Source organism: Symsagittifera roscoffensis, chromosome 5 (genome assembly GCF_963678635.1).
Source record: "Symsagittifera roscoffensis chromosome 5, txSymRosc1.1, whole genome shotgun sequence".
NCBI classification, from domain to species: Eukaryota; Metazoa; Xenacoelomorpha; order Acoela; family Convolutidae; genus Symsagittifera; species Symsagittifera roscoffensis.
Window position 1 is genome coordinate 57,539,803 of NC_087066.1, and position 72,089 is coordinate 57,611,891.

Consider the following 72,089-nt stretch of genomic DNA (forward strand, 5'->3'; position numbering starts at 1 on the left):
GACAAGAAAGTTTGTCCGGGGAGAAGGAGGTTGATGAGGACAGACGAGTTAATCAACAAGATCCGGTACAAGAACGTTTGTCCGGGAGTCAGGTGTTCAAGGTGAGGAACAAGACCTGGAGGATAAAATTTTGTCCGGGGAGTTCAGATGGATGAGCAGAACACATAAAACTGATCCCGAAGAAGAAACATTTTTAAAGGCAGATTCTTCGGTTGATGACAACTCGAGGAATTCGGGGATTGACACTTAATCAGACACAAACTCGAGCACAGGATCGGAATTGACAGAGCTAGCAATCCACACGTTACTAGTGGAGACTCGAGCAAGAGACCTGGACAGAGAGGTTTATCAAGACCCTGGCAGTGATCGCTACCTGGTACCCAGCGAAACAGTCTTCGACAACGCAGCGGATGAACTAGAAACAAAAGCGGTATCAAAACGATCGATGAATTTGTTGTCCCAGAAAGAAGTAGTCAGGTCTGATCTTCAACTTTTCAAACAAGAAACAGAGCCGTTGGCGAAGATTTAGTGAGTGAAGATGGAAGATGACACGCATCAGCCCGATGAAATTAATAATCAATTGAGGGTCATGAAGACATACTTGAAGGCGAGATACATACTCTCGGACCTACTAAGAGCGCAAAGATATGACCGCATGACGAGTAACTTGAAGGGGTGGATCGAAAATGGATTATCACACAAAGGTGACCTGGAGGAAGACAGTTACCGTATTCTGAGACAGTACTTCATGCAGAAAGAAAGAAGGTTATATTTGAACAAGGACGGGATTGTGGCCTGCAAGAGAAGAGAAGAAGACAAAGTCCTGTACAAGTATAACGCGATAGTGTTGCCGCAACTCTATCAGACAGAACTTTTATTCAGGTCGCTTGATCAGATGGGCCTTCAGGGAATCGACAAAGTATACCAGAGGGTTGTGAAGCGCTTTGAGTGGCCTGGGATGAAGAAGGCATGAGAAAACAGGTCAAGGATCCAAGAAAATTGCAATTTCCCTTGCAATCGATCGAGTCATCTGAATTCAACGAGGTGGTGCATATTAACCACCAGAAAATATGTATGACAGACAGTGGCTATAATCAGACCTTGGTCATGATAGACCATTTCACGAAGTATGCAGAGGCCGTGCCCTGCATAACTGCCTCAGCAGCAGAGACGTGCGATCACCTAATCAAAACGTGGATAGCGAGAAATTCTTGTCCGATGACGTTTCAATCGGATAACGGAACAGCTTTTGTGGGAGAACTTACGAAAGAGCTCATGAGACGCTCTCAGATGGCCCAAGCTCATTCCACGACATACCATCCCCAGACGAATGGCTTCGTGGAGAGGCAAAATTGGATGCTTGTGTCGATGCTGAGGGTATATTGTTCCAGGTACATGACCAATTGGGACCGGTATCTTTCACAGGTGATGGGAACTTACAACAGCACGCAACACTCCACCACCGGAGTTAGTCCACATATGATGGTAACCGGACACGAGAAGTCTTTGCCCTTGACTTTCTTTTACCCATAGTATGAGGGAAGAAAACATCACCACAGGTCTTCATAAGGGATGTGATTGGACGCCAACAAGAACTAAACAACTTGTGCAGACGGAACACTCAGCAGGCTCAGGCGAGGCAGAGGAAAAAGTTCGTCAAAAAGCAGCTGATGCAAAAGCTTACTCAGTAGGAGACTAAGTATGGGTATTTCAAAACGTTATACCACCGAAAGGAACGAAAAAGCTCCAAAAGAAGTGGAGGGGACCCTTCATGATTAGGATAGTGCACCAGGAGGTACGTTTTTACAGACTGAGTACCGGCCGAGCCGCTCACTACGAAAATATTAAGCCACACAACCCATCTATGGAAGACTGGTGTATACCTGCAGACATGGAAGAGGGGGATTTTCTGATGATGGACCCTGCCTGCCAGGGGAAAAATGATGGGAATGAGGTCGTAGAGGAAGGATCAAGTCCACCACTGGACCTGGATCCCAATGAGGTGATTGAAGCAGATGAAGAAACCTTTCCCTACGGAGAAGAGGACTGGCAAGACCTCGAACAGATGTAGGTCCCCAGAAAATTCGAACCAGACCTTCCGCTTACGATACAGACTCGACAGGGTGACAGGACAAGACTCACGAAGAAATACAATCCTTACGGAGATGAATTCGTAGTGGACAGCATAGATCTGAAGAAGATAGTGGCAGATGTGGTGGGTCTAGAAGAAATAACCGTGTCACAAGATATCGACATAGTCGACGACCGCGACAATGAGTGGATCGATGACCGGTCTAAGTCCGAGGAAGAATTCGACGACGAGCAACAGCAATCTTACGAACAAGACTTGGCGAATCTGCGTGACTTAGAATGGCTGAACGAAATGACGTCGGACCCAAAGGAGACCAGTGTCCAGATTCAAGATATAGACCGTGAGAACATGAAATACATAAAAACCGAAAGGTGTGATCTTTCCTGGGCTGCCCAGGAAGGGCAATTACTCAAAAATGCATCCAACCTCGATTTAATATCCCGTATGCGATCCACGGGGACGTCGATGGATATTTTTGTCCGGGGAGTGGGGGTTTGACTTACCCACACTGAAAAATTATTAACAAAAAAATCAAGAATAGCCAGAGAGACAAGTGATCTAGAAGCACAAAGGTGACCTGGAGGAAGACAGTTACCGTATTCTGAGACAGTACTTCATGCAGAAAGAAAGAAGGTTATATTTGAACAAGGACGGGATTGTGGCCTGCAAGAGAAGAGAAGAAGACAAAGTCCTGTACAAGTATAACGCGATAGTGTTGCCGCAACTCTATCAGACAGAACTTTTATTCAGGTCGCTTGATCAGATGGGCCTTCAGGGAATCGACAAAGTATACCAGAGGGTTGTGAAGCGCTTTGAGTGGCCTGGGATGAAGAAGGCATGAGAAAACAGGTCAAGGATCCAAGAAAATTGCAATTTCCCTTGCAATCGATCGAGTCATCTGAATTCAACGAGGTGGTGCATATTAACCACCAGAAAATATGTATGACAGACAGTGGCTATAATCAGACCTTGGTCATGATAGACCATTTCACGAAGTATGCAGAGGCCGTGCCCTGCATAACTGCCTCAGCAGCAGAGACGTGCGATCACCTAATCAAAACGTGGATAGCGAGAAATTCTTGTCCGATGACGTTTCAATCGGATAACGGAACAGCTTTTGTGGGAGAACTTACGAAAGAGCTCATGAGACGCTCTCAGATGGCCCAAGCTCATTCCACGACATACCATCCCCAGACGAATGGCTTCGTGGAGAGGCAAAATTGGATGCTTGTGTCGATGCTGAGGGTATATTGTTCCAGGTACATGACCAATTGGGACCGGTATCTTTCACAGGTGATGGGAACTTACAACAGCACGCAACACTCCACCACCGGAGTTAGTCCACATATGATGGTAACCGGACACGAGAAGTCTTTGCCCTTGACTTTCTTTTACCCATAGTATGAGGGAAGAAAACATCACCACAGGTCTTCATAAGGGATGTGATTGGACGCCAACAAGAACTAAACAACTTGTGCAGACGGAACACTCAGCAGGCTCAGGCGAGGCAGAGGAAAAAGTTCGTCAAAAAGCAGCTGATGCAAAAGCTTACTCAGTAGGAGACTAAGTATGGGTATTTCAAAACGTTATACCACCGAAAGGAACGAAAAAGCTCCAAAAGAAGTGGAGGGGACCCTTCATGATTAGGATAGTGCACCAGGAGGTACGTTTTTACAGACTGAGTACCGGCCGAGCCGCTCACTACGAAAATATTAAGCCACACAACCCATCTATGGAAGACTGGTGTATACCTGCAGACATGGAAGAGGGGGATTTTCTGATGATGGACCCTGCCTGCCAGGGGAAAAATGATGGGAATGAGGTCGTAGAGGAAGGATCAAGTCCACCACTGGACCTGGATCCCAATGAGGTGATTGAAGCAGATGAAGAAACCTTTCCCTACGGAGAAGAGGACTGGCAAGACCTCGAACAGATGTAGGTCCCCAGAAAATTCGAACCAGACCTTCCGCTTACGATACAGACTCGACAGGGTGACAGGACAAGACTCACGAAGAAATACAATCCTTACGGAGATGAATTCGTAGTGGACAGCATAGATCTGAAGAAGATAGTGGCAGATGTGGTGGGTCTAGAAGAAATAACCGTGTCACAAGATATCGACATAGTCGACGACCGCGACAATGAGTGGATCGATGACCGGTCTAAGTCCGAGGAAGAATTCGACGACGAGCAACAGCAATCTTACGAACAAGACTTGGCGAATCTGCGTGACTTAGAATGGCTGAACGAAATGACGTCGGACCCAAAGGAGACCAGTGTCCAGATTCAAGATATAGACCGTGAGAACATGAAATACATAAAAACTGAAAGGGATGATCTTTCCTGGGCTGCCCAGGAAGGGCAATTACTCAAAAATGCATCCAACCTCGATTTAATATCCCGTATGCGATCCACGGGGACGTCGATGGATATTTTTGTCCGGGGAGTGGGGGTTTGACTTACCCACACTGAAAAATTATTAACAAAAAAATCAAGAATAGCCAGAGAGACAAGTGATCTAGAAGCAGAAAAAGGCCAGGAGCCTAAGAAACTGGACATAGGGAGAGTAGTTGAGTCATATTTTAATTTGCCAAATGAATCATCAAGTAGCATAATATTGACTGATAGCAATTTTATACTTACGAATAGAACATGTGCCATAGCGATCACGGCGGTTATGAGTTTTAGGACAGCGTTAGCAGCAGATTTTAAGAAAGAATATAAAAACATAGAATTTCCTTGGAAGCAAAAACCAGCAATAGGAGGCGTAGCAGCCTTGCCTCCGGCGGCTTCGCAGATACCAGGTAAGTATTTATTCTTCTTGGTGACGAGGGCGACGGAGAAGCGCCACGTGGACCCGGAAAACTTGGTCGTGTCCTTGACGAGATTGTGAGACTTACTTGTGGAGAGGGAGGTAAAGGAACTCTTGCTTCCGGTATACGACCCGAACCGAGGATGACTGCGCCCAAGGGAGCTACATGAACTGATACACGTAATCTTTTCTGATACTAACATACAAGTATACCTACATAAGATATATTGTTTGAGTATAGGCTGAGTTTAGGTTGCATGCAGGAAGGTGTCATAATATGTGTGTTGTGTGTGATATGTGTGTTGTGCTATGTTATTAAGACCCTGAGACAACAGGTACCTCGAGACCGGAAACGAGATCGGAAACAAGATCGGAGACTAGATCAGAGACTACGAGCACCATCCGAGAAGAACGACGACCAGACAGAAGCTCTTTGATGTGGTCGAGGCTCATACCTTTCCCCTGGCATGTCTACAAGCAGGACTTGATGAAATTGAATCTTCAGGCGGTAAGGTTTGCAGTCGATGCCATAAGGATGCTGAATGGAGCGAGGCTATCCGTCAACGGACTGTACTCAACCGCAGGTGTGGACTGGTTGATAGCAGCTGGCACTCACTTCAACTTCACGACCGCCTTAAGATTCGCCGATTTAGAGGGACTGCCCTCAAACAACACAATGGGTCCAGTAAACGCAAGACCTTTGCAGGACGTGAAATTGAAACATGGTGAAGGAAATCGAGAAGAAAGACCCGGAAGATTCTTGACAACGAGGGCACTAATAGGACAACATGTGAAAATGTTCAAGCAAATACGAGCACCCCCCTCTCATGTGAAACAAAAGGCGTACCCAAAACAGGTGGCTCAAGAAGGCGATGCTCAGAGATATGGTGGGATGAAGATGATTAGGAAGGACGAGACTATCTTTGCAGCGTATGATAAAGTGGAAATGAGAAAAGCAAAGATTTTGATAGTCGCCAACTCAGAATTTGTGCATACCTCCAAGTCTCTGTTTTGGCCTGGCGTTATAATGCTGGCAGCGGTCGACCTGGATCTAATGCATTCGGTGTCAATGGCAATCGGAATACAACGACAAACGGAAATGAACCCGATCACGATCGTATTTGCCGGCATAAACGACCCTCTACACAGTAGGTGTTTCCTGAGCAGACTCAGAGAGCCTACAATAGCAGAGGACGCAGTGTGGCCAGCGATAAAGGATTTGCTCGAATGAATGAGTGAAATAATGGACACGCTGAAAGAAGGTGCATTCCCAAATATAACACGGAAAGCTGGGTTTGCACTGTCTCCGGGATATGCACATCTCCCGGATGGGCTGAAGTTTGTATATGCGATGGTGGCGTTGCTCTCGGAAGGGAAATATGATGTGATCATATCTGCCCCGAAATGAGGAATAGAAAGGGAGAACTTCAGACCACTTGAGGCGGAATTTCCGGAAGTGTCGTCTGACATCTCGAATGCAATGCGAGGATTCAAGGATCATTCATTGCACATGTTAGTATTAGACGAAGTACTGGGGTCGGAACTGTCCAACTTCAGTCGACAACTCAAACTGAGACGAGGAATTGACGATGACCATCGAGTAATAGTAGCAATGTCTAACGACTGATGGTTCCGAGGAATGGAAATAAAACAGGAAGGAGAAAGAAGGAAGAACTCTAAGGAGACGAAAGCTCACTTGGAATCGGTGGTCTTGAGAACGAAACCAGAGGCTAACAAGTGGTTGCACTTGACCCCTCGAAATAAATACATAAAAACCGAAAGGTGTGATCTTTCCTGGGCTGCCCAGGAAGGGCAATTACTCAATCCTGCACCCAACCTCAATTTAATGTCCGGTATACGATCGACGGGGACGTCGATGGATATTTTTGTCCGGGGAGTGGGGGTAGGACTTACCCACACTGAAAATTTATTAATAAAAAAATCAAGAATAGCAGGAGAGACAAGTGATCTAGAAGCAGAAAAAGGCAAGGACCCTAAGAAACCGGACATAGGGAGAGTAGTTGAGTCATATTTGAACTTGCCAAATGAGTAATCAAGTAGCATAATATTGACAGATAGCAATTTTATACTTACAAATAGAACATGTACCATGGCGATCACTGCGGACATGAGTTTTAGGTCAGCGTTAGCAGCAGATTTTAAGAGAGAATATAAAAACTCAGACTTCCCTTGGAAGCAAAGACCAGGAATAGGAGGCGTAGCAGCCTTGCCTCCGGCGGCTTCGCAGATACCAGGTAAGTAATTATTCTTCTTGGTGACGACGGCGACGGAAAAGCGCCACGTGGACCCGAAAAACTAGGTCGTGTCCTTGACGAGACTGTGAGACTTACTTGTGGAGAGGGAGGTAAAGGAACTCCTACTTCCGGTATACGACCCGAACCGAGGACGAATGCTATATGCACTGATACACGTAATCTTTTCTGATACTAACATACAAGTATACTTACATAAGAAACATTATTTAAGTATAGGCTGAGTTTAGGTTGCATGCTGTGTTTGATATGTGTGTTGTGTTATGTTAATAAGACCCTGTGATTAGTGACCATGTACAACCGAGTGACGATCTTAGGAATAAATTCAAAGTTTGGACTGTCCATTCTTAGGTCGAATTCCAAAATTTTAGCAATAAACAGATTTTAATACATTTCAAGATTAAAATCTTTTCATATGACTGTTTTAAATAAAATTTAACACAAAATTAGAGTAACGCTGACAAATGTGGTTTTCGTGACCTCTTTTCTAGATCCTGATTGATCTTTTAATCATTCATCAGATTTCAATTGAACAAACTGATAATCAAACCGAATCTAACGAAATGAAAACTTCGATTTGAATGAATTGATGGAGCTAGCGGAGGCATATGTAGGACCGATGATAGATGCGATCTATCGTCGGCTGATGGATCGAGATTTCGCTCTGGAGGACCCAGAGGTAGTCATCTTGCTGGTCGCCCTAATAAACATCTTCGGACCGATCCCTTAGCGTTTATCAGAGGAGCCATGGAGTTCGTGACCGTCATATATGGACCAGAAGTCACGTTTGCGTTCCCTGATGTTAAGGTGGAAGCATACAGGAGGTCGGTGCTGCACCTGAACCTCATATCAGCAGTGGATGGAAGTGCACTTAACTGGTGTGATTAGCACGCATTACGAGAGATGATGAGTGAGGACTTGATGTTCGCGAATATATCAGAGCCGGAGATGACTGTTAAAAATTTTGATGATCACTTCCGTGATCGGATGGGAGAAGTCGGTAGAGGGCACATTGACGTATTCCCGAAGCTCTGGAATCTAAGGCCGAGCGGCGAGATTACAAGAATTCCTCGTCTGACTGCATCATATCACAAATTGAGAGAAGAAACGAAAGCTGGGGTGACTACAAGAAACTGCCAGAAGAGATCTCCGAATTTTCCTTGATTAGAAGGATGTTGCTAGAGCAGACCCCGTAGTACAAACCCCTAGGTGGAGAGCCTTCGAAAATAACGAAAGGAGGGTAGCAAAATTCTGTGATATGATGGACCCGTGCTTTGTGGGCAGAAACGCTGCCGTGCTGCAGTATACGCAGTTTACCTATACGGATGAAACGACGAGGAGACGGATGAATAATGATGCAACTCCAAAACCTGGAAAATTTGACGAAGAATGGGCGAAATTGGATCTGGCGCCAATGGTCATGTGAGGCAAGGCGGACTTGGAAGAAGCCTCACTAATCTTGATGAGTGTAAAACCGGAATTAATGGTGAGCGGGAAACTACAAACTAGGACCATGCTAACACCCTTCGGCTGTAAAGAAGTCAAGGTAATGCACGGAGAGGAAGAAGATCGATCAGCTGGCAGACTAGTTGTACCGAAGTTTCCAGATGGAATAAGAGATGAAGAGCAAGGACACCCGAGTTCAGGAAAGAATCCAAGACGAGAAGATGGGCAGGGATCAAGCTTTCGATCGGATGAGAAAGAGGACGACAAGACTTTGACAGGCGGGATGTCAAGCCTGGACTTCAATTTCCTCAGCAATTTTGAAAATGGCACAGACACGTTAGAAGCAATGACTGAGCCAGCAGACGAGGGAACTTCCACGCTGGAACCTCCGTCGGTCTTCATGGAAATGAGCCGGAATTTGCTGGAAAAGAATCTTTTATTGGATTCACCGAGGAGAAGAAGAATAGAAGGCACTGCCAGAGTACATTTCTTGAGAACGATGCCCAAAGAAGAGTGGGAAGTTCATCATACAGACCACGAGAATAGAACGGGATGCAGTATGGACAGAGTTGCCTTCATGGAAGAGGTCTGGACAGTAAATCAGAGCTACGGGACTCAGTCTATACTGAAAACAGGTCTCAACAGACCACTTATGCGGGAAGTCCTTGACAAATGCGACGAGTCTGAAGAGATATTGAGCGAATTTTTCATCGACTCGGCCACTGACGAAAGTGAGGCAAATTCTCCTACAAAGACAACACCGCGAGAAGGCAAGGAAGAAGTAGTGTATCTGTCGAGAGCCGGAAAGGGAGCGATGCAATCAAAGAGCGTGATTGACAAAATTACTGATATGAAAATGAAACTTGGCAGCAAAGTGACATTGAGGAACGCTGGAAAAACAAAGGTGGGTTCTGAAATCTCGATAAAAGTTGTCAACTCAGCCAGAAGAAAACATGTTGAAGAAGCCATGGACATGGGACAGGGTGATGACCGGTTGCCTGGCACTGACAGAATGTTGAATGACTTAGTGATGGTGCCACCCATCCTCATGGCAGCATTAAAATCAGCCAGTTATAAAACCAAAAGGAGTGATTGCACTCTGACTGGAGCAACATTAGAAATAGAAATACTCAGCCAATGTGGAGAGAGTTTTCAAACCGTCTTCCATGAACCATGGAAAGGGAAGCGTCGTAAGACAGCTAGTCCCAGTGGAGTGCAACCGATTGACAGTGTCGAAGACTGTAACGATTTATGAGCCCGCTGATGGGTACATGGAAATCATGGAATACAGAAACTCGGCTAGAGGACACTTAATTGCTCTGGAAAACAAAAAAGCTAGGGAATGTTATTTAGAGACGATGATGCAAGGCACAACCCTGAAGCAGAAGGCATACGAAACTCTGGTATCTTCTGATATGCACGCGGAAACGATAGAGCAGTTGGTGAGCCTACCTTGGAGAGCAGTAGTGTTACGGTACTTCGAAGAAGACATGAGAACCACCCCGAAGATACACGCTCTGATAGCGATACCCTATGTGAGAACAGAAATACAACTGAGGTTCGCTTGGTGCTTGACTGGACTGACCCGGGTTGTATATGATTCGGAAGAAAGAAAAAGATCGAAGGGACAGAAGGTATTCTTAATGACGAGTATGAGGGATCTAATCACCCAAAAAGGAGCGGCTCTCTGTTTCATTCGATTCATGATAGAACAAATATCAGTGCCGGCGTTGAATACTTGTGTCAAGATGCTAAGAGAAGGCGATGAACGAGCAAAAGTCTTAGCACTTTTGGCATTCCATCAGAATAAACCGATGCGATTGAACATGAAGGAGCCTGTTGAGCTGGAACCAATGAAGAAAATTGACGAGATAAGGAGATTCTCTAACAAGGAGATGAGGCTCACAAAAGAATCTATGGGAGCACTGCCGAAGTCCAGTGAATACTGTGGACCGATCAGGAAGAAATCGTACAGTTACGTATCTGGAATCGTAGGGATGGCGTACAACCCTTTCATAAATGAAGACATACGCGATTACTTCTTCGACTACGAGCAAGCTGTGTTGCTAAGATTCTGGACGTCAAGAATTGCTACAATAAGAAGCGCTGCTAACCAGCAGGTTAAGCTGGGACTTGTGTTGGAAGAAAAAGTGACTAACCCCTTCAGTGCCGAAATCTGACAACCGAGTGGAATTTGGGTTGGGATTTTCGGAGGGACTGCTAAGAACGAGTCTGATGGTGGTGTGGGAACTGATGAAAAAATCATGATGTCCGAATCCTAACGCCGATTCGATATTGCGTGCAACACAGGACGTGCAGAGGGAATTGAATTCAGACTGTAATTTGCGTGACCTGAACTTCACTTACAATTTAATGACGACAGCCTCTAAGAGCAACGGGAAGACAAAGTAGAGTTGCCTGGCTGGGGACCAGAGGACTCGGTTAAACCTGGTAGCTGTCTGGCGGAGGTCTGTGGACTGGGGGGTCACACTGTCCGGATTGCGTGAAGACCCTTGCGAAGCAACACAAGCAATTAACGATATTGTTTGGGAACATCGTAATGAAAGCAAAAACAGAAACGGAATTGATTGCAGATTGCCATGGAGGAATTGAGGTGAATCTAGTGACTGCACTAGGATTCTACAGCATGTTTGGTTCTCTAGAGTCAATATTGAATCTAGAACAGAAGCATGAGATGGTGACGACTATCAGTGTAGAAGTGTTTCCGGGAGTTTTGCAAACCGAGAAAAAGTATATTGGAAAATGGAGAGAAGCGATCGAGGCGGAAATGAACATCCGGCACAGTGAAACCAGTCGCAGTTTAGTGGGATCAACAAAAGCTCCAATGTGCAAGAGCAGATACCCAGTGCATTTCGTAGCGGTTGATGTGAAAAGTACGAGGACGATCGTGGACCAAGCCTTTTCAGTGCCGAAATGCGTAAGACTAGCAACAAGGTCAGAAAAATCTTACGAGTTATTGTGCAAGATGTTCTCAGCAGATCCAGAGAGAACCAAAGAAGAATTAGAAGCGATACTGGGAAATAAGTTCATGGGATACGCCAGTGGGAACTTCAGTGACTTTGAAAGACGCAGAAAGGGTCAACAGTCACCGATTACAATTTAGTAGACGAGAATGATGAAGTCCACCGAGTGATGATGGAAGGGGAACCACTACGGGAAGCGTCGGTATAGCGTAATTGAAGGAGAATCATGTTTACACATGATGAGTTCCCTTGCCACTGCTTGCTACAAACATGGTGGTAGCCGGGGCGTAGTACTCTGGTGTTGATCTGGGACTGTGAACAGCTGCTCTCCATGTGTTTAACATATTCAACACAACCCATAACGATAGTGATAGTGGGAGTTATGATGGCTATACGATGGCTGGAAGCTCAAGTGAAAGAGAACAATCGACAAGAAACGCCTACGAAAGAGCAATTGCAGGAACTGTATTGTCTAAAAGATTTAGATCTTTTTGAGACAACGTGCAAAATCCTGAACATACAGATGGAAGCGAAAAAAATTTGGGCCAGGAGATGACTGATGCCATGGTTCAGAGCCAACATGACTGCATGGTTGTACGAATATGCCAAGAAGCATATGTCGAAACACAGCAGAGTGTACAGTGCGTATCAGCTGGACATTGGGGCAGGAGCTTTCAAGCGAGCTTTTGTAACTCATCGGAATGCAGTAACCACCGCAGTGAAGAGGACTTCTAGGACAAGTGAATGTGACGGAAGAGAAAGAGAAGAAATGTTGATGGAAGACTTTGAGAGAAAAGTGACGTTGTGCCTCCACAATAGCTTCGGCCCAAACAGGGAGACTAACGTTGATCCTCTACCTTCTTGCAAACAAAGAGTAGAAGAGCAAAAGTGTTGGAAGACTGCCTTCAACAGCGTCAGAATAGCTACCGATGTTTTGCAAGACACTGAGACTGAAAGTGCGAAGTCAATGTCGCAGGAGGAGAAGATGGAACATTGACAAATAGCCGAAAAACAAGATGCAAAAAGAAGAAAAAAAAAAGAAGAATTTAGAAGTTATAGAACTTCTAAACGACGAAAACAAAGAAAGAAACAAAGAAGCAACGAAGGAGAAGATGTTTAAACTCAGAATTGTTTAAGTGAGAAAAAATCAATTGAGAGACAAAGCAACTAAGTTTCCAATTGAAACTGAAGAGAAAACATTTAGTTGATTTTTGAAGCTTAAAGAATTTGTTGCATATATAAATTTGCATTGTAGTTTTAGTTAGTGGCTCTAGAGACACTAACTATTTATTTAGTAAGGCTTGAGTGGAGAGTATATTAAATTTTCCAGCCTGCATGATTGTTTTTAATCAACTAAGACGACTGACCAATTTGTGGTGATATGAAAGGCTTGGGTAATCTCATGAAGAGGGACATTGTTTCATTGTTCCTTCTAGCCACCGAGATCCTTAATTTTAATATTCAGGACCAATAACAACTAAATTTCCGAAGGAAAGAAGCATAGTAGGATCATTTTAGTTTGTTGGTTGGCAGGACCGTCCTGCGTCCCAACACTTTTTAAACCTAGGAGAACATAGACATTAGAAGTCGGAAAAAATGTTGTATCTTAAGTCATATCCTCGAAGGTGCAGATTAGTGAAAGAATTTGGAAGGCCAGAAAAGTGTAGTATGATGCCATTTGGTATTTTGCAGTGAGTCGATATGACGTGGATAAAAGTGATTTCATGCATTTTGTAAATTCTGTTCGGTGGTACCATTTTGATGAAGACTACGGGACTCAATGAGGACATTGACCGCACTGTCCGGGGAGTATGTGACATTCGACCAGAAGGTACGAAAATGCAACGTCGGAATCCTAAATTTTATTGTGACATCGGAGTGGGAAGATTAACGGTTTTAACAAATTAGTGGTCTTAATCGTTCATTTTGACAAACGCGGCAGAGTTAATTTGGACTTTCATGTTAAATTTAAAAAGTCGTTCGAAGGAAAGACACGTGACAACGTCAAAATTTCGCGCCAACTGAAAGTTGCGAAGAGAAAACAGAAGAACAAGAGAATTCGTGAAGAAAAGCAGTAAACGAAAATTGTGTGATACTGATCGAAATTGAAGAAAAATTTACGAAAACCATTCCAAGTTTTAATGATTGTGCCGCTACAATCGTTACAAAGCGAACCCCTAGAACAGGGAAGGGTGATGGGACGGCGTGTCCAGCCTTCTTGAAAGAAGTAAGGACGTTATTTCCCCCGGATTCCAGAATCTGGAGGGGTCTCGGGAGGAGAACTCAAACTGTGTTTTATAAACTTTTAGCTTCCTGGAGATGTCCTGAGTTGAATTCAATTAACATCTAACTTCTTTTTCAGATCATGAGGAGATAGGAGTTAAGGGAAAGGGTTGGTCCATCTTCGATGGAGATGATGATTTTTATCTACTGAAAAAAAAAGAATAGTAATATGATAAATAAGTAGTAGCCCTGTTTTTAGGAGTGACCTCGAGGTCTGGGGATACTGAGACCCAGCCATTAGCTCACTATTTTTGTTTATAATTAAGTTAATTAGAGCGTTCTGGTCGAAGCCGAAAACAGTAACGTTTTTTTTCGACCCGATGCTAAAAAGACCACCAAAAGAACTGGCTTTGGCGGAGGCGGTGAAAAGCATTTAGGGCTGTGTTTAGACAATAGCCAGTCGTTTTAGAACCTAGCTTTATTTTCCGTCGGTATGTACTTCTGGGCCAATGTTACATCTTTGGTTGGGAAGCGATTCCTCCAACCTAATCAAGAGATTAAATACAAGTCAAGTGAAAAATCATCGGAATTGTACCGCATCGAACGAATGCAAAAATGAAAATCTGCAAACTAAGCTAACACTGTCTCCTCCAAATAACACTGTCTCTTCAGAGATCTTCCAAGATCAAAAAATAGCTAATATAGACGCTCAAAAAAATGAATTGTTTAACATATATTTTCTATCAGTTTTCACACGAAACGCCAACGTTGGAAAACAGAACGACAAGATAACGTTCTTCTGAACAGTATCAATTTCAACATCGATAAATAGAAGATGCTGTAAATGAGCTGGACGTAAATAAGGCCAATGGACCGGACAAGATTGGTATTGCTCTTCTGTAAAACCTCTCAAAGTCACTATCAACATCACTTCACTTACTGTTCAATTTGCTTGCAAATAAATCGTTATTTCCAACAACATGGACGATCAGCGAAATCGCACCAACTTTCAAAGACGGAGTTTCACAAGACGTATCAAATTACAGACCAATCAACCTGCTCTCAGCAGTGTCAAAACTGCTTGAGAAACTAATATATGGGAACCTGGCCCCAATGGTGTACCCAACACTAACACCAGACCAACACAGTTTTAGACATAAGCGATCGACAATAACAAAGCTAAAAGAGTATCTACACGAGATATTTAGCTGCCTAGATTTGCCAGCTGCATCTACCTGAACAATTTCTACTTGGACATTCAAAAGGCATTTGAAAATGTCTCGCACGGAGTGCTAATTGAGAAATTATTGAGTTCTGGAATTGGAGGAAATTATTTATCTCTGATACACAGCTACCCCTCGAACCGGAAGCAGTCAGTGAGACTGAATGACACAATTTTCGGAGAGCTGGGATTCTTCAGCGGCGTTCCCCGGGGCTCTATACTCGGGCCGCTTTTTTACCTAGTCTTCATAAATGATCTACCATACTGTGTAATGCCCCAACATTTGCTATGCAGACGACTACAAAATTGGAGATGTTACAAGACTTTGGAGGTGGTGCGAGGAAAACTGCATTTCAATGAACCTGACCAAAAGAAAAATCTTCTGTATCAAAGGATCAGTTTCGAAACCACTAAAGTAATGAAAGATCTGGGCATCCTGATAACCGGCACGCTCTCTTGGACGCAACATGTAAAAAAGGAACGCAGGAAGCTCTCTTCGTACTCAAAACGAATCTCTGAGAAGCAAATTTCGCGACCAGAAAAAACGCATATATCTGTTACGTTGTACGAGTTATGAGCTACGGTTCAGTTATCTGGAAATCATTAAAAAGTGACTTAGGAATCATAGAAAGTGTGCTGCGGAAAGCGATCTCGTGGAATTTCATGACAAGGAATAGCCATTTCTCCTCTAAAGACAAACTCGTAAAACTTATATTCCTTCATTTGTGTCTATACCAAGAGCTTCATGTTGGACTGCTTTTTGCAAAAATACTTGTTGTAAAAGTTGACATCGACTGGAGAAGCTATGTAAGCATCAGGCATTTCGGGTTCGGGTTCGGGTTTTCGGGTATCGGGTCGGGTTTTCGGGTTTTGAGACAAATTTCGGGTTTCGGGTCGGGTTTCGGGTTCAACAAATTTTCGGGTTCGGGTATTCAATTATGTCGGATTTCTAAAACCCGACTTTATTGCGCATCAAATTTTCGGGTTCGGGTTCGGGTATTCAATTATGTCGGATTTCTAAAACCGACTTTATTGCGCATCTAAAAACGCATCAAATTTATTGCGTCAACGTTCATACCATTTAATCTACCTGAAAATCGGGCATGTCGGGTATCGGGTCGGGTAATCGGGTTTTGAGATCTTTTTCGGGTTTCGGGCCGGGTTTCGGGTTTGAAATGAATGTCGGGTTCGGGTTCGGGTTTGAAGAAACCGTCGGGTTCGGGTTTTAGCTTATCGGGTTTCGGGTTTGAAAAATGTCGGGTCCCGAAATGCCTGGTAAGCATCACTGACGTTGGAAACCGAAGAGCTCAAATGACACGAATTTTCGTCTGCAATTGAATGCGTCTGAAGAAGTGCGAGACGGATTTCTGATTTTGGGCATGTCGTCTTGCTAATCTGTACAACGAATACTTCAAATGTGACATATTGTATGACGCACAATGGAAAAACAGACTTCTAAAAATGTACAGGAAGTTGTTCAAAACTCGTCACAACGAATCAGATACATGCACATGGTGCATTTAAGGCGAATGCAACAACTGTAGAGACCTGAAGAAACCTGCACTTATAACTGAAAACTATACTGAATACTGCAATTGCTGGGTTTTAGCGAACCCTCGGATTTTATTCCTGTTATTATAGTGAAGACGGAGCTTGCTGCAAAACTCATATTTAACAATTTTTAGCTTTCCCAAATGTGCATTTGTTTTTAATAACAATCAAATTCAATTTCAGTTCATGAGGAAATAGAAGTTGAAGGAATAGGAGACCCAGCCATGAGCTCAATGTTTTTTTTGTAAGTGAAGTAAGTTTGCGTGGCCGATAGCTTTTACGCAGTAATGACTTTGTCGACCCGATGTGATAAAAACCACGTTGATTTGGCTATGGCAGAGACGGTCAAAAGAACGTAAAACTCTATTTAGACGCTAGCCAATCGTTTCAGTATCTAGCTTTACTTTCCGTCGGTATGTTACTCAACCAGATGGAGAAGTGAAAACGAGTTGGGAATTCTCAAATTTATTATGCTGAAACCTTTTCAGGTGACGAATGATTCAGATTTACAGCGCTACGTATGTTGCTGTTCAGTGATTTTTTAGATGCGCATGGTAAGAGTATTTGTTATCAGATATATTTCACCAAATCGAAATAATTGTGTATGAAAGTTTTCTGATTATTCAAATAGATGACCGAGGATCCTTACGCGACCGACGGTTTTGCTGGTCCTCACAGCAAAAGGCCAAAGTTAATTAGTAGTAAGTAGTTTTCTGAGTTTGCTGACTGTTTCGAAGTAATTTGATTTTTCAAACAAAATTTGTTTCAGACGAATTCAACGACAAGTTTTCAGAAGGAAAGAAAATCAATCTAAAAGGTTCTTCAAATGCAGCGACACCTACGGATGAATCTGACCCTCATAATCGACAACAATTCTCAACCACCATTTCGTTTAATATCAACTCGGTTGATAGTGAAAAGTTAAGTTCTCCCAATTCGATGACTGCCCTTTCTACATCCTCAACAGCTACGGATGAAAGTGGATATCAATCAGGAGGTTAGTTTGATTTAAAAAGTTTCAATGAAAACGTTAACAGTTTCATGATGTCATTCGATTTTTTTCAAGGCTATTAGAGTTAAATGTTTTCATGGCTTGCAGGTTTTTGTTCAGTGTTCAGAAGTTCTTTTTTCACCTTTGCGATAAGCAAGGGTGTTGCAACCGGCTGCTAGGTTTTTTCCCCGTGAACTACCTGTTAAAGATTTCGCAGATGTTTTATCTTGCTTCATATTAAAATCAAAATCAATCAACCATCTTCCGTGTGTATATTTTCGTTGCCTTATTCCTGAATGCCATTTTAAAGCCCCGTCGGTGGAGGTAATTGAGTTTCAAGATGTTTTTGCGGAATTTAAGTTTTTTTTTTAAATTTTTTAATACAAATTTATATTAAAAAAATAGTTTTTAATTTTTTCAATTTATTTGCCCGTTATTTAATGTGCATTGAATTATTACGTATGCAATAATTGTGCTCGTAATTAGCAAACGGTATTCATTCGGAACCCTTGTCGCTTATTAGTTTTTAAATCTTGGTATTGAGTTTCTGGGATTTATAGATCCCACCACTTCGCGAAGTGGGGACGGACTAAGGCGTTGTCTTTTTTTTGAGCAGGCTTTGATTGCCTCATAATAAAGCCTTTTCAACCGCTATTCCGATTCTGAAAGGAGCTTCAAAAAAGTTGTATGTCGAGAAAATTGGTAACAGCATTTTTGGGTTTACAGTTTAAATTAGACAACTTGATCTGAGGCTGACATCCAAATTTTATTCTTCTATAATTATAACGTTGTTTTTGCTATTGCAACAACTCATACTTGACGAATAGGATTTTTTGGAGGAGGGGTGCTCGCCTTCCTTCAGAGATTCGACCTCTTCACAATCCAAAAAGTCCGCCAGTTTGTTTATTTGTACGACATCCAGCTTCTTAAGGCGCCGGTTTATACAAACTTGACGTGTGAACGTGCCCAAAACACGCGGATTTTTGGTCAAAACTTTCCTGTCTTTTCTAATCGTTGTTGTATTTGCCGTTACCATTATTTCATCGATGCTTCGTTCGTACCGGGCGTGGGATACTTGTGCGAAGATTTCCCTGAATTCAATCGGTGTTCTTCGACGTTTTGCAAATCTCTTACCCCTTGAGCATTTTGTGTATATTTTTTTCTGGCAACTTTTATATACTCTGCTTCTTTGCACTGGGTTACTAATCTCATCTACCATTCATGCTCCCATTGTTACACTTCCTTATCTCTTTCCTTTTCTCTTGAACTTTTTCTTTCGTTATTGCTTCTTCAATCCACTTGGTGGCTCTCTCAATACTTTCCTCGAAACTCATGTTTCCACGTGTACTCAAGGACTGAGGTTTCTCTTTGTTTTCTCTCCACAGATGTCCATTCCTACCTTACGGTTTGTCCTGGCTACCTCGATCCAATCTGCTACGCTTTTATTTCATTTTCGATAGCTTTCTTAAAGTCGCGGGAAAATGTTTGCTCTGGTTTTCTGTCTAGCTGAGGGGATTAATTTTCTCAGTGTTTGATTACTCCATTTTTTCCCACCGAAGTGTAGTGGTCCTGCACATTCTTGTTTCCCCTTGTTCTCTCCAGTTTCTTGATCGATTGTCTCGTGGGAAGGCTTTTTTTCATGGATGAAGACGCCTTATGAATTGTTGGCCTTGACCCATTTCTTTCCTGATGTGGGCACGTTGTACTCTGAGAAGATCACCTCTGCATCCGATTTTCCAGTGGTTTTAGGATTTCTGAAAATCGGTTTCTTCTCGGAAAGGACACTCTTTTTCTCTGGATGTCTTTATGGCACTAAATGTGTTTTCCAATTTGTTTTTTTTTACTGTCAATTTTCTTGCTTTCTTTTGTTTTTTTGTTCTTTCTGGGGGACCACACACCAATCGCATACGAAATTATAGTTGTGCTCTTTGTGTTTTTCTGGATAGCGCACTTCAAATGCACCCATCCGCCTTTGGCACCATAGGCTGGTTGGGTTTTTGTCATTCATCTGCTATTTGCATATTTGGTACTTACTGTCGGCTGTGGTCCGGGTTTATTTTCTCTGTCCCCCGCCTTTAAGAGCAGCTGAGCCATTTGGGCGGGATTACCTGCATCAGCATTCAGAATCCGGCGCCATGATGCCAGCATCATAACTTCATGAGACCGCCTGAGATTTTCTATCGGGGTCGGCTTAACCCGTTGCTTTGAAAAGGAAAGTCGGTTGGTTCCTCGTGTTGCTGCCGCGGCAGCCTTCCATCCGCCTTTGTGCGAAGTTTGCTTTCCGAGCTTCTCCCCACTTGCAGGGACCACACAATGAAGCAGGGGCGGATTTTGCGGGGGGGGGGCGATGCCCCCTCAGGGATTCGACCCCCTGCCGACCCCCCTTTGGTACTTTTAAGAAATCCAGTTTTGGCCGACCAACCTTAAAATTTTTCTAAAGGCGCCTTTGGCGCCAATATATACTAATTTTGAGGGGGGAGTGCGCGCCGAAAAAACGCAATTTTTTGGTCAAAATTTTCCAAAAAGTGCCTAAACACGTTTTTGGCCTATTTTTTCAACATTTTGCCTGCGGCACAGAAAATTTGGCCAAAATAGGGACATAACAGTGCTGGGAGAGCTCGAAAAATCACAATTTGGTCGACCTAAAAAAAGGTCGACAAAATTTTCGAAAGTTTTTTGAAAATTCGTCCCCCCCCCCCCCCCCCCCCCCTCGAGAAAATCCTAGATCCGACCCTGCAATGAAGAAACTTTAATGTCAATTTTTCAAGGCTTTGGTTTAGATCCTCTCGTTGCCACAAACGACGCAATCTTAATTTTTTTGGTTTCTTATTTCGATCGAAACTTTTTGTGCTACTTCCACAGAAATCGTTTCCTTGTTTATATTGTTGTCCCAACTCACACTTTGTATATGTACTTTTTCGCTTTTCTTGTTTTTTAAATATTATAATTAATTTGTGTGTTCGGCTTACCAGATTTCGGCTCACATTATGTCGGCCTAGTTGTCTAGTACTGCATCGTTTGCAGAGCAGAAATATATCTTCATGATAATATATTTTTCTTCTAAAATTGATGTTCATTCAAATTTGTTATAGTTCAACTTTTAATGACATCAAAATTCTCGGCTTAGTTACCACTTGGTAAACTTTTACTTATCCCCATTTTATGCTGATGGTTGGCTTTTATGACATGCTTTCCTCGGAGTGATTTTCATTGAGGCAAATAATGAAATGAAATTTGTGTGAGATGTAGTTCTTTGGTCATTTGGTGACTTCAGTCATTTTTTGTCAACTAGCTTGCCATCCTTTGTTTGCGATGTATCGCAAGTGATGCGAAGCTGCTCGCAAGTGATGCGAAGCTGCGTTTCGCCTTTGTTGAATTTATTTTCTTAAATCAGTGTAGTCGGAATATTCTTAGCGCAGCTATCGTTGTTAAAGTAAGATTATAAAACTATGAAATAAGTATACGATACAAATAATGACATATATAGTAACAATCGAGAAGTTTTAAATCCTGAAGACCTCCAAGTTGGCTCTGGCTCTCGTATTCTTATTAAAGACTAATAATTCCAACAAGACTGCTCGTATCAGGGCGAAGCCCTGAATGTTCCGACTGCCTTTTAAGGTTTATGGAGCAGCAGTAATAACATAAAAATTAAAAGAAATAAAATAAAATGAAAATTTTTTTTAACTAAAATTTGAAATTTTTTTTTAATGAAAATCATCCCCCCACACGCCATATAAAGTACAAAAAGAGAGATTTTGTTACTTGTAACAAATCAATTATGGCAAATAGGCTTCGTTCAACTAATTTGGAACGATTTATAAGACGGATTAAATCTCCGCTTACGCGTTAATAGCGGGAATTATATCGCGCGTTAATTGTCCCAAACTGGTCAAAAATGTCCAATATGGCAATCTTTAAACCGTCATAACTTTACAAAAAATAATCACAGGTGAAATATCTTTTCAAATTTAAGCTCAAGACAATAGCTTGCGAATGATATAAAAAAATTCGAAATTTGTCGAAATAGTTAAAAAGTCGAAATTTGTCTGAAGAAAAAAAAACCCACCACGAGCACAAATATTCCGTTACTTTCGTATCGAAAGTCGGATCAATAAAAGAAGTTTGCGAAACCGATAAACCAAAATTTCAACAGGTATGTCGGTTTTCTTTGGTTTTTGATTGTGATTTAATTACAGGAAATTCTTCGACGCCCCAACCTTCAGTGACTAGCAATGTGTCTATGAATGGTGTATTTTCTGGCAACACAAACTTGGGATTTTCATCTCAAGGAGGACAGGTCTCAGTGGTGATGACTAACATGCAAACATCCGGGCTGCAATCTCAAATACCAGCTGCAAATGTGAACTTCAACATTAACAAGGTTGATTAGATCCGATCATGAACAGTAAATTCGAAACAAATCTAAAGCTAAAAGATGCAAGAAGCAATTTCTGTCTTGCTGAATAGGTGTTCAAAAATTAAAATGAACATTTCTGGAAAGCTTGCAATGCTTTTGTCTGCACTTCCAGTTTTGGAGATTTACTTTTTATAAGTCACCCGTTGCTTATTCTGCTTTTGGGACTCAAAATCAGGATTAAAAGGGCTTCGACGTACTCTCACACTCAAAAATGTTTAATTTAATTCTTAACTTAAGCAAAAGCTTTTGTGAAAAAAAAATATTAATTTCCACCCCTTATTAAGTATCATCTACCAAACAAAGTATGTTGATAATTTATATTCTGTTTTCAGCAATTTATACCTAACCCAGCTACTGGAAACATGTACCAAACAAATGGTCCACAGAATTCAAACCTAGCGTTTAATATTTCATCTGCGAACACATCAGCGTCGCAATACATGCCAATGAATCCAGGCACGGCATCTTACCATCAGAATTCAGTGGGCGCTAACAGGACTTTTACTCCTCCCGTGGAACCGAGCAGCTCTCAGAAAGACATTTTGACCCGCCAACAGCTCATATTCTTTTTCTGCCACTCGAACGTCTGCATAATGAAAAATGCTAATAATTCCAGACCAGCGTGCAAAGTTCCGCACTGCGCACAGAGCCGAATGATTCTGCAGCACTTGCAGATGTGCGCTAATAGTAGGTTCTGCAATGTGCCATCTTGTCAAGGACTGAGATGGGCGAAGGAGCATTACTCTAATTGCAAAAACATGTCTTGTATTTACTGTGAGCCAGTCAGGAGAAACAGACCGGGTAAGTGGCCCAATTGTCAGAAATGTAATATTCCATTATCGTTCTGTAAATTATCTACTCAAGTTGATGTTGTTTTAGCTTTTGCTGCTGCTTCCACGCAGAATAATATTAGGTAAGATATTAGCGAATTATGTAAACATTTAACCATGTTTGTCTACAGCGATGTAGATAATTTTTTGGAAGCTTGACGGATTTGATAAAAATTAATTGTTAACAATGCTTTAGTACCTCCAGTGACCTAAAGAAGAAATTAAGAGACTGGATCATGTCTGATGAGCCTTTGAAGAGGAGTGACAATGGAGCAGGTAGAAAGAATCCTCGCTTTGAGCTAAACAACAAGACTCGTCTCTCGTGCATCGCCAACATGGTCAGCGCCATCATTCCATCAAACGACTCTTCTGCAAACCCACAGGGCTGCCTATTGGCCAACGACGATCAAGCACGTCAGGTACATTTAACCTCATCACATAAAACCTATTTTCTCAAGGAGTTATTGATTTCTCACGACTGGTATTTAGATGTTGCATTTGAGATCAGTAAGGGTGTTGCAACCGGATTATAGTTTTTTTCCCATTAATAACGTTGTTAACAGAATGGTCATGTTTTCTACCGTAATTTTACTATTGCACTGCCTACATCTGAGTTGAAATTGACTTACCTCTGACAATTTATTTTAGATAGATTGAAATCAATTTCTCCGACCCTCTTTAAAAGACATGAAAAAATTCAATTTTTCAGAATTAAAAGTAAATGCCCATTTTTTCTACTTTTTCACAAACATAACATTGTTCGAAGACTTATTTGCTGTATGTGAGTGGCATACTGCAGTTGCAATAATTGTGTCGGCTTCGTGAGAGGCATGTTGTATTTATCATAATTTTGTCGGCTCAGCTCCAGCAGCAAGCACTTTCCTTGATAGATCAGCTAATTTAAACTTTGAAGCGTACCATATCTAAAATGTACAGGTTCTAAATTTTTTTTTGTTTCAGGCTTTTCTTTTTGCGTTAAAGGTTTCTTAGGCTTTAATGGTGTCAGCTTATATCGATTTTGTTGAGACTCATCTCTAGGTTGGTGGTTTTATATCCTCTTTTTTCACCCAATTCAATGTGCTCATTTATTTGGTGGCCTTTTTGTTGCAATAACATTGTATGGATGCTTTGTTTTTGCTGCATAGCATTATATCTTTGTATTTGGTTAATTGGTGGCTTGTGTTTAAAAATATTTAGCCCCCATGGCGCATTTGGTAGGGCGTGTGACTATATTGTCCAGGTCGGAGCTTCGATTCTGGCTCATAACAGATTTTTCATTTTTTTCGAACCATTTTTCTCACATTTTTTCGCTTGTCTTAGTAAAGTTGCAGCTTGGCCTGTGTGTCAAGGCTGATTTTTACCTTCTATTTTCTTGTTTCTCTTAGGCCCCTTTGCAGCCTCCCCTCTTCAAGAATATCTAATTGAATTGTGGTTTTTACCTTTTATTATGGCTAAATGCGTCATGTTACGATCTAAATCTGTTCACAATGGTTAGCGTGTTCACTATGCCAATTTTCATTGCATTATGTCAACTTTATAGTAGTTTTTCAAAATTGAAAGATGGGGAGGTGGATGTGGAAAAAAGTCTTTGTTTTTTATAGCCGTTTTTTTGAGCGAATAGCAGCTGCGCCTCTTTAAAATTTTGTTTCAATGCTGATCATTAACGGCAATGCGAACTTACTGCTGACAGTTGTCTTTCTCAACATCTTTTCCCTCGAAATGAACTTCAAAAGAATCAAAACTATTACAAAAAATTTTTGGATACGGTTGTGATTAGCAAGCGTTATCTGATGGAACTTTTTCAGACTCATAATTTTTGAAATCTTTTGAATCAGTCGGTTAACTCTGATTGGGTCAATATACGAATTTTTTTTTCTAAATATGACTACATTGTTGGTTGTGGCTTTTTCATTTTTCTGCTTTATGTGCTCCCAAAAAAAGTTGCTTCCTTGCAAGAAATCAAAAAAGGTAGATATTTTGCTGTTTGTAGCAGCATTTTTGCTTTGTGTGATTTTTTTTGGGACTTAGAAATTCCATTTTCGAAGTATTGGTAGCTCAGTGTTTTTAGACATTTTTTTTCGGCCCAACTGTTGCCAGCTCAACTTTTGTCGTCTTAGTTACCGCTACGTAAATTTTGTTTCGATGCTTATTCAGCACTAGCAAGCAGTTCTTAGGCAGACAGTTTAGGTTTTTTTTTCATTAAATGAAGTTGTGCAAATCAAGACAAGGTAGAAAAATATGGTAGACTTTTCCGAGGTTTTCTCAAAAAAAATCGACTTTGCGGCTTTCTTCTTTTATGATGGCTGGCGTGCCATCTTATGTTTGATGTTTCTTCCGGCATCTCTACTGGGAGCAGGTTGTGCTAGTGAGACAGGGATGGGATTTTTCAGAGGGTGAGATATCAGGGGGTCTAAGATAAAAGAATCTAGGATGTGATGCATCTACAAAGGCCTGCCTTTGCCTATTTGTGGGCAGATATTTTTGTTGAAGACCCTTGAAATGGTTTGAAAGTAATAGCTTAATTCATTAAAGTTACTGAAGGTCGTACGATTATTTGTTTCGGTTATGATACTTTATATTTTGGAGATGGTATTGCTGTAGTAATGAAGAAAAAGTTAACAGGACGCTTCTGGGTGACGATGGTAAAAATGTAGGGCAGAAGATAGAAAATAAGTTTTGAAAGCAAATTGCGAAGCCAGTGAGTGATGATGATGGTAGATGGTTAAAATTTAACATCTTGAGATTACTTTTTCTGTAGCGCTTATTTTTATGCGACCTTTTTTCTCGCAGAGAGAGCACTTTGAATCTCTTCGAGTTATTTTAATGTGTTACTCCGTATACTGCGCGCGCTTTTTCAGATGATCGCTTGCAATGATCAGCGAAGTTTAGGGACGAGACGAGTCCACGCAGACATTTTACTGGTGTTTCTTGGGAAGAAGGCCATTTTCACTTTCGGCTCAAGAAAAAAGCCTACGGATTTTTACTGATTAAAAAAAAAACAAGACCTAGAGGTAAAAGCAGGTGTAACTTGGTTTAGAACTTTGATAGAAGTTTTCTGGTATTCTGGTGCCTTGATGGAGATCCAGGAGGGTAGATTGTCGATAGTTTTCGATTGGCCTAGTGGGGCTACAATTGTTCTAATAGACGGCGCTTTTTGTTATAACCATCATTAATTTAAAAAAATTCGAGAATAGAAAGTTCCGTGGTTATTGAATGCCTCGGTGGAAATCAAATTGATGGTCGGCTTTGGGGAGAAGCTTGATGAGTGTTGTGTTAATTAAAAACTTTTTTGCTAGGATTTAAGGTCTTTGTTTGACATCGGGAGCGGTTAAAGGTTTCCGCCATCTTTACGCTTGCGAGTAGCAAGCGTTATTTGAAATTTTCTGCTTTTGGAGGAATTATTTTTAAAGATAGAGAAAGAGAGTTTAGAAGTTCCAGCTAATATTCATATTGTATATTTGTGTACTTTGCTCTTTGTGATATTCGGTTTTTTTTTCATAAGATAAATGCCTCATCTTCTATCCGAAATTAAAATTCGATTTTTTTTCCAATTCATCAAACTGCTAGGTACGAAGTTAAGCTATCGAAGCTAGAGAATTGATTTTATTGGAAGCAATGTTCAAAGAATCACAAGGTTTTTTTAAAATTCCAAAATTCCTCATAATTTCATGGCTTTGAGTTTAATGGTATTGAAAAAATCAGCGTATTAAACAAAACGCCTGTTGAAGTAGGCTCAAGTCTATGCTTGTAAAGTGACGATGAATCTAAGCCGCCTTTGCAGGTGATTGATCTGACGAGACAAGTAGAAGTGGAAGTGTACTATGAGGCCACCGACAAGGACCAGTACTTCGAGATGATGGCCAGGAAGAGCTACGAGTTCCAGAAGCGGATGGAAGAGTTGCAGAACAAACAACAGACGACCCAGTTCCCCCCAGCCAACCACAGTCTGGGAAACTCACTATCTTCTACGGGAGGCAGTAATTGCACCTCTAGTGCTCCAGCAAATGCATTGATGACAAATGATTCAAACTGCAGTTTACCCTCGGTAACATTTAAAAAAGGAAATTTTGCAATATTATGCTAGAAACGGTACCTCTTTCAGAGAGTACATGATTTTGTTCCTTCCAATAATTTCCACTCCGCTCCGATGTACTCTCTTATTAATGACCTATATTGGTCTAGTTAAATGTGAATTAGCGGCTGACTCTGAATTTTCGCCTACCGAGAAAATGTTTATTGCAATTATTCCATTTCAATTTAGTTTTGATGTGTTTAGAATCACATGGGCAACAAAGATGTGGGCGTGAGCTCGAATGGTTCCATTCTGTCTTCGCTGTTGAACAACAGTCGAGACTCCTCGTCTCGGGGACCTCTGGTGTCCACAACTTCGGCAACCTTGTGCTCCACCTCCTTCACTGCGACAACTAACTCCTCTCATGTCCCGTCGGCGGACTCATCTAGTGCCTCTCATTCACTCGACCAACCAATCACAGCCTCTTCCTCCTCCTCCTCTTCTTCGTCACTAGTTATAAATAATAACACACAAGTGACTAGTAGCTCCAACTCATCTCTCTCTTCATCCGTAAGCAATTCCTTCGCTCATGATGCGAGTACAAATAGCAGTTTAAACAGTGTCCAGGAGTCGCATGGCGGCGAAGATTCAAATGAAAACGCAGCTGTAAAGAACGAACCCATTAAGGTAAGAACGACATTCGCTTGGTTGCCCTTCGGAAGTTACTAGTGCGGAAAATATGTATTACTTCGATTGACATCAAGTTCATTCGTTGTGTAGTGCAGCCAGTGAATATATTTGTTCAATATCGGATCTCAATTATGTAAAAAAAGTATATTGGTTAAAGATTGTTTCTAAATATCCAAATGGACTCTCAGTTCGATTCTTAAATGAACATAGAAGAATTCATCGCAGTTAATGTTCTGTAAAAATTTGAAATTTTTTTGTGAAAGTTGCAAGTAAATTGTTTGACCACTATCCAACCTGCTTTTGTGAATACATAATATGAAATTTTTTGAAGCCGACAGATTTCAACAACTACTATATATTTTAGGACGAGCCTATGGACACAACCCAGGCAAAAGAATCTGCCCCTAGAATCAAAGAGGAGCCTATGGTGAGACTAAAAATGTGTTTACTATTTATTACCCTTGCGATGAGCAAGGTTATTGCTATCCGATACTACACTTTCCCCCGTAAACAACTTTGTTCACAGATTGGTAATTTCAGTAGGAAATGTAAATTTCACATCTGACATGCTCAATTTCAAGAAATTCAACTACAACTATCATCATTTAAGAAGTGATTAGGCAAAGACTGTTTCAGGTTGTAATTAATTTTTCAAAAAACAATTTCTTAAATTTTTTTCGGGTTCGTGGTTTTTGCCCTAGTTTCTGTCGGTTTATTTTCCGGTTTTTCTAAACACATTTTTTATCCTGTGGGGTATTTGGTTCACTTTTTAAATCATAGGTTTTTTCCAATTTGAACAGTTTTGTTTACTACAACTGAAAATTCAGTAATTTGTAAATTTACCAAGTCTAATTTTCCGTTATTTTTTTCATCTTTTTTAAGAGTAATGAACGTGGCGAGTGCTCTTATACAGGTCTTTTTTTGTTTTGTTTTTTTTTTTTCAGGAAAAAGTCTTCAGGAAATTTGTTCACGCTCGGTTTTGATTTTTCGCGGTTTGACTTATGATTTCTTTTTATATTCAGTACATTTCTTTTCTTAAAAGAAAGGCAAACTCCACAATCGAACAGCCAAATTGTAGACGTCACGAAAAACGTGATCAACTTCTAATTTCGAAAATTGAAATGAATTATCAGATATCCAAGCGAAATAAAAGTTTTACATATTGATCCAGTTTTCTCAAATTGGATTAATTTTAACAAAAAGTGTCCATCATAAATTGTTCTACAAATTCAACGAGCTTTAAGGCTATCTATTTTTTTCGAAATTCAAAAGATTTTATGTTTCTTTGCGTTCATTACTCTTTTCACACTGTCAGCTGGCTATGTTTTTTTAAAAATTATTTAAGCAGATTGTTATTTCGGCCTAGTCATATTATATTGCATAATTTCGAGGGCATAATATATTCGTATAGGATTTTTTTGATTAGTGTAGATGTCGTAAAAACTTTTAAACTTTTTTCATGAATTTTTTTATGACAACAGTATTGTTTTCGGCTCATTAGGTTTCGACTCAAAGTTTGTCGCATTTGTTGCCGCTCGGTGAATGATTTCCAATTTTTCTAAAGCTGTTTATAAACGTCATCCGATACAACCATGAAGTTTTTGTAGCTGTAGTTTTCAAACTTTTTCGAGTGATTTCAACTTCATTTGTCTGAATTTTTTTACTCCTGATTTCCATTGACTATATTGTAGCGCAATGTGTAGCGCACTTCAAGTTTTTCAAGCAAGATCATTATTGGCTGTTGTTTTCTGCCACAGGTTTTCATCAAGATGAGTTTTGGTTTGAAATAAACATTTGAACATTTCGGGTGTTGTTTTTGTTTTGATTGTTTCTTAAGTTCACTTCATTTCCTAAGTTGAAAAGACGACAAACTCCACTATCGAACAAGCAAAAGTGTACAAGTCACAAAAAATGTGATCGATTACTAGTTTACAATGTGGATCAGTTTTCACGTTTTCCAGCGAAATAAAAGTTTTGCCTTTTGATCCAGTTTTCTCAAATTGGGTCAATTTTATTTGTCAAGCATCAATTGTTGTAGAGGCCATCTGTTTTTTTCTTCGAAATTTAAAGGCTGAGATTTTTTTTCTTCAAAAAGCAAGTACGTTTTTTTTTCTGTTTCCCTGCGTCATGACTCTTATTCAACTGTCATTTTTGGCTTTGTTACCGCTTGGTTAGTTTTCTTCCGATGCTAATTTTACATTCTGTTGTCTTGACAAGATTTTTTCAAAACTAGTTATATTCATTTGATGGATCTAATTTTTTCGACTTGCTCGATTTTTTTCGGCTTTGCGGCTTTCTTGTATTGTATTGCAAGTGGTACGGAACTCCGTGTCCCCTCTGTGGTTACATTGAATTGTTACCGACGGTCATTTTTCAGGATTCTAACGTGAAAACAGAATCTTCGAGCGAATCTAAGGACGCTTGTGAAAAGAAATCGCCGGCTCAAACGACAACTTCAGACTCTCCTTCAAATGACATTAAAAAGGAGCCCGACGGGTCTTCCGAATTGAAATCCGAATGCAAGCAGTCTTTACCCGGAGTTATAAAACGATTCACTATTGACGAAATACGACAATCATTGTGGCCGGTTCTGCAGCATATAATTGGGGTTCCGGAAAGCGAACCATTTCGAGTTCCTGTGGATTACAAGAGTCTGGGTCTGACAGACTACCCGGAGGTGGTGAAGGAACCGATGGACATCTCGACCATCAGGAAGAACATGTTTGATGAAGAGAAGTACTGCGAGGATCCTTGGGGATTCATATCGCACATGCAGCTCATGTTTGCAAATGCATGGCTGTACAACAGGAAGGCAACCAAGATCTACAAAAGCACGACAAGGGTGAGAAGCTAATTTGGGAAATCAGACGTGTACTTGGCAAGTTTTAGCTGTTGTAAAACAAGTTTTAACTGTTGTAAAAACTAGTTTTAGCGTTTTAAAAAAGCTTCCATCTGAGTTAGCATAATTCATTTTCATGATAACAGGAAATTAGGTTTCAGTCAATTGTGGAAAATTGGAATTTAGAGAAATTTTGAACCGTAAATTAGTATCGCCTCAACGCTAAAGTAAATCTAGGAAAACTTTGTTTTCGATACAAGAGTTTCAGTATAACAACTCACTGACAGCAGAGATAGCCAAGAAGGTGTAATCAATACCGTGCACCATAACACCGTGCACCATAATGAAAGGGTTACCTCGAATTTTGAACAGAAAGGTCCGAACATCCATCCTAATTGACGGATCATTTTTGTGTTTCAGCTCAGTGAAATTTTTTACGAGAAGATTGACGAAGCAATGCGTAGTCTGGGCTTCTGCTGCGGACAACATCTCACCTTCAGCCCCATCCCAATCTACTGTTACCAGAAGCTGTGCCATATTCCTAGGGACGCCAAGTACTATGTCTGGACGAACACGTCGCCTAAGACCGGTATCCTCAGTGAGAAGTACATCTATTGTAACAAGTGTTTCAATGAAACCTCCACTGGAATTGACTGCGATGAGTTCCCAGTTTCTGACGAACCAGGAGTGCCTGGCGCGCAAGTCCTCAACGTGCACAAAACTGCTTTCGAGCAAGTTACGAATAACAGCGTCGAGTCGGAGAAGTTCGTGAAATGCACAGGCTGCGGCCGGCATTGGCATGTGATCTGCGCTATGTATCAGCCGGCTATGGCGCCAGATTTCCACTGCCCTACGTGTCTTAGAGTGCAAGGCGTTGGCTCTGGATTTACCCTAAATCAGACACAAGAGTTGTCCAAGTATGCTGCTAGTCGTCTACCTACGAACAAGATGGCATCGTTTATTGAGCGAAGTGTAAATAAATTCCTTAAACCGAATGACTGCCCGCACGTCTCAATTCGGGTACTGAGTTGTTCAACTAAAATGGCGGAGGTGCAGCCAAAAATGCAGTCCCGTTTTCCCGACTACCCCAAGCAGTTTCCCTACAGAAACAAAGCCTTGTTTGCCTTCACCCAAGTAGATAACAGAGATGTATGTATCTTCGGAATGACCGTACAAGAGTATGGCTCTGATTGTCCACAGCCCAACACAAGGTATGGAGAACTATGATCTTAAAAGATACTTATCAAATGCCCATGATATGATTAATATTCACTTATCGAGATCCTGTATAAGTGTCAATCAACGGAGTGATAACACTTTACATAGGTCGTGTTAATTTTATTTTAGCGATTTGACTTTTGATTTATTTTTGAGTTCAATTCAAATGAATTTGCTAAAAGGAAGGCAACTTACGGTCTTCAATAAAAAGTCGAAATGGCAAGCGAAGAAACATAAATGACTTTAAGGTTCAAACCGAGATGTCAATTTTCAGGTTTTGCAACGTAATAAAAAAATACCTACTGGTCCATTTTTCTCAATTGGGATAGTTTTAATCTTAAAAGTGGCAAACATAAACGATTCTTGAAGATAGAAGAGCTTTAAGTTGAAAATTACTTTGAAGTTTGGCTGTTGGACAATTTGAAAAAGTTTATTTTTGTTTTTTTTTCTCATTTGGTTCGTCAAAACTTTTGCAATTGCCTGTTTTTCTATTTTGGCAATTGAGCTTTGTATAGAAAAAAGTTATTTTTCATCGCGAGGCTCGTTTTTTTTCGGAATGATTTTTAAAGAATATGAGCACTTGCGAAGCGAGTATATTAGAACGAACCTTCTTTTTTTCCCAATCTAAGTCGCAATTATTGGTGCCACGTTTGGGGCTTCTTTACAGCTTTTTCATAGCATGTGCTTTGACATTCGAATAGTAATAAGTTAACATAGTTGATGCATTTTTAATTCATCAAATGAACCGAATAAAGTGATTTATTTAAAACAAAATAACAATAATGAAAACTCGATTTCAGTTTATACCTATGTGCCTTTATGATTTGCGTTTTGTTAAATGCTAAGTTAGTGTGGATGCCTTCAGTTTGTTATATTCCAAATTATTACTTGCGTTTTCGATTTTTTTCGACTTAGCGGTTTTCTTGTTTTTTATCGGAAGTGGTCCGAAGATCAGCTTTGCCTCTGTTTACACATTTGTGAGATAGTAGCAATGTGCCTACCTGATTTTGATCTCAATTGAGAATTTTATTGGCAAAATTAAGTTTGGTTTCAACAATTTCAAACGTCTTGTGTTTTAGGGAAAACAGTAACACCTATTCGTACATCTCTTGAATTAGAAGCACCTCTATTTTAGTTTTGCCTCTGTTTACACATTTGTGAGATATTAGCAATGTGCCTACCTGATTTTGCTCTCAATTGAGAATTTTATTGGCAAAATTAAGTTTGGTTTCAACAATTTCAAACGTCTTGTGTTTTAGGGAAAACAGTAACACCTATTCGTAAATCTCTTGAATTAGAAGCACCTCTATTTAAGTTTTGAAGCGTACAGCAGTAGTTTCATCTGTTTTATCGGGTGATAGGTTTTTCAGCAGGCTGGTTTTAGCAGACCGATATTTTAGCAGGCTCATAACAATCAGAAAATCAAAACGCTAACTACAAATGAAGTATTGGCAAGTAGCCACCGCTTGCTCCGTTGCGCTTACATTCGACACGAGTGGTGTTGTGCGTGTGAATCATTGCTCGCCGCTAATTGGGATGCTTCTGTGTTTGAAAATATTATTGTTTCGTTTCAAACTAAGCGTCTTTTTACGCCAGTCAATCAGAGATGCGTCAGTTGTAATAGGTTGGTCTGCTGAAATTTCATTTTTATGCTACAATTAGTCGTAAAAATTCGTAAGCGTGGAGAAGAGAGGGAGGGGTGGTTGGGATTTTAAGGCGGGTGAGGGTTAGGAAAAGTGCCTGGAAATTTTAGCCAGTTTTAAATAGTTTGTGCAAAGTTTCTATTTTTTTTAATGCGTAGCGTAGGTAGAAAAGAAACTGGCGCAAAAATCATCAAATTGATTTGAGGAATGCTAAATGATTTGAATTCAACGTTTATACGCAAAATTTTTAATTTTTTTTAAAGTTGGGGCAAGTATACTAAATTGAACAAAATTTGAAAAAAAACAGTCTTGTAATTTGAAAAAAAAAATCAGTTAAATGGTTTCGGTTCAATTCAATATCCATACGCGAAATTTTAATTTTTTCAATGTTGGGGCAAGTATACTAAATTGAACAAAATTTGAAAAAAAACAGTCTTGTAATTTGAAAAAAAAAATCAGTTAAATGGTTTCGGTTCAATTCAATGTCCATACGCAAAATTTTAATTTTTTCAACGTTGGGACAAGTATACTAAATTGAACAAAATTTGAAAAAAAACAGTCTGGTAATTTGAAAAAAAAATCAGTTAAATGGTTTTGGCATTTTTAGTTTCTATATTTTTTTTTGGAAAAAGATAGCTCTGCGAAAAGGTGTTAATTTGCTAGGTGGTTAGGTCTTGCTGAAATTTATTCACCAAGTGAGGAGGAACTTGGCATTCGGACGTGTTTTTGTTCTTTTTTCTACGCAAAATCAAGTGCCACAAATAGTCTTCAGATGTCATCGAGTGATCAACTATATCAAAGCTAGTTCAGTCTTGATTAAATCAATATCGAAAAATTTCCACGTTTTTTGCATTTTAGTCGAATTTAAAGAAAGAGTCTTTATCCACTTCGACAATGAACCTAATATTTTCTGTGTCAAAGATTTTTAAAAAGCTAATGTTTGCTTGTTGTAGAAACTTCTGTTACAAAATATTTTGTGACAGAAACTTCTGTCACAAAATTTCAAAAGTGTTGAAACCAATGTTTATAATCACTGAAATATTGACCACTGTTTTTTTGTCAAGAAAACAGTGGTCAGATAGTTCGCTGCTACTTGCACAGTAACTGGCTACTATTTTTGAGTATAAAATTGTCTAAAAAATGACGAAAAAAGGTCAAAAAATGACTGAATACCAAAAGAAAATCGATACAGCTTAATATTCTCGGATAGTTAGCAATCACACTAATTTGCGTAGACACTTGTAAAAGTCTTTTAAAATCAGTTGTTTACTTCGTTGCCTTGCGTTTATTAGGTTTTTTGAGTTTTTTTGATATGTAATGAGCTGATGACAAGTGTTGTCAACACGGATATCCACAAACTGTGTGCGGAAAGGCTTTGGACTCGTCAATAATGAGTGTGCTTTTGTTTAGACGGGTGTATCTATCCTACTTGGACAGTGTCTTTTTCTTCGAGCCGCGCAGGCTGAGGACAGCTTTATACCACCGCATCCTCATCGCTTACTTCGACTACTGCAAGCAACTCGGATACGACTACGCCCATATATGGGCATGTCCTCCGGGCGAGGGAGACGACTACATATTCCACTGTCACCCGATTGAACAGAAAACACCGAAGCCTAAAAGACTGCAGGACTGGTACAAGCAAATGTTGGATCTAGCACAGGACGAGGGCAGCATTGAGAACTACAGAGATGTGCAAAGGGCATGTGAAGACGCAAACCCAAACGGGTTCACGTCGGCAACACAGCTGCCCTACTTTGAGGGTGACTACTGGCCGAAGGTTCTGGAGGACCTGATCACGCAAGTGGGCGACAAGGCCACAGCCAACAATAGCAACTGTTCCACTTCTTCGGCTAATAGCATAGGTGGTACGAATGGGGTGGGCACGATCGAAGAAGAGATCCATAGTGTGGAGAGTGACCCCGCCATGACCCCTGGAGCCCAGGAAGGAGACGTCGGCGCCAATCCTCCCTCAGCTGATCACATGGTAAGTATAGTCTGTTCATCGTGTCATACATTTATACTCACTACCCATTATACACAACTCTAATAATTGTTGCTTCTGAGCAACAAAAAACTAATTCAGTCCCGAATAGCTTCTTGTTTTCAGAAAAGAGAGTTTAACGGTTTTCAACTGAAACGCTTCTTAAGCAAGCAAATAGGGTTGAAGGAATTGAAAATGATTTAGTTGCTGTTACTTGAAATCGATATTTTTTTGCAGCAACAATCGTGTGGAACCCCAAATCCCCAAAACGTAGATGAAGTTGCTTCCACGCCCCCTTCAAATATGACTGCAGACAATGTCTCCAGTACAAATAACAATTCGACCGACAAATCGCAGAAGCAGCCGCAGAGAAAGAAAAGCAAAAAATGGAGTGGAAACTCAAGTAGTCGACACAAACAACGAAAGCAAGCTACTCTAGACTTAACAGAAAAGGTCATACAAAACATGAACTCGTGTCGTGATAGTTTCTTCACAATAAAGCTGCAGACATTCAAGCAAGATCCCGAAAATGGTTCAGACTGCGAAAGGTCACCGACAGTAGCCTCGAAGTCGGAAAACCAAACCAGGAAAGGAATCCAGGACCCGGATCCTGATGTACACTATGAAATGATGGAAGGGCGCGACTCTTTTCTCCACATGTCACGCGAGAAATACTGGGAGTTCTCGTCTCTACGACGAGCCAGATACTCAACTATGTGCATGTTGCACGAACTACACACTGCCGGAAACTCACTGTGCCCAGATTCGAAGAAAGATGGCCAAAATGCAAAGGCAGATGGTTCCCAGGGATCTGCGACCGGAAAGTCTGCCGGGACATCAAAGGCGGAGATGATGAACCAGTACATCAAAGTAATGGTGCACGCTACTACATGCAGGAATGCGAACTGTATGAACCCTCCGCAATGTGGACAGTTCAAGAAGCTTTTGTCTCACATGAAGACCTGTTCACAGAGGAACAGTCAGCAGAAAACAAGTGGGGGTACAAGTAAAACAAACCATAGCTGTCCCCAGTGCACTAACCTGTTCAAGATGTTCATCAAGCACGCAGAGACGTGCAACAAAGGAACGCAGCCTTGCTCAGTGCCATATTGTCAAGACATAAGGCGCAGAAACAGTAGGCAAGACTTAATGCTGCGACGACGAATGGCAATGATGATGCAAAGAACGAATAGCAGTACCAGCAACAACGCGCCATCTACTCCAACTGGACCGAGCGGCGCTAATTCACCAGTGAGCAATAACAACGGCTATCTGAATTCCCAGCCCCGCACACCCTATGCTCCCAGTCCTATTTCTGTGAAAGATCAATCGCTGCAACAAAACTCCGCGCAAAACGGGCCAGCAAACTGTCAACAGCCAACGGCGTCTTCAGACGCTTCTATAGCGTCTTCCGCATCTATAGGTCTATCGAGACCGAGTCAACCTCTTCAAACCGGCAACAGCAACCCTCCGCCAGGGGCTCTAGAAGCTGCCCAGAGAGTAAGTTCGCTTCATAAATTAAAAAATTATCTTAGCCTATGAGGACACAGCGTTTCCATAGGTTCCCTAATTGCTAGATGTAGAATGGGAGTTATAATTGGACCACTGTCAAAAGGGTATCCTAAGTTTATGGAGAAAAAATTTGGATGGCAGTAAATAATCTTATATTCTGTTTATTAGGTAAAGAATGAAGTGTTAGTCACTGATATAGGTTTTGTTCAGGAAAAGTTGGTCCATAGATTTCTTTAAAAGTTAAGCTCATTTCCTTTTTAAAAGTATCAAACAGCAAGAATGGAAAGGTCACGAGAAACGTGATCGACTTCTATTTTGATAAATGGCCCAAAAAATTACTTTTGATCCAGTTTTCTCTAAATGGCATAACTTTACAAAAAAGATGCCAACTATGATCAATTTTTGAAAATAAAATAACTGTCTGTTGTCTATTTTATGCTATGTTAAGGCAAAAACGATGGCTGCCATGCAATCTTCCACGCAGATGAGTGTCTATGGACCAATGGCAGGAGGAGGCGGCGCCAGTTCTGTCACAGGTCCCACATCTGGTATGCCCTACAATCCTATTCCCATCTCCTCCATTGGTTCTCTTCCGTCATATCAGCACCAGCAGCAAACCAACTCCCCTTCAATGGCTCCCCCTCTTCAGTCCATGGCCGCAGCTGCCGGCGCCATACAGGACCACTCCATGATGTACCACCACTCTAACCATCCCGGGGCGATGGACACATCAGGACCCAATGGGGGCGCAATGTACATGAATGGCCCTGTAGTGTCCTCTTATGGACCCCATGGACAACAAATGATGATGATGTCACCACATCAGGGAATGATGAGGGCAACGAGCAGCGGAGCTATGTATTACCAGACACCCAATGGCCAAATGCAGATGGCCCAAATGCAAATGGGTAAGTTGAGTAAAAAGTCAAACGATTTTATTCAGTGTCAATCAACGAAGTGAAGACACTTATTTACAGTGATTTATTACACCGCTTCGCCCAGCTGTTAAAATATGTAATTCGTTTAGGTCATCCTATGCGAGGCACCATGATGCGTGGCCCCATGCCAGGGATGAATATTGTAGGAGGACACCCTGTCCATGCTTCCCAGATGATAATGAGCAATGCCTACGGGGGTCCACAATTTGCTGGTGGACATCCTCAGGCCTGGAGACCGGGAATGGCAGGCGGAACTGGCCAACACCCCTCCCGAATGCAGATGCACCCCTCAATGGTAGGAATGCGCGCCCAAGTTCCAGCTAGTATGATGATGATGCAGCAAACCGGTGCTTCTCATGGACCTTCGGGACAACCAATGGGACCTGGAGGCGATGCCTCCCAACACCAGCAGAAATATCTGGGAAGTGCACCTCAGTCCATGAACCAAAACCCCCAAGTTTCGGGGAACTCTTTTGTAAATGGGACATCAGTTGGTCCCAATCCTAACTCGTCTGGCAACGCGGCGCCAAATAACTTACACCAAGCGGGCTCTTTGAATTCAGGCGAGACTTTGCAGAAGTTTGCTGACTCCCTGTAAAACTGTAGGCTTGTTATGACATCGAATATCAAGATTATTTGAGTTAAAATGCATCTTGAAAGCGGATTTGATTTGATCAAGAGAAGCTTTATGGGTTGTATTGTCCCTTTTTGTTGTAACTTAGCGATACTTTAATTTGAATTTGCCAGATTTAGAGAAAAGTTTATCAAATTTATTGAAATTTATAGAAAATTCCCTTGATTTGACTAATGAAGTCAAATTCGAGGATAAATTTATTGTACAAATTTGAAATACTCAATTCTTCTTAACTACGTGTTTATTTTCTTCTAGCACCAAAAGTTGCGACTGATAAGTGCAAGACTTTTAGTTCGTTATGATGATATGCGTCTCAATTTTGTTTATATTTCAAACTATTGTGATAACAACTGTGATCTTACTATTCTAGTTTTCGTTCCGATAAAATTTATTCATATTTATTTAATCATAGATATTCCTGAAATGTTGCTCTCCTTTGAGTTATTGTTGTATTTCAAGTGTTGGTAATGAACTATTTTCTCATTTACGGGTAAACTTATTGATTAGAATTACGCCAATGTATTGTGGAGTTTCTTTTCAATCATAATCGTCTCAGTCTGAAGCTGTTCCCATTGAAAAAATTGAAAACAGGTCGTAGCAAAAGTCAGAAAGCTTGAGGTTGATGTACTATTTTCTTGTGCTGTGTTACGAATACGAAGTTTGGCTTTTGAGAAGGAATTGTTGCTACCAGAACGTGTTATGTATATAGCAACGTTACACCTTCATTGTCAGTTATTCGGCGCAAATCATTCGTTTCAGGGACTCTTATTCAAACAAAAGTTACAGAATTTTGTTTTTCATCAGTTGAAATTTTGCTCTTGAATTTTTGGACAGTGACTGAAATTACTGTGACTACATCAGAATGAATAGTCTTTGAAGCTTACTGACGAAAATTGATAATTTAAAGAAAATATAAATTAGATCTTGTCTAAATTAATTCAGTATTTGAATATACAATTAACTTTTATTTCTTATGTTTTTCGCAACAGATCATATGTTTCTCTAATTTTCTCGGTTACTACACAAGCAAAGCTTGTGTGATAGTATGGACTCTCTTTTTTTCCAACCTCAGTCGCAAATATTAGTGTTTATTTTGAAAGTGTTCTTTTATTGCAGTATGTGCATTAGCCCAATAGCCAGCTATTAAGTATAGGTAATGCTAAGGATATTAACACAGACTATTATATTACAAATAGCACTTAAGCTTCAAGGTATCATGGATCTGTAGCGTAGAGGTAGGTAAGGAGACCCGCAGAGGGTTCGAACCTGGGATCGAATTAGAGGATTCGAACCTGAGCAGGGTCGGACGTTTTAAATGAACTTTTTCGTATACTGGTTAAAATGCGTCGGCACTCTAAATTGAGGCATGTTAGGTGGCAAATTTCTTTTTTTTTTCAAATTAACTGGTACTGTTAATGCGTTATAATTGGCTTGCATCACTTAGCAATTATGTAGACTCATAATTGGCGTGCGTCACTTAAGAAATTTTGTAGACTCAAAGTTTTACTCATTCAGTTATTCCCAGTACCGTTATCGGTCATATTTTTGCTTGTGTATGCGAAGTGCAACTTCGCCTCTGTGTTGAAATTTGCAAATGTATCAGGTGTGTAGGTTGACCAAAAAGCCAAGAAATAGCGTGCGACCCAGAAACAATGCCGATTGAAAATTCAAATATTTTTAGTCATGAACGTAGTGAATACTTTTTTATAGGTCTTGAAGATTTGTTTGTTTTTCGGGAAAATTCTTAATAGTTGTTTACGCTAAAATTTGATTTTTTGCAGTTTGACTTTGGTTCCATTTTAAGCAAAAATCATGCAAAAAATTCAATAGAAACTGCTGCACCTTCATGCAAAAAATTCAATGGAAACTGCTGCACCTACGGGAATTATTGTTCATTTGTTTTCAGTAGGTTCGTTTGCAACTTGAAGCTACTCTACTAAAAGTGTTTACACCGTTCCTTATGTTTTTCTCAACAAAATCTTGTGTTTCAATGAACAAAATGAATTTTTCTATGTAGGTAGTGTTTTTTTTAAACTATTTGTTTCAGCGTAATTTTGGTCGACAGATAAATTCCCACTATAATTTTTTTTGCTAAAAAATCCTTGTCCAAGAATGGACGTTAGCGCAAAGATTCGCTAACAGCCATGATCTGTTTTTCTTTTGGTGAGCATGTTTGAATTTCATATTTTGAGTATGTTTGAGTTTCAAATATCTGACTATTGGAAAAATGTTGTTTTTCAACTTGATACTAATTACATCAACTCTGATTTTGTGGAACAAAATTATTTACGATTTGGTTTTTTTTTAAATATTGAGTATAATAGCTAAATAGTTTCGGCTTATTTATGATGCACTGAGCGTCCACCCTAATATTATAGGTTTAGTTATTTTTTAATCAATGCTTTCTCAGCGTGCTTTTTAGAATGTATTTAATTGAAAGATTAGGATATAATTTTTTCAACTGTTTCAATAGAAGTTATGAACATTTTGAGAGATCAAATTTTTTTGGTTTTTTTTTTTTCATTTTTCACGTAATGAGTTTGGGCGAATTGACTAAAGACATGTTTTCCTCTAAATATATTTCATTCGAAGTTTTTGATGCTTTTCTCGGAATGTATTTCATTCGAATTTTTTCTCGACATCTTTCTCTTTAACCTAAGAGCTAATAAGTTTGATCGCATTGACTAAAGAGCATACGTAAACAAAAATCAATTGAATCCGCCGATCATTTTTCACGTGCGAAATATGTTGACATAATCATTTGAGAAGCTTGTGGTGAATTAATTCCATATGAAGAGCTAACTTACGTGGTAACGAATTGATAAACATGGGCAACCGACACGTGGGAAATCATCAATGGACGCAAGAGAACAAAAAAATGCTAATTTTCGAAATTCGAAGAAAAAAGTATTGTCCTTTAAGCTCTTCTAATTTCAGAACAATTTATGATTGACGCTTTTAATAATAAAACTAGATTTGAGGAAATTGGATCACTGGGTTTTCTTTATATTCCGCTGTGAAATCTGAACGTTAAGTCAACTTTCAAAATAGAAGGCATTCATAATTTTGCTTTTTTTTGTTCGACAGTGAAATTTGCCGTCTTTTCGAAAAATTTGAACTGATAAACTGATATTCAGAAACAATGGGAAATTATCCGAAAGCAAATTCCGATATTTCAATGAGAAACAAGGATAGCCCGCTCTTGTGCAAGTAGCACGTTATTTTCCTACCACATAAAAATCTACAAAAAATGTAGTTTCTAGATCACAAGTTCCGTTTTATTGTGCGTGTTGTGATGCGAAAATTAAACGAACGCGTAGAAAATAAGTGAATTACGCATAAAAAAATTTTCTTCTTTTTCTAATTTTTGCAGAGTAGTTTTTGTATTCTTTTTTAGTACATTCAAGTTTTCTCAGCCTAAGTACCAGTTTTTGAAAACGGAACAAACTCCATTGCTTAACTCGCTTACAATTTCAAGCGTTTTTTTTTTCGACACTGGGATAACATTTAGAAACTTCTATGATGTCATTCGAATAACGACTGAAAATAATAAAATGTAATATAACACAAAATTCAATCCGATACTGGTTTGTCCTTCCTGATTTTGCGTGAAAAACTAATAAGTAGGCTCGCTTTATTTTTTCCTCAAATTAAGACCAAAAATCAAAAAATTCAAACCGGTTTTATTCAAAACTTTGACTACTTTTGAAAATTTAAAAAAATGTTTCAACTCTTGACTGAAAAATTTAAACACTGATGCGAAACTGCGCTTCGCAAACGCTTGCGAGAACACGGCCAAAAAAGCTGCATCAAATAAGAACAGCTGAAATGAGAAAAAAATAAAATTAATCCTCGAAATAGGAAAAATTTGGTTACGTTTTGGGTTCGAATCTGCGACTTGGCAAATTTAAGTCTCACGCACTAACCACTCGACCACGGATGCTTGAAATCCACAAAACTAGCCACCAATAACGCAGCTACATATGCTAATACGATACAGCAAAAGTAGCACCAAATACGAAAAGACACAATTTAGCATGTAATAAATTGAAAAGCGCAGAGCCAAAATATGTATAAATTATGCATTTCAAAAAATTGCGATACACTGAATTGGAAACTTCTTGAAATAGAGCTCTTAACCATTGTTCTGCAATTTGAAACAAATAACTTTTTTTGGTTCTTTTGATGAATTAAAAAAAATGCATGTTTTTAGTTTTTTACTAATCAAATGTCAAAGCACATGATATTTTACTGCTGCCACAACCTACCGATTCAAAAGTTCCACCAAAATTAGCACTTTTATTTGCAAATTAGGTTGAAAAAAAGCAAGTTTGTAGTAATACACTTTGCTTCGCAAGTGTAAAAATATGATATATGACTCAACCCATTGCAATGATGTTTGCGGTACCTGATTTTACGTGAAAAATAGAAAAACTGAACCTTTCGTATACTAAAATATTCAAACCACTCCTCTCCCTAATTTCAATGGTCGAAACAAAAATGGTCGAAGAAAACCATTTTAAATAACTTAAGTGTCTTTACTACGTTCATTGACACTTAATGAAAAGAAATTTTATTTTCAAACTGATTCGATATCATTTATAGCAGCTTTTTATAACTTGACAACGCGGATCACAACTTCACAGTTTTGAATTTTAAGCAGCGCGAAGCTCGGTTTTGCCTCCATCTTAAATATAATGTAATTTGACTTGCAGGAATTGAAAAACGCCTAAGCTAACTGCAGGTAGCATTTGTACTGCAGGGTAGCCACGGTATCACTGCTGTCGGTGCCAAATCACTGCGAATGGTTCTTAGAAGCGAAGCGGATCTTCGCACCACTTGAGATGCAATACAAACTTTTAAAGAAACAAATTGAACCAAAAATTAGGTGAACTAAATTTTTCGTACCAAAAGGCACAATTTATTTTTGTCGAATAAAAGACCAATTGTTTTCGTCTCGAGAAAAGATAACTAGGGGCCATCCAAAGCTGAAGATATATGTCTGACACTTAAAAAGTTTCTTATAACGATGGAGAATGAAATGGCCAATTTCAAAAGTTTGAATTAGCTCAAAACCTTGAAATAAAAAGATTGAAATTTTTGAGAAATTGGAAGCTTCATAAAAACAAAATTTTTCCTACAAAAAAATTAAGGAGTTGCCGCTTCTGCAGAAAACATGCTCGCAACCGGTTCTTTCGATTGAACCCTTCATCTCAGATTGGTAACGCAGTTTCCCAAAAAAAAAACAATTTGAGCCCATAATTTTCTTATGCTGGGTGAGAAAATGTTTCCACAGCAAGAACACATTTAAAAATAATTATATTATACTGGCTAATATACACCTTGTGAAAAATACTTTGGTCCTTCCAAATGTTTTCATCTAACTTTTGACAAAATTTCAACCCTGTATCTCAAATAGTTACAAAGAAAATGACAAAAACGCGAGAAAAAAAAGTTGTTCATGGTGTTAAGATAAAATTTCTAGATAGATAGTAAGGCATCGAGGAACCGGAGTTTACCTCTTTACGAAAATTATCAAAAATTGCTGCTCCTTTGGCTGCAATATTCATACAACCGGAACCCTAAACTCCCCTCGTAGTCAAGGGGTACACAATTAACATCCAGATCATCGATACATTATTTTGTTTCTAATTAGTTTGTTTTTAACAACTACAGCCACGGGACACAGAAGATGCAATTTTTTTGTTTTGGACGAGCAAAAGGACAATTTTTTTCGCGTTTTGGTCAATTTCTTGGCAACTATTTGACATACAGGGTTGAAACTTTGGCAAATGGTAGATGAAAACTTTTGATAGGACAAAGCCAGACCAAAATTTTGCTTAGACGGTGCAAATAAGCCAGTATAATAACTCATTCAGTTATTCCCAGTACCGTTATCGGTCATATTTTTGCTTGTGTATGCGAAGTGCAACTTCGCCTCTGTGTTGAAATTTGCAAATGTATCAGGTGTGTAGGTTGACCAAAAAGCCAAGAAATAGCGTGCGACCCAGAAACAATGCCGATTGAAAATTCAAATATTTTTAGTCATGAACGTAGTGAATACTTTTTTATAGGTCTTGAAGATTTGTTTGTTTTTCGGGAAAATTCTTAATAGTTGTTTACGCTAAAATTTGATTTTTTGCAGTTTGACTTTGGTTCCATTTTAAGCAAAAATCATGCAAAAAATTCAATAGAAACTGCTGCACCTTCATGCAAAAAATTCAATGGAAACTGCTGCACCTACGGGAATTATTGTTCATTTGTTTTCAGTAGGTTCGTTTGCAACTTGAAGCTACTCTACTAAAAGTGTTTACACCGTTCCTTATGTTTTTCTCAACAAAATCTTGTGTTTCAATGAACAAAATGAATTTTTCTATGTAGGTAGTGTTTTTTTTAAACTATTTGTTTCAGCGTAATTTTGGTCGACAGATAAATTCCCACTATAATTTTTTTTGCTAAAAAATCCTTGTCCAAGAATGGACGTTAGCGCAAAGATTCGCTAACAGCCATGATCTGTTTTTCTTTTGGTGAGCATGTTTGAATTTCATATTTTGAGTATGTTTGAGTTTCAAATATCTGACTATTGGAAAAATGTTGTTTTTCAACTTGATACTAATTACATCAACTCTGATTTTGTGGAACAAAATTATTTACGATTTGGTTTTTTTTTAAATATTGAGTATAATAGCTAAATAGTTTCGGCTTATTTATGATGCACTGAGCGTCCACCCTAATATTATAGGTTTAGTTATTTTTTAATCAATGCTTTCTCAGCGTGCTTTTTAGAATGTATTTAATTGAAAGATTAGGATATAATTTTTTCAACTGTTTCAATAGAAGTTATGAACATTTTGAGAGATCAAATTTTTTTGGTTTTTTTTTTTTCATTTTTCACGTAATGAGTTTGGGCGAATTGACTAAAGACATGTTTTCCTCTAAATATATTTCATTCGAAGTTTTTGATGCTTTTCTCGGAATGTATTTCATTCGAATTTTTTCTCGACATCTTTCTCTTTAACCTAAGAGCTAATAAGTTTGATCGCATTGACTAAAGAGCATACGTAAACAAAAATCAATTGAATCCGCCGATCATTTTTCACGTGCGAAATATGTTGACATAATCATTTGAGAAGCTTGTGGTGAATTAATTCCATATGAAGAGCTAACTTACGTGGTAACGAATTGATAAACATGGGCAACCGACACGTGGGAAATCATCAATGGACGCAAGAGAACAAAAAAATGCTAATTTTCGAAATTCGAAGAAAAAAGTATTGTCCTTTAAGCTCTTCTAATTTCAGAACAATTTATGATTGACGCTTTTAATAATAAAACTAGATTTGAGGAAATTGGATCACTGGGTTTTCTTTATATTCCGCTGTGAAATCTGAACGTTAAGTCAACTTTCAAAATAGAAGGCATTCATAATTTTGCTTTTTTTTGTTCGACAGTGAAATTTGCCGTCTTTTCGAAAAATTTGAACTGATAAACTGATATTCAGAAACAATGGGAAATTATCCGAAAGCAAATTCCGATATTTCAATGAGAAACAAGGATAGCCCGCTCTTGTGCAAGTAGCACGTTATTTTCCTACCACATAAAAATCTACAAAAAATGTAGTTTCTAGATCACAAGTTCCGTTTTATTGTGCGTGTTGTGATGCGAAAATTAAACGAACGCGTAGAAAATAAGTGAATTACGCATAAAAAAATTTTCTTCTTTTTCTAATTTTTGCAGAGTAGTTTTTGTATTCTTTTTTAGTACATTCAAGTTTTCTCAGCCTAAGTACCAGTTTTTGAAAACGGAACAAACTCCATTGCTTAACTCGCTTACAATTTCAAGCGTTTTTTTTTTCGACACTGGGATAACATTTAGAAACTTCTATGATGTCATTCGAATAACGACTGAAAATAATAAAATGTAATATAACACAAAATTCAATCCGATACTGGTTTGTCCTTCCTGATTTTGCGTGAAAAACTAATAAGTAGGCTCGCTTTATTTTTTCCTCAAATTAAGACCAAAAATCAAAAAATTCAAACCGGTTTTATTCAAAACTTTGACTACTTTTGAAAATTTAAAAAAATGTTTCAACTCTTGACTGAAAAATTTAAACACTGATGCGAAACTGCGCTTCGCAAACGCTTGCGAGAACACGGCCAAAAAAGCTGCATCAAATAAGAACAGCTGAAATGAGAAAAAAATAAAATTAATCCTCGAAATAGGAAAAATTTGGTTACGTTTTGGGTTCGAATCTGCGACTTGGCAAATTTAAGTCTCACGCACTAACCACTCGACCACGGATGCTTGAAATCCACAAAACTAGCCACCAATAACGCAGCTACATATGCTAATACGATACAGCAAAAGTAGCACCAAATACGAAAAGACACAATTTAGCATGTAATAAATTGAAAAGCGCAGAGCCAAAATATGTATAAATTATGCATTTCAAAAAATTGCGATACACTGAATTGGAAACTTCTTGAAATAGAGCTCTTAACCATTGTTCTGCAATTTGAAACAAATAACTTTTTTTGGTTCTTTTGATGAATTAAAAAAAATGCATGTTTTTAGTTTTTTACTAATCAAATGTCAAAGCACATGATATTTTACTGCTGCCACAACCTACCGATTCAAAAGTTCCACCAAAATTAGCACTTTTATTTGCAAATTAGGTTGAAAAAAAGCAAGTTTGTAGTAATACACTTTGCTTCGCAAGTGTAAAAATATGATATATGACTCAACCCATTGCAATGATGTTTGCGGTACCTGATTTTACGTGAAAAATAGAAAAACTGAACCTTTCGTATACTAAAATATTCAAACCACTCCTCTCCCTAATTTCAATGGTCGAAACAAAAATGGTCGAAGAAAACCATTTTAAATAACTTAAGTGTCTTTACTACGTTCATTGACACTTAATGAAAAGAAATTTTATTTTCAAACTGATTCGATATCATTTATAGCAGCTTTTTATAACTTGACAACGCGGATCACAACTTCACAGTTTTGAATTTTAAGCAGCGCGAAGCTCGGTTTTGCCTCCATCTTAAATATAATGTAATTTGACTTGCAGGAATTGAAAAACGCCTAAGCTAACTGCAGGTAGCATTTGTACTGCAGGGTAGCCACGGTATCACTGCTGTCGGTGCCAAATCACTGCGAATGGTTCTTAGAAGCGAAGCGGATCTTCGCACCACTTGAGATGCAATACAAACTTTTAAAGAAACAAATTGAACCAAAAATTAGGTGAACTAAATTTTTCGTACCAAAAGGCACAATTTATTTTTGTCGAATAAAAGACCAATTGTTTTCGTCTCGAGAAAAGATAACTAGGGGCCATCCAAAGCTGAAGATATATGTCTGACACTTAAAAAGTTTCTTATAACGATGGAGAATGAAATGGCCAATTTCAAAAGTTTGAATTAGCTCAAAACCTTGAAATAAAAAGATTGAAATTTTTGAGAAATTGGAAGCTTCATAAAAACAAAATTTTTCCTACAAAAAAATTAAGGAGTTGCCGCTTCTGCAGAAAACATGCTCGCAACCGGTTCTTTCGATTGAACCCTTCATCTCAGATTGGTAACGCAGTTTCCCAAAAAAAAAACAATTTGAGCCCATAATTTTCTTATGCTGGGTGAGAAAATGTTTCCACAGCAAGAACACATTTAAAAATAATTATATTATACTGGCTAATATACACCTTGTGAAAAATACTTTGGTCCTTCCAAATGTTTTCATCTAACTTTTGACAAAATTTCAACCCTGTATCTCAAATAGTTACAAAGAAAATGACAAAAACGCGAGAAAAAAAAGTTGTTCATGGTGTTAAGATAAAATTTCTAGATAGATAGTAAGGCATCGAGGAACCGGAGTTTACCTCTTTACGAAAATTATCAAAAATTGCTGCTCCTTTGGCTGCAATATTCATACAACCGGAACCCTAAACTCCCCTCGTAGTCAAGGGGTACACAATTAACATCCAGATCATCGATACATTATTTTGTTTCTAATTAGTTTGTTTTTAACAACTACAGCCACGGGACACAGAAGATGCAATTTTTTTGTTTTGGACGAGCAAAAGGACAATTTTTTTCGCGTTTTGGTCAATTTCTTGGCAACTATTTGACATACAGGGTTGAAACTTTGGCAAATGGTAGATGAAAACTTTTGATAGGACAAAGCCAGACCAAAATTTTGCTTAGACGGTGCAAATAAGCCAGTATAACATAACTAATTTTAGATGTCTTCTTGCTGTGGAAACATTCTCTCAAAAAAAATAAAGAAATTCAATGCATGGGCTCAAATTAGTTCTTTGGTAAGCTGGTGAGATTGATTTACTTTTTACGTTGCTGAAAAACCAAAGACACGAGAAATGAATAAGTTACTTGGTCCGGCCTAAAAAAAACGTTAATTTTTTTGAATAATTTCTAACTGAAAATGAAAAAAGCAAAAAAAAAACGGTTGCAACCAAATTTTCCGAAAAATTACTGCTCGAATTCATGTACAGGGTTCTTATTTTTCGAAAACTACCCTCCTACATCTGAGCTTTTTTTGGTTCAATCGAAATAACAAGCCGAGTGAATTTTTTGTCATAATTTTTGTGAAAAAAAATTGGGCGCAGCCGTTTATGAAGGGAGCTTCCCACAATCCGTTATATCTAATGAACTCAAAACCTCAGATTTGGGAGCTGGTTTTTGAGACAAAGAAAAAAAATCCAAAAATATGGGTCAAGTATTCGCCAACAGACGTTTTCTAAAGCTGTAGACAGTGGGGTAAAGTAAAAAGAGAAAACCGGATTAAAAAGGTACACACACAAAAACATAGGCAGTCTTTCCATCGATACACTTTTTTTTTAAATCAGAGTACTTCTAGAGAAAAATCAAAAAATTGCTAAAGTAAATAAAAATTTCCAAAGCGTCTCAAAATAAAACAAAATAAAATGACAAACTCAATCCCTTACATTTCACAAAATCTATTTTTATCAAATAGGGATAATAGGCAAACATATCGTTCCAGACATTAGAATTTTTAATGAGCAACGGAGCAACGAAGCGGAAACACAGCCAACAATCTTTGAGCAGACACCAGTTGATTTCTCTTTTTGTTCACATGTCCCCGCTGAATCGACACTTGCAACTATCATGATATTTGCTTGCAGCACAAGAAAACTTTCTGATATTGAACCAAAGCCAAAAAAAACTTGAGCAGACAAACGAAAAACCAAGTATGCAATCTTTACGGGAAAAATTTCAATTTGATACAAACTGAAAAAAAAGTCCTGCCTGGACTCGAAGCCTTAGCATACAAAAGCAGCTTCGCTATCTCCAAGCCAAGTGGGCGGGAGCTTGAAAGTTTTTAGGGTTTAATATTAAAACTAGTTCTTTTTCTTGTTTACCCTTGCAATAAGCAATAGTATTGCAATCGGGTACAAGACTTTTTCCCCGTCAAATCTCCATTTTCAGCACGTTGCACGTTTAACTCCTCGAGTTACACAAGTGTCCAGTGTTCATGCGTTACTGGCTCTACTAGTTAAAAAAAATTTGTAACATTTTTTTCAGGCCTAATTAATTTTGGTCCAATTTTTGTCAGTTTTTTATACAGGCTGAAATTTTCAATTTCAAAAGAAAAAACTGAGCCAATTTTTTGTTTGACTTTTTTTCCATTTATTTCTATTCTTGAGATAGGTAAGGGTATTGCAATCGGGTAAAGATTTTTTCTCCTAAAAATCTTTGATCAAATAATGGTCAGTTTTAGTAGTAATGGTAAATATAACTTCTGATATGCTCAAGTTTTTGAAATTCAAATAAAACTACCATCATTATTTAATTAGTGATTAGGAAAAGACTGTTGTAGGTTGTAATTAATTTTTCAAAAAAGTTTTTCATTTTTTTCTGATTCGTGGTTTTCGTCCTAGTTTCTGTCGTGGTTAATTTTCCGTTTTTTCTAAGCACCCTTTTTTATCTGGTAAAAATTTTGAATATTTTTTGTTTCCTTTTTTTAAAAAGTTTTTAATTAGTTGATGTAATTTTGGCCAAGTCAACTTACATTGCTTAATTTCGAAGACAAAATATATTTGCTTAGGAATATGTGTTTGTCTGGATGGAGCGTACAAACAATCGAAACTTCAAGAAATTTTTTGTGGGAAACAATTTAGTTTTCGGCTCAACAGGTTTTGAACCAAAATTTATCGCCTTTTTTGCCGCTCGGTAAATGAATTCCAATTGCTTTTAAGGCTGTTTATCGACTTCATCCGATACGACCGTGAAGTTTTCGTAGTTGTAATTTTTCCTACTTTTATCAAGTTAATTTTTCAAATTTTTTTAACTTGTTTTTCTCCATTCACTAACTTGTAGCGCAATGTGTTGCGCAATTCGAATTTTTCAATACTAATTCAAAACTGGCTGTTCTGTTCCGCCACAAGTTTTCATCGAAATGCGTTTCAACTTGAGACAAACATTTGAAACTTTCAAGTAATGTTTTTTTGGCGCTTTGTCAACTTTTTTTGAGGGATTCAGTGGCTTTCTATCGCACTGGTGCGAAGCTCAGCTTCGCCTCTTTCAGTTTTTAAAGTGCATGTATGCAGTTAGCTTAACACAATTTAGTGTCCAAATTTTGGAGTATTTTCATTTTAAATCCTTTCAAGTTGATGGCACAGCGTATTGTTTAAATGTCTAAAAATTTTCTAAATCAAAATTTCTATAAAAAATTTCAAGAAAACTCGATTTTTAATTTTTGTCTTGAATGTCTTGTTTAGGTATTTAGCTGTTGCATGGTATTTATGAATGTGATTTTTTTTTCTGGTAAAAAGTTGTTTTAAGAATTATGAAATTTTGTATTTTTTTTTCACTAACGGGGGTCTTTATTTTAATTTGTGACTGTTTTTGCTGTTGTCGGGCTACCTTACCATTGCTAAATAGCTTCATATTTTGTTTTGTTCATTTGATCAATGCTTTTAGCAAGCAATCGGAAGTACTTTTTGATACATCTGGATCTTCTTGATTGACATGCAATTTTTTGTTTCCAAGACTTTCAGTGATGTTTCTTGGTAATTTTCGGAAATTATGGATCATGATTGTTAAAACAAAACCTTTCTTTTTTGAATGCTTTTTATCTTATAGTCATCAGAAAAACTGAATGGAGTTTGTGCAGCATGAATGCTTTATTTTTTTGAAAATTCAGTTCTAAAAGAATTGCAAAAATATCTCGGTTTACAGCCGATGATTTCCAAATAATACATTTACTTGTTTCCTATTTCGTTCGAGCCAGTTTTTTCGTTTGATATTGCAAGTGGTGCTTCGCCTGTGTAATAAAAGTTGTTTGCGGGTAAAAAATAGGTCTAGTTCCCGATTATAAGACACTTGCTCATTAAAAATAGAAGCAGCTTTACACAGTGCGATTTTTTCCGGTAGGAGTAAATTTCTGAATAAACGCAACCTTGTTCTGAGAATATACTTTTCGAAACGTTAACGGCTTTTAATTGTGCTAAACGTTGTGTCAGAAATAGAAAAAACGTTTTTGGGAAAATATCTGTGCCAGGCATCCATCCTTCTCAGTACCAGCGGTTTTACTGCCACTTCTGCATCAGGTTAATGAAACAGTTACATTTGGTGCTTAAAGAAAAGCGTAGAATACGATTGGATACTACTTGATTATTGCAATAGAAATTTTGACTGTACTCAAAAGAAATAATTCAGCTCTAAACACAACTATCATTAAATTGAGTTACTTCTTTAAAATAAATGACTTTTCTTAGTCATTAAATTGAGTGAAGTCAAAATTTCTATGATTTCCAACAGTATTTTTGTAAATATGTTTCGCAGTCGTCTCAGATCAAGCACTTGAAGACACAATCGGAAACAAAGCCTACAGAATTTACGGCGAGAACTATTGCATCGAAAAGAGTGAAGAGCTTTTAAAAAAAGATCCAGGTGGTACTCGAACTATGAATTAAGGGACTAGTCAAGTACGGTACCTCCTCTGAAACTTGAGTTTCGCAACGGTTTTGATTAAAGAAATTAAATGTGAAAGTTCCATACTGCAAAATTTGACTATTCTGTTGAGTAAGATTTTAACGGAAACAAGGTAAGTTTTAATAGTGCCCCTTTAACTGTTACAATGCACGGTTTTTTTCTTTCTCACTCACTTACCTCCTATGATCATCAATTTTTTTGACACAAACAAGGTTCAACAAGAAAAGGTACAAGGCTAAAACTTTTAAGAACGCGCAAATTAGCCTATAGTCACAGTCACGGGACATAGAATTTGCACTTGTTTGAATTGGACCAGCATATGAAGGAATTTGTTCTTCACTTTTTTGTCATTTTCTTTGCAACTGCTGCTTAAAATACAGGGTTGAAATTTTCACAAATGCTCGATGGAACTATTTGAAAGGATTTTGCCGTACCAAACATTGAGAAATATTGTTTCCAAGGTGTAAATTAACTAGTATAAAATAACTAGTTTTAGAGGGTTTTAGAATAACAATAAAAAGAGTTTGAACTTATGGGCTCAAATAGCTGATGAGCTCATGACTTTCTCTTTATGTCATCGAGAAACGAAAGACAAGAAAATGAATGAGTAACTTGATCCGGCATAATTACTTAATAGTTACTTAATTTTCAAGTCTGTTTTGAAGCCATAGACATTAAAAGTTCTTGGCAGCTTATACCAGAAAATTGAACAAAATTTTGAGACAACCTAATGGTGAGAATCCTGTGCATGGATCAGAGGAGTAATTTTTATTGCTTTTGCAGATAACGATCTATGTATCATCTAACATCCTCTCAAACAATATAAGGAATTTAATTTTATGGGCTCAAATCTAAGTCTAGTTATCTTATACTGGCTAATTTACACCTTCCAAACGATTTGGCCCGGCTATAACCTTCCCAATGTTTTGAACTACCATTTGGCAAAATTTCAAACCTTTTTCAAAAATAGTTGCTTAGAAAATGACAAAAAGCGAAGAAAAACTGATTCATAGGCTGATCCAAATTAAAAAGTTGCAACTTCTGTGTGCCGTGTCTGTAGTTGTTAAGATAAACTTACTAGATAGATAAAACTGTATCGATTAACTGGATTTTAAATGTGCACCCTTTGACTACGAGAGGAATTTAAGGATCAGGTTGTGTGAATTCATAAATTCCAGCCAATTGAGCAGCCATTTAGGACAATTTACATCGCTGTAAACGATAACCGACATTTTTGGAAAGTTTTCATTTAAACAATTTTGGACAATTTTGCATCCCGATTTTTTTTATCATTAAAAGTTTTTTCCTTTCTTAAAGTCTCTGGAGAACTCGAACTGACTCTAAAAACATTGCCTTTAAAAAAATTGCTCGTCTATTTTCATAGTAACGCTTGCGAGAGACTATTTCTATTGGTAACTAGACTATTTCCCGTCATTAATTTTTCTTTAAAATATGTAAAATTAAATTGATTTATTGGACCTTAACAACTTCCAGGTTCCTTTCCACTTGATGTAGAGGTAACGCGGTTGCCTATAAACCCTATGGTCTGATGTTGAGTCTTGGTTGGACCTTATGTATGTATGAAATTTTTTCAGGAAAAAATCAATTGTCGGACTTTCGTTTGTCTGCTCATTTTTTCAGCTCAATTTCTTTTTCTGATTTAAACAATTTTTCTTGTTTAATTGTCAGCCGTCCTATGATTTCGTGAATTTACCAACTCGGATTTTTGATAAACTTTCAAAATAAATTTTTGCAAACTCTAGCGAGAAAACTTGAAAAAGCAGCTTTAAAAATGAAATAAAAAATTAGAAGCCTCGAATTAGTAAAACCTCTGCTATGAGTCGGATTCAAACCTGCAATATCGGTCGCTTAACGACCGGCAAACACTAGCCACAAAGAAAACATACAGCAGATGCTATGAAACTTCGACTGCCACAGATCGTGATTATAGCAAAACTTCCACCAAATGAGCCCTTTGAGATGGAATGAGATGGAAAATAGATTTAATAATAGGAATTATTAACATACCATGGCTGCTCCACGGACCCGAGATTTTTTTTGACGTAATCCCCGGAAAACCTAGTACGACGGACTCTTTGTGAGTTTAGATTACTGAATGAAAGTCTCGGAAAAGTGGCGCATCCATTAAGAATTTAAAAAAAAAACATAAATTTTTTCCAAAATGGGCCGAAATGGCCCGCTTGAGAGGGAACCTATGCCCAATTTTTTCGTTTTTCCTAAAAATCACTTAGAAATTTCATATTCATGCCCAAGGCTTAAAATGAAAGGAAAAAACTTGTATTTTTTTAGGTAAATATTATAATCAGTTCATTAACATTTGCAACTGTTTTTAAATAAACTAAGTTATGTTGTGTGTTACTTAAAACGGAGATAAATCATGCCATTTCTGAGTAGGCCTTTAGACCCTCTAATGTATGATTTTATATTTCACATTTTTTTGTTCGTTCTATTTTTGCAAATATGTAGAATTTATGCACTAGATTTCATAATAATTTGAAACCCAACTAACTACATCATTCATGTTTCTAATATTTTTTGGGGCAGCATTTAGTATCCCTTATGGGATCGTTAGCTGTCCCCTCTTTGATACTGATGTATTTATGCGCAATATGATATGAATTTTCTAGTAACATTGAGAAATTAATTCTTTCTTTCTTTCTTTTATTTGCCAGTTAGATTGCAAAAAAATTGAGACGTGCGTATAACCACTACGCTCGCAAGTGTAAATCTAGGGTCTCACACTCCTTGAGGCATCTTTAGGCAGCTTTCACCATCTACGATTAATAAAAATTATTAATTCGAGAAAATAAATAGATTAATAATATTCGAGAAAAAATCTAGTCAAGCCTGGCATCGACCGATAAACACAGTTAAGAAATAAATTCACAAGACCAGCAACACAAAATATTTACAAATGATAATTTTGAATCTGTTCAAAATTTTAGAATTATCAAGAGAAACAACACAAGTCAAGTTCAAAAATGCGTCAAAAAATTAGTTTGATTATGTTTAATTTCCATCTTCGTCATCAGTAAGTAAACTCTCTCTGTAATGAGTCAGGGTCATTTTAGAGTTGCTTCTGTTACTACCAGGTATATCTACAGCGGTACTTTGTTGGTCTAGCTCAGTTAGACTGGAGGACATGCTGCTTTGCAGAGAGTAAACTCCTCTCTGCTCGTTTCTCTTCAGAAGCAGCAGCTGATCTATCCTGTCCATCATCCCATTGTATAATCTCTCTGCAATCAACTCAATCGGCAACATCATCAATGCTTTGTCCGAGTCTGACCCCAAACCTTTTGAACTTTCGTCTTCAATTTCTTCTTTTATACCACAGCTGTTCACTGACTCTTGGCTTCCTCTTTTACTATCCAATCTTTCGTTGTCGAGTCCAGATATCTCACTGCTGTCATTGATCTTGGCTTCAATTTTCCAGATTAGATTCCTTAGTTCAGCATTTTCACTTACTAACACACTCTGCTTGCGCTCCAGATTACTGATGAGCGACTTCATGAATTCCTGCTTCTCACTCTCATCACAGCTACATCTAGGAGCCACCATCCACTTGGCTCTCTTGGGCTTCAGGTCATTCAGGATCTCAATGGAGGCTGGCTGCACTGCACTAGAAGACGACGAGGAGCTCATCACATTAGACCTCTGAGATTGACCCGACACACTTCCAGATGCAGATTGACTAGTCCCACTTTTACTCCCTTTGGAACCCCCCAAAATGGTGTCCAGTTTCTCCCGCAGCACCTGCGCTTCCTTCTCCTTCCGCTTCAAACTGTGTTCCAGTTGGGTGACCTTCTGCTGCATCATAGCCATACTTTTCTTGTTGTTCTGCTTCTCAATATTCAGTTTCCGCAGACTTGTGCTCGAGTCTTTCTTCTTCTGACGATCGCTCTCTTTAAATTTGGCAACTTCTCGTTCCAGCGACTCCACCTGACTCTTAAGCCTCTTGATTTGTGTATTCTGTGTGTTATTATCACCGCATAGGCGTTTGTATGCCAGCTGTAGTTCCTCATTGCGCTTATTGCATGCACCCACTCGGTTTAGTGCTTCGACGCAGGCTAAAGCCAGAGACAACTTGGTCACTTGTTGGTTATGTGATGATGACGAATTGTATGATTTTGTTGAAGTTGAGATGTCTTCTTCTAACTGCAGACATTTCAGCCCCAAAGAAGTGAGTTCTCGGTTGATGAAAGAGACCAGACTGCTCATTTTGGAGTCACTGTCAACTTCAGGAGCAAAGTGGGGTCCTGGGGATGCAAATGAAAGGTTGAAGTTTTCATCGTCATCCAGGTCACCACAAAGTTTTCGCTTCTCGCCTTTTCCTCCCCCTCCGACGAGTCTCACAGACGAAAGAGGACTGTCCATTGTCAATACTCTGAAGCACAAGAAGATCCAAGTAGACAACATTCACTCCAGGACACGGCAATGACATTCTCGCTTAAACCCTTTTTCAATATACATTTCTAAAAAAAAATGTCGCGAAAAATATATCTCAAACGTCCATCAAAAGTTATTGAAATAATTCGAATTATTTTTCCGTCCGTTTTTCCGGGTAGGGCGAGGGGTTTTGCGAGGTTGAATTTAAGTTTTCGGAAAATGATTTTTGATGGACACAAGTGAACTGGAATTTATCTTATTTAATTTTCTATTTAAAACGGAGAAGCTTCCTCGAGCGAGGTTATACAGAAAATTTCATTTGCTTGAAAAAAATGCTTGAATATCATTTCATATAAAAAAAGAAGATGCCACAGGTACTATCTCCGAGCTAAATTGAGCCAATCAAAAACAGCGGACGGAAAAATCTTTTCTTAAAAACAGGTTGAAATCTATTTTTGTTTTAAAATTTGGGCTCTCGATAATCGACTGTAACCGCACACGCACGCAAAAATTTCATTTCCTTTTCAATGACACAGCATGAGGCAACTAAACCGATGGAAAACAACAAGGAAAAAACTTAAATATGTAAACCGAGACCAAGTTGGTATAACCTTAGTTAAGATTACGTCAACATCAATACGCAGAGGCAAAGCGGAGTTTTGCATCAATTGCACCGAAAACAATCCAGCCGAAAAAAATCATACATTTGAAAAACCAACAAATCTAGATAAGAACGAAAAAAGCCATTTTTTTGAAAAAAAACATGCATCTTCCGATGATTATCTAATACTATCATCGGGAGAAGTTCCGCTAAAAGCCGAAAAAACCTAAGCAGAAACCGTTGGAGCCAAAAACTCAAAGACTTTAAAACTAACAAACAGTTTTTAAGTCACCCTCACCCTCATAACACACGCACACAGAAACGGTCATTTTCGGTCATCAAGCGATGCAATATGAGGCCAAATTGACAATATAATATAAGCCGAACATATTAGCAGAAACAGACAAAAAAAAAGATATTTAACACAGAGGCGACGCGGAGCTTCGCAACACTTGAGCTACAACAGAAATGGCAGCTAAATGTAGCAGACAGGAAAAAAGCCACTAAGTCTAAAAAAAGAAAAAAAACACTTCAAAAAACCACAGCTTAAGAAAGTCAATATGTTGTCTGGAACCATGTTATATTTGGGGAAAAGATGTCCCGAAACACAACCCACAGGAATAAAGGAGAAATAAAAAAACGGTAACTGAGACGAAGAAACTTAAATTAGTTATCATTAAAAATTTTGAGCTACAAATTCTATTCTAAGAATTTTAGCAATTTATGCAATCGGTAATGAAGCATAAAACTTATGCTTCCTTTGAAATGACTCCAGACTAGATCACTGATCCGATGAAATATTAGGTGAATAAACTTTTTAAGCGAAAAAAACAGCAAAATATACGAAGTCGAGGATAGCAAAATTAAAAATTGCAGAAGTAATTCAAAACACTGAACGCAACTACCTTAAAAATAACGAACAAAACATAAATTCTACGATATGGCAACTAAGCCGAAAAAACATCAGCAGACAAATTATAGGCCGCCATTTTTAGGAAACTAACAATTCTAGTTTGAAAGAAAGTTCCTGGTCAGATTCGAACTCACGTCCTTTGCCGTCCCAGGCGTATTCTTCACCTCCATGCTAAGTTCAGGATAAGCATAGAAGTTTGAATTCATTACAAACCAAGATACAATGGTTCTTTTAAACGAGTTGTGAACCCGAAAAGTAAATTCCGGTTTGATAACGCTTGCTAATAGCAAGCTCAATAAATCGTGTTGGTAAAAAAAATAGTTTCCTTTCGAATAGAACGGATATTTGAAATGCTATCATGTTCAAAAATTACCTGTTGCAGTATTTCAAACATAGTTCAGGAGATGAGTCCTGTGACTTAAGTTAATTACTGTAGAAAAAGTCGAGTGCCCGGTTGTAACACACTTGCCATCGCAAAAGTAATTATAAACCACACGGTAAATTAATTTTCAAATTAATGATCAAATTAAGCATTTCAGCAGTTGAATCACTTCTTTTCTTACAAGCCACAACTTCTAACAGATCCGCAGGAAAATTTGTGAGCTGGAAAAAAGTATATTCCCCACACAGAGGCGAAGTTGCACTTCGCATACACAAGCAAAAATATGACCGACAACGATACTGGGAAAAACTGAATGAGTAAAACTTGAGTCTATTAAATTTCTTAAGTGACGCACGCCAATCAGGAGTCTACATAATTGCTACGTGACGCAAGCCAATTATACCGCATTAGCAAAACCAGTCAAAAAAATTCACCAACTTACATGCCTCAATTTATAGAGCGGACGCAATTGAACTAGTATACGAAAAAAATGCATCAAAAACATCCCACCCTGCCCAGGTTCGACCCTCTTATTTTGATGATGGTTTCCTTCCCTACCTCTATGCTACAGATATATGATACCTTGAAGCCAAAGTGCTATTTGTAATATAATAGTCAGTGTTAATATCCTTAGCATTGGCTGTACTTAATAGCTGGTTTTTGATCAAAATGAACACATTTTGTCGCAACAATTGCATCGCAGCAATATTTGCGACTTAGGTTGGAAAAGAGTTCATACTATAACACAAGCTTTGTTAGTGTAATGACAAACACTAACTCTCGCAAGTGTAAATACTGGTGTCCAAAGATAGTCTTGAAACATTCAGAGTAAGTCTGTTGAAAATATTACCAGGAATCTTTCAAAAAAATAGCAAAAAACTACGTGTCCTCTTCCTCAAATTTAACATTACTAAAAACCTGAGTCTTCGTCCATTATCACTAAATCACTTCGCTCATTTACTTCGAATGGTTTCCAATGAAAATTTTAATTCAATGCGCATTTTTTATCAATGTTCCGAAAAAGACAATTTTTCAAAGCTCACTAAAGAAATGTTTGTCAGCTTAACCCAGGCCATACAGGTTGAGTTCATAGGTCTGTTTTTTTTTTCACTTTGGCTCAGCCATAATCTGCTATTCTTCTGCTTTCTGAATCATTTTGTGCTGAGCTTTCTGAGTTCCCTACAGCCAACGTCGATTAGTGTGACAATCGAAAGCTAGAACAAAGGAAAAACTAGAGTTGAACATTTTAAGTTCAACTAGCAGCTACTGATACAGTCGTCTCCTTCGACTGTTTCCAAACATGCATTGGCAAATTGTACGAACAGATCACTCTTCATTAGACTGCTTATTTCCTCATTCTTGTCATCTGCCCTGTTGCATCTCTCAATCATCTCCTTCAGTTCCTTGCAGCCCAGTAATTCCCTCACAGTTGTATTGTGCTCCAGTCGTCTCAACTTATCCAGAGCTACGAAATCCGGCGAGTCTGGATCTATTTCTCCCTCTCCCTCCTCCCCATCCAGCGCAATTCGGGGAGGTAATGGCACTTTGACTGCTTCAACCTTCACCTCAACTCCTCCGTCTGTTTCCTACAAAAAACATACAGCACGATTGAAACACAATCAACAGATGAGTAGGAAAACATCTTAGCAAATCGTTACAAATTATTGAATAGATTTGAGACTGGGTCTTTTTATCGGCCCTCACAACCATAAACTAATTACAGAGACGAAGCACTTCGCAAACTCAAGCGATAAAACGGCTAAAAGTAGCTCTTAAAAGGAAAAAAGTGAAATAAAGAAAGAAGATGTAAAACACAGAGGCGAAAGGAATCTTCGCAACACTTTCGATACAAAAACTTTTTGAGCTACAAGACCTTCCTGCATGGAAAAAAAGGTCAAATAAACCTTCTGAAAAATCAAGTTGAAAAAAAACTTAAGAAATAACGTGAAAAAATTCAAAAAAAAACTACAGCTGCAAAAACTCAACGTTCGTTGAGCCGAAAACAAAACTGTTGTCAAAAAATTTCATGAAGTTTCGAATGTTAGTACGCCCCATCCAGACTGAAACACAATTTCCTAAACGAATATAATTATCTTTCGAAATTACGCAATGTAAGTTCACTAACCCGAAATTGCATAAACTAATTTAAATACTTTTTAAAATGAAACAAAAAATTATGCAAAATCAGACTTGGGAAATTCACAAATTACTAAACTTTCAATAATAGTAAAAACTGTTTAAATTGGAACAAAACTCATGCTTTAGAAATTAAGTCAATAAAAACCTTACCAGATAAAAAATGGTGTTTAGAAAAAACGGAAAAAGAACCGCGACAAAAACTAGGACGAAAACCACGAACCCAAAAAAATGAGAAACTTTGTTGAAAAATTAAATTTAACGTAAAACAGTCTTTACCTAATTACCAATTAATTAGTTTCATTTGAATTTGAAGTATTTGAGCATGTCAGAAGTGATACTTAGCATTCCTACTAAAACTGATCATTCTGTGCGCAAAGTTGTTAACGGGAAAAAAGTCTATACCCATTTGCAATACCCTTGCCTATCTCAAGAATAGAAATAAATAAATGGAAAAAAAAATCAAACAAAAAATCACTACAGTTTATCCCTTTGAAACTGAAAATTTCAGCCTGTAAAAAAGCGTGTTCAGAACCGTGGATGAAAACCTTTCAGCCTGTTACGTTCTTTGAATTGAACTAAACAATAATTTGAATAGATTATTCTATAAAAAAACGGTGAATAAGCCGACAAAAATTGGGCTGAAATCAATTAGGCCTGCAAAAAAAAATTTTCATCAGAATTTTTTTTACCAGTAGATCCAGTCACGCATGAACTTTAGAACCTAGTGTAACTCGAAATGTTAAACGTACAACGCGATCAAAATGGAGATCTTGAAATTGGAGATCACCCTGTGAACAAAGTTCTTGACGGGGAAAAGTCTAGTACCCGATTGCGATACCCTTCCTTATCGCAAGGGTAAACAAGAAATTGAACTGGTTTTAATATTGAGCCCTAACAACTTCAGGTTCCTTCCCACTTGGCCTGGAGAAAACGCGGCTGCTTTTGAATTTTTAGGTCTGGGCTTCGCGTTTTTTTTTTTGGAGTTTACATGAAATTGACTTTTTTCCGGTAAAAAATTAATTTTTGGACTTCCGTTTGTCTGCTCAAGTTTTTTCGGCTTTGGTTCCATATCAATTTCCATATCAAAAACTTTTTTGTGCAGCAAGCAAGTACCACGGTAATTGCAAGTGTTGGTCACTGCAATTTCAGGGGAGTTATATGAAAAAAAATTCGGATCAACTGGTGTCTGCTCAAAGATTGTCAGCTGTGTTTCCACTTTGTTGCCCGTTGCTAATAGTTTTATTTGAATTTCAAGATGCATGAGTCCTGCAACAACGCTGTTTACGGGAAAAAAAGTCTAACACCCGATTGTTAATCTTCGCTTATCGTCAAGGAAAATATAACTTTTTGTTTTGTGCCAGAACCGAAACCCGAGCTGGACATTAAGTGTGTTACTTCCTCGCATCTGCACCACGACCATTTGTCAATCTACAAACACAAGCCACCAATAAATCAGATCCTAATTAATTGCCAATGCTATGCAGCAGAAGTGTCACTGCTTGAGCACTTTCCTTTCGATATATTGAAAAAAGTGGATTTGTAATAAAACACTACGAATAAAACACTACTTGCAGAAACAAAACAAAAAATAGCGAATCGCAAACTTTTTATCTAAAAAAAATCAGCAGAAAAATCATTCCAAGAAAATTACATAAGCAACAATTACATTGTCTGGAACCAACATGGCTGCTATGCATTAAATTACTTCTCAGAGAGCGATTGATGAAACGTTAAATCTAAAATCCATTGTTTTCTGATCTTTTTTTATAAAATAAAGCCAAAGCCGAGTTTCTTTATCAAATATACGAAGATCGTACAGCACTGGGAGTAGAAAACCCGTAAACGTAAACAATCCAGCTAACTTAGAAAAAAAATCCGAAGAATTTTAAAAAATGATTATTTTATTGTTGCGAGACAACTAACTTCTCGCGAGCCAGAGAATAATAACAATGGTATTTTGAAAACCAATAAAATTAGATATTTCAAAAAGATTTAACTTTTAAAAATCCTTTAAAGAAATCAATATGTGTAATTCAATGAGATCAAACCAAGGAAAAGATCGAACCGATTAAAAATTGAGCTGAGTTTTTGTTCATTAAAATTGACCGAATAAAAGTACTTTTCAATTTGTTATTCATTTTTCCTTTCACAATCGTCACACCCAGATGTTGCCGGGATAATAATTCAGTAACTAAGTAGCGTTAGCGAAGGTTACAATTAGGACCAACTAGTTTCGTGATGCCTGCTGTTATTGGTTATAACCTGTGGGGGTGGTGGATTACATTGAGATTTGTGTTGCTGGCAGCACTTGAGACTGCAATAAGGAGCGAGGCAGGAGGGACATTTGTATTTGCTCTCACTCTCTCTACACACTCGGCATCTCCTGCGCTGCTGCTTCTTCATTCTCTCAAACGACGATCAGAATAACTCTGATGCAATCTGAAAAAAAAGTATTCACTTTTGTAACACAGCACAGCGGAATCAATTTTTGCAACTAAATCCACAGTGAAAAAAAATATTAAGCATGTTTCACAAAATCACTTTTCTACTGTTCATTCTATAAATGTAATCGGCTTTCAAAACTGATTAAAAAACTTTTTTTTGCTCGATTTTCACTTTACTTTTTGCGAGCATTATTTTCGCAGCGCTTCGACGAACAGCTTGAGAAACGCGCGACCTAATGAGTGTCTGCTCTACCTTAAGTGACTTTTGCAGCTCAGACAAAGCTCGGCATACTCCAGGAAAACAATCGAAAAACATCGCCGTTTTGAAAGAAAAATTAAAAATTTTGAACCCCATCCTAATTTGTTTTTCTCTACTGCTGTCAGTTTCAAAAATTGAGAACAGATTTTTAAAAATGGATTTCAAAGGTAATAGGTATATAGATGTTTAATGGAATTCAAGTTTACCATATCTGATCTAATATAGCACCATGTTAACTATGATCCAATGACGGTTACTTCTTGTTCCAAATCACAGTTATCATTGTCCATTAAATAGATAATGTGCCCATTGCAACTGGTTACGTGATCCTCTAGTTGTTGTTTATTGTCAGCTTGAAACTGACCAAAACATTTTTCACATTTCAATTTGTGGACGTTATTTAAGTGTGTAACTAAATTTCCACTTTGAGAGAAACTTCGACCACATACACAACAGAAGTGAGCTCGTCTTCCTTCGTGAAGAGTGGTCACGTGTCTGACCAATGCAGTCTTCTGATTAAAAAACTCACCGCATAGATTGCAGTGAAAAGATCGGGGATGAAAATGCACTTGAATATGTTCACAGAGGCTTCTCTGAGATTTGAAAACATCGTCACAAAAATCGCATTGATATTTAGTCGCACCAGAATGCACCAACTGAAAGTGAGTTTTCAAGTTGAACCGACTAGGAAACACTTTTAAACAGTTTTCTTCTGGACATGTATATGGATGTGTTTTGTAACAGTCGCAATGGCTTGTTTTCTCTGATAAAGAAGGCTCAGATTCAGCCTGAACACCCTCTAATCTCTTTTGACAACGAGGACATTTCAAGGATAAAAATAAATCGTGGTCTCTCAGATGCTTGTTGAATAACTTCTTAGATGAATACCATGCACCACATCGCTTGTATGGGCAAGAAAACTTCGAGTTACTGTTATCGAGTTTCTTCATTTTAGGAGTTGATACTTTGGAAAAAGTTACTTTTCTCAAATTTTGTCGGGTATATTTGTCTAGCTTAAATAAATCTGAATGATCGGACTGTAAATGGTTGCGTAGTTCTTCATATGCCAGAATTTGCTGATGCTGGCAATTATCGACAGGACAATTTTTGATAACAAGACATTCGTCGGGACAATTATTGCCAATACGCAGATGAGATCTCTCGCGATGACGGCGAAGATTATATTCTGCTTGAAAAACAGCTCGACATTCGTCGCATTGAAATGGAAACACGTTACCAAAGTGCAGTTGATAAATATGAGACTCTAAAGAATACCAATTAGAAAAAATTTGAAGGTTTGGCTTCTCAGTACAGATTCGGCAACAAAATTTAGAAGCCATAAGAACAATCTAAAAATATTTTCAAAATTTTTTTTGTTGGGTAAGTTTGATGGGCTAATTTAGCCTAATTCTTGTGATAAACTTATTAAAACGATCGAGCGCTCTTTGAGGGATTTTAGAGACAGGTCTGTCAAGTAGGTCTCAAATCTGGGGGAAGGAGGTCTGGCGGTGAGCCCGGGTGAGGTTGTCCTTTTCAGCAAGTTTTATAGATTTTATTATATTTTTCTTCAAATTAAATTTGTATTAATTTCTTCTTCATCTATAAATTCCAGCCGTTATTATGGGTTAGTTCAGTCCCTTTGTGTCCTGTCAAATTTCCTTTTTTTACCGTTACGCCGCGCCATCAAGATGAGGATAACCAACAAGGATAACCAATAAGGATAACCTGCTGCCTGGAAATGTCCTTTTGTTACTCCATTTCTGAAGTCTGCGTCTCCTAATGATATTACAAAATACAGACCTATCAGTATCTTACACCCTTTTGGTTTATGTTTTGAGAAAGTTCTCTTCAATCATATATATTCAAAGATTCGAAAACATTTGTCGAACTCTCAGCATGGTTTCAGAGAACAACGATCAACTGTAACACAGTTGTTATCATATCTTGATGAAGTGCACCACACTAGTGATTTCAACGTTCCTTTTGCTGCTGTTTATTTTGACTTTGGTAAAGCCTTTGATTCTGTTCGTCATGATACCATTCGAAACAAGCTATCAAAGTATGGTTTCGATCATGATTTCTTGTTACTTTTTTGTCGTATCTCTGTAACCGATCACAGTGTCTTCGTATAAAACGCGCACATTTCCAATCCACGTTCTGTTACTAGTGGCGTTCCTCAAGGCAGCATCTTGGGGGTCGCTTCTTTTTTTTCAATGATCTGCCAGAGTGTCGAGAATTTTCCAGTTGTCGTTTGTTCGCCGACAATTCAAACTTGTTTTCTACTGATATTACTTCACTATGAGATGAAGACGAATGGTAAAGTGAACAACTTACAAAAACAAATGATTAAATTGAGTTTTCAGTTTTAAAAGAAATGTGGTGGAGCAGAGTATGTCGTCTATAAGTCATCGTCAGCCGTCTCCCTGCGGTCTGTTCAATCTGTGGCGTCAATGTACGAGCCGTCAGCCGTCTCCCTCTGGTCTGGTAATTCTGTGGGGTTAATGCAGGAGCCGTCAGCCATCTCCCTGTGGTCTGGTCGTTCTGTGGCGTCAATTTACGAGCCGTCAGCCGTCTCCCTCTGGTCTGGTATTTCCGTGGAAACAATGTAGAAGCCATCAGCCGTCTCCCTGTGGTCTGGTCGCTCTGTGGCGTCAATATACGAGCCGTCAGCCGTCTCCCTCTGGTCTGGTAATTCTCGGGGGGTCAATATAGGAGCTTTCAGTCGTCTCCCTGTGGTCTGTTCATTCTGCGGCGTCAATGTACGAGCCGCCAGCCGCCTCCCTCTCGTTTGGTTGTTCTGTGGGGTCAATGTAGGAGCCGTCAGCTGTCTTCCTCTGGTCTCGGCATGCTCCAGAAAAACCATCACCTTTTTGAAAGAAAAATTTTGATCCCCATCCTAATTTGTTTTTCTCTACTGTCAGTTTCAACAAACGAGAACAGATTTTTAAAAATGGATTTCAAGAATAATAGCTATTTAGACGTTTAATGGAATTCAAGTTTACCATATCTGCTCTAATATAGCACCATTGTAACATTCGCCCGGAAGATACATATCGACGGAAAATAAAACTAAGTCCTAAGACGACTGGCTAACGTCTAAACAGAGCTTTACATGTTTTTAACCGTCTCTACCAAGCCAGTACTTTCGGTGGTCTTTCGAATATCGGGTCGACAAAAAACGTTACTGCTTTCGGCTTCGGTCAAAACACTCAAATTAACTTAATTACATGCAGAAATAGTGAGCTCATGGCTGGGTCTCAGTATCCCCAGACCACGAGGTCACTCCTAAAAACAGGGCTACTACTACTTATTGAATTATTATTGTTTTTGTTCAGTAGATAAAAATCATCATCTCCATCGAAGATGGATCAACCCTTTCCCCCAACTCCTAGCTTCTCATCTTGGTAGAATGAATTCAGATGTTAATTAAATTCAACTCAGGACATGACAGGGAAGCTAAAAATTTATATAAAACACTATCAGTTCCAGTCCCGAGACCCCTCCGGATTCTTGAATCCGAGGAAATAAGGCTCTTATTCTCCTTCCGGAAGGCTGGTTTTCCACCCTTCACCGTTGTTCGCAACGGCCTTCCAACTATTGTAGCGACACAATAGTTGCAACTCGGAGCGGTCTCTGGTACTTCTGCTTTTCTCCGATTCTGATTCTCAATTTTCTCGTTGTTGTCGTCGTTGTCGTGTGTTTTTCTTCGACTTTTCTGCCAAAATGGCCGTTTCTGACGTTTCTCAGAAATATGACGTCATACTTCGAACTTTTAAAATTTAAAAATACCAGAATATCTTGACCTTCACCGTTTGACTAATCGTCCCAATAACGTCGTTAATCGCTTAAAACCGTCATTTCGGAAGGTTCGCTGCTAAATTTTCGAATCTGCTGAATCTGCATTTTGATCCATTCTGGTCGAATGTCACACATGCTAACTATGTGACATTCGACCAGAATGATCAAAATGCAATTTCGCATTCGAATTTTTATTGGAACATCTAACTTGGAAGATTGATGGTTTTGATGAATTAGTGACGTTATTTAAACGATCAGACAAATCGGGAAGGGTTAGTTTTGACTGACATGCTAAATTTTGAAATTTCGATTTGGACATGAAAGACACGTAACCTTTCATTTTTTGCACACACTGAAACGGCGAAAACACAATAACAGAATTCGTAGAGAACAACAGTATTCTCAGTGACAGCAACGACGAAATGGTAGAAGATTGAAATTGTGCTTACAAATTGTCGGAAACCACTCCGAGTTGTAACGATTGTGCCGCTAAAATTGTTACCGAGCAGTTCACAAGAACCAAGAAGGGTGTTGGGACGACGTGTCCAGCCTTCCGAGAAGAAATGAGAGTGTTATTTCTCCGGTTTCCAGAATCAGTAAGGGTCTCGTGATTGGAATTTGAATTGTATTAAACAAACTTTTAGCTTCCCGGAATGTCTTGATTTGAATTTAATTAATACCAAATTCGTTTTCAGATAATGAGAAACTAGGAGTTGGGGAAAAGAGTTGATCCATCTTCGATGGAGATGATGATTTTTATCTACTGAACAAAAACATTAGTAATATAATATATAAGTAGTAGCCGTGTTTTAGGGGTGAACTCGTGGTCTGAGAATACTGAGACCCAGCCATGAGCTCACTTTTTCTGCAAATAACTAAGTTAATTAGAGCGTGCTGATCGAAGCCGGAAACAGTAACGTTTTTTTGCCGATCCGATTTTACAAAGACCACCAAAAAAGCCGGCTTTGGCAGAGACGGTGAAAAGCACGTAGAGCTGTTTTTAGACGCTAGCCAGTTGTTTTAGATCCTAGCTTTATTTTCCGTCGATATGTACTTCCGGGCGAATGCTACATAGATGTTTTTATGGCGCTCCTGGGTGTTATTATTTTTAACATCATGACCGGCAGAACCGTTAACGACCACCGAAAACACTAAAAAACCAAAAACACTAAAAAGTATAAAATCAGTAGAAATCATCACCCCAGACGAGATGTGATCCGACCCTCCCAATTTTTGTTGTTAGATATGTTGTTGTTACAGGCTTTTATATCAGTCAGGATCTTTACGATCAAATTTGTGGCCCGTTTGTGGTGCTTGTACTGTAGGGACATTTGAGTATTTAAGCGCGTTAATGCTAATTTGCGCTCAATCCGAAAGGGTCTCGGGATTAGGAGAGAAGACTGATCCGGCAAGCAGTGCGAGGAGCGACAAGACGGGACACAGGGACAACAACAATCGACTGTTGGGTATCGTTAACAAGTTTTGTATCCCTTTTGGTACAAAAGTAAGATATTGATCTGTGGGGAGATCGACAGTGACTGCACTGTAGTGACCCTTCACCGAACTGCGAATTTCCGAGTTAAGCACCTTAAATTCGGGTATTGAACAAACCCGGAGGGGTATAATATTACTAGTATTACTATTTATACAGCCTATATTACTAGTATCACTATTTAGGGTCGAAATAGCGATACTTTGACCCCACCACAAATCGCGATTTTTGAGATGTCGATATTTTTTGAAACGGAAAAAAGCACTTAATTAGTGAGTTACATCGTAACTGTACTAGTATTAAAGGCAGAGCCGGTGAAATTTAGTTCAGAAGTGGTTGGAACTAATTGGGTACCAAAAACCGAATTTTCTTGATTTTTGAAAAAACGAAACGCTATAAAATAAGAAAATTTTTTGAAATTTTTGAGTAAGAACAGTAAAAATTGTTGTTCGGACAACGTTCACTAGTGAATCGACAGGTTTAAGAACCCGTTTGCCAATAATTTTCCGAGTTACAGTGAAATCGAACTTAAGGTGTGTGATTTAGTGGATTCATCAATCCGGAAGGGTCCAAATAGCCTTGTTTTTGGCAATTTTTTTAGCTGGAACGTTTTAGATCAAGTCTTTGCATTGAACTAGAAGAGTATAGACCTTCTGAGCTCAGATCAATAATTTTTAGGTCGAAAAAACAGAATTGCGAAAAAAGTTAGGCGGAACCTATAAGAGAGATATTTTTTTTTGATTTTAGAAAAAGACATTTTGGTTAATAAATTTGGAACAAGTGGACAGATCCAGTTGATCTTGGTACCATTAGATTAGAAATTAGGTGAGCTTACTCATAAAAACATCAATTATTCAAAAACATATGCGTGAAAATTTTTTAAGATTGTTTTCAGCAAACTCACTAATTCGGGAAGATAGATCCTTCACGTTTTATAAAAAAATTGTTTGGAAAGCCCTTACACACCTACCAAAGGGTAGTAACGGTTGAATAAGGCAATTTTACGCTGTTACAGTTTTTAGCAAAGGGAAGGGTAAGGAAACCATTAAACCATAGACGATTCGAAGCTAGGATAGTTAGAAGACCCTTCACAGTTAAGTTGAATTGTCACTTAAGAGGCTTAGCTTCAATCGGGAAGGGTCTAGGGACCAAAAATACACACTTCCTAGTTAGTTTCAACAGCATAATAGAATCGGAGAACGTATCCGGAAGGTTATCGTGTGAAAATTTTAAAAGTCTCTGAAAAGCTATTTTTACAAACCCGGAGGGGTCCCAATCGGGAAGGGTCCCAATTTGGCCAATACGGAAGGGTCATAATTTTACCAATCCGGAAGGGTTCCAAATTCGCCAATCTGGAGGGTTCTTGTTTTTGCCAATCCGAAAGAGTCCTTATTTTGCCAATCCGGAAGGGTCCCAAATTCGCCAATCCGGAGGGGTCCTATTTTTGCCAATCCGGAAGGGTCACAATTTTACCAATACGGAGGGGTCACAAATTCGCCAATCCGGAAGGATCCTAATTTTGCCAATCTGAAAGGGTCCTTATTTTGCCAATCCGGAAGGGTCCCAAATTCGCCAATCCGGAGGGTTCCTATTTTTGCCAATCCGGAAGGGTCAAAATTTTACCAATCCGGAAGGGTCACAAGTTCGCCAATCCGGAAGGATCCTAATTTTGCCAATCCGAAAAGGTCCTTATTTTGCCACTCCGGAAGGGTCCCAAATTCGCTAATCCGGAGGGGTCCTATTTTTGCCAATCCGGAAGGGTCACAATTTTGCCAATCCGGGGGTGTACTATTTTGTAAGACTTAAGTAGACAAATGGAAAGAAAATAGTGAAAGGTATTAGGTTATTAAGAGACAGGCTAGGAACCAAAGACTACACTGGTAACTTGTCTTTCATAAAAGACCAGACCAAACGAAACAGGTCTAAACTCGGATATTCGCGACACTAAGTCTAAATTGAACAAGAGTTTGTAACTGATTTGTGTGGATTGAAATCCAAATCGTTTATGGGAAAAGTGATTACCCTGAGGATTTTAGTAGGGCTAGCTCGGGCAATCCGAAGGCAGATAGGTATCACAGGACTCGGTGGGTGCAATAGACGCCCACTTGAAAAAATTACTGCCTTCAAGTTTTGTCTGTTTAGTGCAGCACCGTACAGGGAAAATTCTTTCTTTCGAAAGAAGTTCGACTATTACATTGCGACTGACTAAAGTACAAAACACATAGGTTTGTTATTGAAAATATCCTTATTTTTCTTCATTTTCGGTTTGAAATCAATAATATCTGTCCTTGATTTGGTAGTGAGAACACTATTTTTTAAATATATTGATATCATCAGACTGTCCTAGCTTCATACCTTACAACTAATAATCGATACTGAAAATCTACTGAAAATGTGGCGACTACAAGATCACCCAGAGAAAACACCATGATGCTTGACGTGACGGAGAAAACGGCAACGTCCTCATCGTTTTCAGAAAGAGTGAAAAACACTTTCGCAAATTTCTTTCCATTTACCATGGGAACGGGTACAGGCGATGAAGCAGTAACCCAGGAAGAAGAAGAGGACAATGACGGGCAAGATGACTTTGGATCTCAAGTCAGTCTCTATAGTTCGACTCAGGAGAATGACGCATACACCCATAAAGAGACTGGTACCATGGACTAATTTGGTGTAGTGAGGACATTAAGCAAGACCACAAACGGATCAGGCCAGTCAGGAGACTTTGTGAACATGACGAATTCGGAAATGCGAACTGGGAAGAATAGAAACACAGGGCAAAATGTAACGCACCTGCGGATCCAGAAGTGGATCATAAAAAGACGTCGAGGCAGTGAATCAAGATCCGAGTCTCGACCAGCGCCAAGCTACCTGGGACCGACAGGGTGACACCGCCACTTGTGACGCTATTAGCGGATAACGGAGCATCAATTGAAGAAGCCTTGACCAACATATCGGGCAGCATAGGAGAACAGAATGATCAGATGTCCTTAAGAATGAGTGAACTAGAAAGGGCAGTCCACGTCGAGAGAGAAAATCTGCGGGAAGAGATCAACCGCAACAGACAAGAAGTTAGTAGAAGCGAAAAACGCTTGAAGTAGAGAACGGATGAACACTTGGCTAAGAATTTGTCGGGAATGACGAGGGAAGGTGAGATGAGAGAGTTACGATTGAGAGAAGTCATGGAGTAGTTGAGAATTCAACAAGAGCAGACTCTTGGGACACGTAACAAGAAGATAGATGCGATGATGGAGAGCGAACTCAGGCTATCATGGATAGGTACGACGGGCTACTAGGCAGCAGAAATGGGTCAAAAAATGGGTAATCGAACTCGGAAGAACCCAGCAGGGAGACGAGAGTGAAC

General features: G+C 38.6%; 3 protein-coding genes across 3 annotated transcripts; 1 reads left to right on the forward strand and 2 right to left on the reverse strand.

The window, feature by feature from the left end:
- The first annotated feature begins 17,089 nt into the window (after positions 1-17,089).
- On the forward strand, positions 17,090-39,196 carry LOC134845575 (histone lysine acetyltransferase CREBBP-like). The gene is made up of 16 exons (XM_063862526.1): positions 17,090-17,157; positions 17,235-17,304; positions 17,373-17,600; positions 21,794-21,978; positions 22,347-22,815; positions 22,894-22,927; positions 23,041-23,263; positions 26,626-26,889; positions 27,121-27,543; positions 27,911-27,973; positions 29,924-30,388; positions 30,806-31,596; positions 34,657-35,233; positions 35,468-36,730; positions 37,191-37,650; positions 37,770-39,196. The coding sequence occupies exons 1-16, from the start codon at positions 17,149-17,151 to the stop codon at positions 38,276-38,278; spliced, it is 6,033 nt and encodes a 2,010-aa protein (XP_063718596.1). The 5' UTR covers positions 17,090-17,148; the 3' UTR covers positions 38,279-39,196.
- A 15,976-nt stretch (positions 39,197-55,172) lies between these two features.
- Positions 55,173-63,178, reverse strand: LOC134845559 (uncharacterized). Its single transcript, XM_063862502.1, has 3 exons — positions 62,995-63,178; positions 59,917-60,179; positions 55,173-56,695 (listed from the first exon to the last, which is right to left on the reverse strand). Exons 1-3 carry the CDS (start codon positions 63,133-63,135, stop codon positions 55,321-55,323), a joined length of 1,779 nt encoding a protein of 592 aa, XP_063718572.1. The 5' UTR covers positions 63,136-63,178; the 3' UTR covers positions 55,173-55,320.
- Positions 63,179-63,576: 398 nt separating this feature from the next.
- Positions 63,577-66,597, reverse strand: LOC134845560 (zinc finger protein 107-like). Its single transcript, XM_063862503.1, has one exon. The coding sequence runs from the start codon at positions 64,773-64,775 to the stop codon at positions 63,672-63,674; it is 1,104 nt and encodes a 367-aa protein (XP_063718573.1). The 5' UTR covers positions 64,776-66,597; the 3' UTR covers positions 63,577-63,671.
- Positions 66,598-72,089: the final 5,492 nt, after the last annotated feature.

Coding starts and splice junctions, on each gene's coding strand:
- LOC134845575 (XM_063862526.1), top strand. Junction 35,234..35,467: donor CTCCCTCAGCTGATCACATG/GTAAGTATAGTC, acceptor ATTTTTTTGCAG/CAACAATCGTGTGGAACCCC. Junction 36,731..37,190: donor CTCTAGAAGCTGCCCAGAGA/GTAAGTTCGCTT, acceptor TGCTATGTTAAG/GCAAAAACGATGGCTGCCAT.
- LOC134845559 (XM_063862502.1), bottom strand. CDS start 63,135: ATGAAGAAGCAGCAGCGCAGGAGATGCCGAGTGTGTAGAGAGAGTGAG. Junction 60,180..62,994: donor GTAATCCACCACCCCCACAG/GTTATAACCAAT, acceptor TGTTTTTTGTAG/GAAACAGACGGAGGAGTTGA. Junction 56,696..59,916: donor AGTCTAATGAAGAGTGATCT/GTTCGTACAATT, acceptor CTTGTGCTTCAG/AGTATTGACAATGGACAGTC.
- LOC134845560 (XM_063862503.1), bottom strand. CDS start 64,775: ATGGCTTCTAAATTTTGTTGCCGAATCTGTACTGAGAAGCCAAACCTT.